Genomic DNA, 72,089 nt, shown 5'->3' with positions numbered 1-72,089 from the left:
GTATAAGACTCATATTTTTAAATGATTGTAAAATAATCAGTTCTTAAGTTAATGTATTGAAGCCTTGACCATTAGATGGAGAAAATGATTCTAAATTACCATTATAAACTATTATTTATACATTTATACCTTATACATTATAAACACTATAAAATACTCAATAAGATGATTATTTTGATAAATGTATACAATTTATATTTTTAAATGATTATAAAATAATCAATGCTTAAAAAAATGTAGTGTAACCTTGACTCTTTAGATAGAGAAGATCATTCTAATTTCCATAGTTTAAATTTTATAAATAATAATAATTTAACCTGAAATCTATATAACTCTTAAAAACGTGTTTTCATATTATAATTTGTTGTAGGTATAAAATTCATAGTTTTAAATGATTGTAAAATACTCAATTCTTATGTAAATATATTGAAACATTGACCATTAGATAGAAAACATCATTCTAATTTACCATTACTAACTATTATTTATACAATTTTACATGATATCTATATAACTCTTTAAAACATGTTCTCATATTATAATTTATCGTATGTATTGAATTCATATTTTTAAATGATTGTAAAATACTCAATTCTTAAGTTAGTGTATTGAAACCTTGACCATTAGATATGAAAAATGATTTTAAATTACCATTATAAACTATTATATATACATTTTTAACTGATACTTCATAAACACTATATAACATACAATTAAATTACTATTTTGGTAAATGTATACAATTTATATTTTTAAATGATATAAAATAACATTGACCATAAGATAGAGAAAATGATTCTAAATGAAAAATGGTCTTAAATTACCATTTTAAACTATTATTTATACATTTTTACCTCATACTAATATACATTTAATACATAACTACTTACAATACACTCAATTCTCAAGTTGGTATCATGAAACCCGGAAAAATAGTTTAAATAAATGGTTCTTATTTACCATAACTAACTTCCATTTAATTCATTTAAGCTCATATTCATAAACACTATAACACATGCTTTCTTATGTTAATTTTAACTCATATTAAAAGTTCAAATTTCTAACCACTTAAAAAACTCTGTATTCTTAAGTTATTCTTCAACCATTAAACATATTTAACAGACTACATATTTTTAGATGGCAGTAGAGCAGATCACTCGAGGAATGCTGAGACATGAATCTACATTTCTACCACATGTGAAAGTAGTTTCAACATCCTATGTTTAAAATAGATGCGAAGATAACGATAATATTCATGGTTTTATGCATTGTACATAGAATGGTTATTGAATATAATTAATATAAAATTAATAGTAGTGTAACCAAAAGTGAGTGTCATGATACCCTTACAATTAGATCAAGTTATTGAATTTTAATTACCTTAACTAACTTCCATATAATTCATTTTACCTCATACTTTATAAACACTTTAGAACATGCTTTCCTATGTTATTTCTAAAAACACATTTTTAAGTTAGTGTCATGGTAACCCTAACAATTAGATTAAGTAACTGATTTTTAATTACCTTAACTAACGTCTGTATAATTCATTTAAGCTCATACTTCATAAACTCTTTAAAACATGCTTTCATATGTTAATTTTAACTCATATTAAAAATTTCAAATTTCTAACTGTTTATAAAACACTTATTTTTAAGTTAGTATCATAAAACCCTAACAATTTGATTAAGTTACTGAATTTTAATAATCTTTTCTAATTTTTGTATAATTCATTTACGTTCATACTTCATAATCAATATAATACATGCTTTTAAATGTTAATTTTAACTCATATTTAAAATTTTTCTTATTAATTACTTATAAAAAACAGTATTCTTAAGTTATTCTCCAACCATTTTATATTACCATAACTAACATCCATAAATTCATTTAAGCTCATGCTTTATAAACATTTTTAAACATGCTTTGATATGTTAAATTTAACTGATATTAAAAATTTCCAATTTCTAACTGTTTATAAAACACTTATTTTTAAGTTAGTTTCATGAAACCCTAACAATTAGATCAAGTTATTGAATTTTAATTACCTTAACTAACGTCTGTATAATTCATTTAAGCTCATACTTCATAAACAATATAAAACATGCTTTCAAATGTTAATTTTAACTTATATTTAAAATTTTTATTATTAATTACTTATAAAAAACTCATTTCTCAAGATAGTGTCATGAAACCCTAACAATTAGATCAAGTTATTGAATTTTAATTACCTTAACTAACGTCCATATAATTTATTTAAGCTCATACTTCATAAACAATATAAAACATGCTTTCCTATATTAATTTTACCTTATATTTAAAATTTTACTATTAATTACTTTTAAAAAACTCATTTCTCAGGTTAGTTTCATGAAACCCTAATAATTAGATCAAGTTATTGAATTTTAATTACCTTAACTAACGTCTGTATAATTCATATAAGCTCATACTTCATAAACTCTTTAAAACATGCTTTCGTATGTTATTTTAACTCATATTTAAAAATTTTCTTATTAATTACTTATAAAAAACAGTATTCTTAAGTTATTCTCCAACCATTTTATATTACCATAACTAACATCCATAAATTCATTTAAACTCATGCTTTATAAACATTTTTAAACATGCTTTCATATGTTAATTTTAACTCATATTAAAAATTTCAAATTTCTAACTGTTTATAAAACACTTATTTATTAGGTTTGTTTCATGAAACCCTAACAATTAGATCAAATTATTGAATTTTAATTACCTTAACTAACGTCCATATAATTTATTTAAGCTCATACTGCATAAACAATATAAAACATGCTTTCCTATGTTATTTCTAAACACACATTTTTAAGTTAGTGTCATGGTAACCCTAACAATTAGATTAAGTAACTGATTTTTAATTACCTCAACTAACGTCTGTATACTTCATTTAAGCTCATACTTCATAAACAATATAAAACATGCTTTCAAATGTTAATTTTAACTTATATTTAAAATTTTACTATTAATTACTTTTAAAACACTCATTTCTCAGGTTAGTTTCATGAAACCCTAACAATTAGATCAAGTTATTGAATTTTAATTACCTTAACTAACGTCCATATAATTTATTTAAGCTCATACTTCATAAACAATATAAAACATACTTTCCTATGTTAATTTTAACTTATATTTAAAATTTTACTATTAATTACTTTTAAAAAACTCATTTCTCAGGTTAGTGTCATGGTAACCCTAACAATTAGATAAAGTAACTGATTTTTAATTACCTCAACTAACGTCTGTATAATTCATTTAAGCTCATACTTCATAAACTCTTTAAAACATGCTTTCATATGTTAATTTTAACTCATATTAAAAATTTCAAATTTCTAACTGTTTATAAAACACTTATTTATCAGGTTTGTTTCATGAAACCCTAACAATTATATCAAATTATTGAATTTTAATTACCTTAACTAACGTCCATATAATTCATTTAAGTTCATACTTCATAAACAATATAAAACATGCTTTCCTATGTTATTTCTAAACACACATTTTTAAGTTAGTGTCATGGTAACCCTAACAATTAGAATAAGTAACTGATTTTTAATTACTTTAACTAACGTCTGTATAATTCATTTAAGCTCATACTTCATAAACAATATAAAACATGCTTTCAAATGTTAATTTTAACTTATATTTAAAATTTTTATTATAAATTACTTATAAAAAACTCATTTCTCAAGATAGTGTCATGAAACCCTAACAATTAGATCAAGTTATTGAATTTTAATTACCTTAACTAACGTCCATATAATTCATTTAAGCTCATACTTCATAAACAATATAAAACATGCTTTCAAATGTTAATTTTAACTTATATTTAAAATTTTTATTATTAATTACTTATAAAAAACTCATTTCTCAAGATAGTGTCATGAAACCCTAACAATTAGATCAAGTTATTGAATTTTAATTACCTTAACTAACGTCCATATAATTTATTTAAGCTCATACTTCATAAACAATATAAAACATGCTTTCCTATATTAATTTTAACTTATATTTAAAATTTTACTATTAATTACTTTTAAAAAACTCAATTCTCAGGTTAGTTTCATGAAACCCTAACAATTAGATCAAGTTATTGAATTTTAATTACCTTAACTAACGTCCATATAATTCATTTAAGCTCATACTTTATAATCAATATAAAACATGCTTTCCTATGTTATTTCTAAACACACATTTTTAAGTTAGTGTCATGGTAACCCTAACAATTAGATTAAGTAACTGATTTTTAATTACCTTAACTAACGTCTGTATAATTCATTTAAGCTCATACTTCATAAACAATATAAAACATGCTTTCAAATGTTAATTTTAACTTATATTTAAAATTTTACTATTAATTACTTTTAAAAAACTCATTTCTCAGGTTAGTGTCATGGTAACCCTAACAATTAGATTAAGTAACTGATTTTTAATTACCTCAACTAACGTCTGTATAATTCATTTAAGCTCATACTTCATAAACTCTTTAAAACATGCTTTCATATGTTAATTTTAACTCATATTAAAAATTTCAAATTTCTAACTGTTTATAAAACACTTATTTATCAGGTTTGTTTCATGAAACCCTAACAATTATATCAAATTATTGAATTTTAATTACCTTAACTAACGTCCATATAATTCATTTAAGCTCATACTTCATAATCAATATAAAACATGCTTTCCTATGTTATTTCTAAACACACATTTTTAAGTTAGTGTCATGGTAACCCTAACAATTAGAATAAGTAACTGATTTTTAATTACTTTAACTAACGTCTGTATAATTCATTTAAGCTCATACTTCATAAACAATATAAAACATACTTTCCTATGTTAATTTTAACTTATATTTAAAATTTTTATTATTAATTACTTATAAAAAACTCATTTCTCAAGATAGTGTCATGAAACCCTAACAATTAGATCAAGTTATTGAATTTTAATTACCTTAACTAACGTCCATATAATTTATTTAAGCTCATACTTCATAAACAATATAAAACATACTTTCCTATGTTAATTTTAACTTATATTTAAAATTTTACTATTAATTACTTTTAAAACACTCATTTCTCAGGTTAGTTTCATGAAACCCTAACAATTAGATCAAGTTATTGAATTTAAATTACCTTAACTAACGTCCATATAATTTATTTAAGCTCATACTTCATAAACAATATAAAACATGCTTTCCTATATTAATTTTAACTTATATTTAAAATTTTACTATTAATTACTTTTAAAAAATTCATTTCTCAGGTTAGTTTCATGAAACCCTAACAATTAGATCAAGTTATTGAATTTTAATTACCTTAACTAACGTCTGTATAATTCATATAAGCTCATACTTCATAAACTCTTTAAAACATGCTTTCGTATGTTATTTTAACTCATATTTAAAAATTTTCTTATTAATTACTTATAAAAAACAGTATTCTTAAGTTATTCTCCAACCATTTTATATTACCATAACTAACATCCATAAATTCATTTAAGCTCATGCTTTATAAACATTTTTAAACATGCTTTCATATGTTAATTTTAACTCATATTAAAAATTTCAAATTTCTAACTGTTTATAAAACACTTATTTATTAGGTTTGTTTCATGAAACCCTAACAATTAGATCAAATTATTGAATTTTAATTACCTTAACTAACTTCCATATAATTCATTTTACCTCATACTTTATAAACACTTTAAAACATGCTTTCCTATGTTATTTCTAAACACACATTTTTAAGTTAGTGTCATGGTAACCCTAACAATTAGATTAAGTAACTGATTTTTAATTACCTCAACTAACGTCTGTATAATTCATTTAAGCTCATACTTCATAAACAATATAAAACATGCTGTCAAATGTTAATTATTACTTATATTTAAAATTTTTATTATTAATTACTTATAAAAAACTCATTTCTCAAGATAGTGTCATGAAACCCTAACAATTAGATCAAGTTATTGAATTTTAATTACCTTAACTAACGTCCATATAATTTATTTAAGCTCATACTTCATAAACAATATAAAACATGCTTTAATATGGTAATTTTAACTCATATTAAAAATTTCAAATTTCTAACTGTTTATAGAACACTTATTTTTAAGTTAGTGTTATGAAACCCTAACAATTAGATTAAGTAACTGATTTTTAATTACCTTAACTAACGTATGTATAATTCATTTAAGCTCATACTTCATAAACAATATAAAACATGCTTTCAAATGTTAATTTTAACTTATATTTAAAATTTTTATTATTAATTACTTGTAAAACACTCATTTCTCAAGATAGTGTCATGAAACCCTAACAATTAGATCAAGTTATTGAATTTTAATTACCTTAACTAACGTCTGTATAATTCATATAAGCTCATACTTCATAAACTCTTTAAAACATGCTTTTGTATGTTATTTCTAAACACACATTTTTAAGTTAGTGTCATGGTAACCCTAACAATTAGATTAGGTAACTGATTTTTAATTACCTCAACTAACGTCTGTATAATTCATTTAAGCTCATACTTCATAAACAATATAAAACATACTTTCCCATGTTAATTTTAACTTATATTTAAAATTTTACTATTAATTACTTTTAAAACACTCATTTTTCAGGTTAGTTTCATGAAACCCTAACAATTAGATCAAGTTATTGAATTTTAATTACCTTAACTAACGTCTGTATAATTCATATAAGCTCATACTTCATAAACTCTTTAAAACATGCTTTCGTATGTTATTTCTAAACACACATTTTTAAGTTAGTGTCATGGTAACCCTAACAATTAGATTAAGTAACTGATTTTTAATTACCTCAACTAACGTCTGTATAATTCATTTAAGCTCATACTTCATAAATTCTTAAAACATGCTTTTATATGTAAATTTTAACTCATATTAAAAATTTCAAATTTCTAACTGTTTATAAAACACTTATTTTTAAGTTAGTATTATGAAACCCTAACAATTTGATAAAGTTATTGAATTTTAATTACCTTAACTAACGTCCATATAATTTATTTAACCTCATACTTCATAAACAATATAAAACATACTTTCCTATGTTAATTTTAACTTATATTTAAAATTTTACTATTAATTACTTTTAAAACACTCATTTCTCAGGTTAGTTTCATGAAAACCTAACAATTAGATCAAGTTATTGAATTTTAATTACCTTAACTAACGTCCATATAATTCATTTAAGCTCATACTTCATAAACACTTTAAAACATGCTTTCCTATGTTATTTCTAAACACACATTTTTAAGTTAGTGTCATGGTAACCCTAACAATTAGATTAAGTAACTGATTTTTAATTACCTCAACTAACGTCTGTATAATTCATTTAAGCTCATACTTCATAAACAATATAAAACATGCTGTCAAATGTTAATTATTACTTATATTTAAAATTTTTATTATTAATTACTTATAAAAAACTCATTTCTCAAGATAGTGTCATGAAACCCTAACAATTAGATCAAGTTATTGAATTTTAATTACCTTAACTAACGTCCATATAATTTATTTAAGCTCATACTTCATAAACAATATAAAACATGCTTTAATATGGTAATTTTAACTCATATTAAAAATTTCAAATTTCTAACTGTTTATAGAACACTTATTTTTAAGTTAGTGTTATGAAACCCTAACAATTAGATTAAGTAACTGATTTTTAATTACCTTAACTAACGTATGTATAATTCATTTAAGCTCATACTTCATAAACAATATAAAACATGCTTTCAAATGTTAATTTTAACTTATATTTAAAATTTTTATTATTAATTACTTGTAAAACACTCATTTCTCAAGATAGTGTCATGAAACCCTAACAATTAGATCAAGTTATTGAATTTTAATTACCTTAACTAACGTCTGTATAATTCATATAAGCTCATACTTCATAAACTCTTTAAAACATGCTTTTGTATGTTATTTCTAAACACACATTTTTAAGTTAGTGTCATGGTAACCCTAACAATTAGAGTAGGTAACTGATTTTTAATTACCTCAACTAACGTCTGTATAATTCATTTAAGCTCATACTTCATAAACAATATAAAACATACTTTCCCATGTTAATTTTAACTTATATTTAAAATTTTACTATTAATTACTTTTAAAACACTCATTTTTCAGGTTAGTTTCATGAAACCCTAACAATTAGATCAAGTTATTGAATTTTAATTACCTTAACTAACTTCCATATAATTTATTTTACCTCATACTTTATAAACACTTTAAAACATGCTTTCCTATGTTATTTCTAAACACACATTTTTAAGTTAGTGTCATGGTAACCCTAACAATTAGATTAAGTAACTGATTTTTAATTACCTCAACTAACGTCTGTATAATTCATTTAAGCTCATACTTCATAAACTCTTTAAAACATGCTTTCATATGTTAATTTTAACTCATATTAAAAATTTCAGATTTCTAACTGTTTATAAAACACTTATTTTTAAGTTAGTATTATGAAACCCTAACAATTTGATAAAGTTATTGAATTTTAATTACCTTAACTAACGTCCATATAATTCATTTAACCTTATACTTCATAAACAATATAAAACATACTTTCCTATGTTAATTTTAACTTATATTTAAAATTTTACTATTAATTACTTTTAAAACACTCATTTCTCAGGTTAGTTTCATGAAACCCTAACAATTAGATCAAGTTATTGAATTTTAATTACCTTAACTAACGTCCATATAATTCATTTAAGCTCATACTTCATAAACAATATAAAACATGCTTTCCTATGTTATTTCTAAACACACATTTTTAAGTTAGTGTCATGGTAACCCTAACAATTAGATTAAGTAACTGATTTTTAATTACCTCAACTAACGTCTGTATAATTCATTTAAGCTCATACTTCATAAACAATATAAAACATGCTTTCAAATGTTAATTTTAACTTATATTTAAAATTTTTATTATTAATTACTTATAAAAAACTCATTTCTCAAGATAGTGTCATGAAACCCTAACAATTAGATCAAGTTATTGAATTTTAATTACCTTAACTAACGTCCATATAATTTATTTAAGCTCATACTTCATAAACAATATAAAACATACTTTCTTATGTTAATTTTAACTTATATTTAAAATTTTACTATTAATTACTTTTAAAAAACTCATTTCTCAGGTTAGTTTCATGAAACCCTAATAATTAGATCAAGTTATTGAATTTTAATTACCTTAACTAACGTCTGTATAATTCATATAAGCTCATACTTCATAAACTCTTTAAAACATGCTTTCGTATGTTATTTCTAAACACACATTTTTAAGTTAGTGTCATGGTAACCCTAACAATTAGATTAAGTAACTGATTTTTAATTACCTCAACTAACGTCTGTATAATTCATTTAAGCTCATACTTCATAAATTCTTTAAAACATGCTTTTATATGTAAATTTTAACTCATATTAAAAATTTCAAATTTCTAACTGTTTATAAAACACTTATTTTTAAGTTAGTATTATGAAACCCTAACAATTTGATAAAGTTATTGAATTTTAATTACCTTAACTAACGTCCATATAATTTATTTAACCTCATACTTCATAAACAATATAAAACATACTTTCCTATGTTAATTTTAACTTATATTTAAAATTTTACTATTAATTACTTTTAAAACACTCATTTCTCAGGTTAGTTTCATGAAAACCTAACAATTAGATCAAGTTATTGAATTTTAATTACCTTAACTAACGTCCATATAATTCATTTAAGCTCATACTTCATAAACACTTTAAAACATGCTTTCCTATGTTATTTCTAAACACACATTTTTAAGTTAGTGTCATGGTAACCCTAACAATTAGATTAAGTAACTGATTTTTAATTACCTCAACTAACGTCTGTATAATTCATTTAAGCTCATACTTCATAAACAATATAAAACATGCTGTCAAATGTTAATTATTACTTATATTTAAAATTTTTATTATTAATTACTTATAAAAAACTCATTTCTCAAGATAGTGTCATGAAACCCTAACAATTAGATCAAGTTATTGAATTTTAATTACCTTAACTAACGTCCATATAATTTATTTAAGCTCATACTTCATAAACAATATAAAACATGCTTTAATATGGTAATTTTAACTCATATTAAAAATTTCAAATTTCTAACTGTTTATAGAACACTTATTTTTAAGTTAGTGTTATGAAACCCTAACAATTAGATTAAGTAACTGATTTTTAATTACCTTAACTAACGTATGTATAATTCATTTAAGCTCATACTTCATAAACAATATAAAACATGCTTTCAAATGTTAATTTTAACTTATATTTAAAATTTTTATTATTAATTACTTGTAAAACACTCATTTCTCAAGATAGTGTCATGAAACCCTAACAATTAGATCAAGTTATTGAATTTTAATTACCTTAACTAACGTCTGTATAATTCATATAAGCTCATACTTCATAAACTCTTTAAAACATGCTTTCATATGTAAATTTTAACTCATATTAAAAATTTCAAATTTCTAACTGTTTATAAAACAATTATTTTTAAGTTAGTATTATGAAACCCTAACAATTTGATAAAGTTATTGAATTTTAATTACCTTAACTAACGTCCATATAATTTATTTAACCTCATACTTCATAAACAATATAAAACATACTTTCCTATGTTAATTTTAACTTATATTTAAAATTTTACTATTAATTACTTTTAAAAAACTCATTTCTCAGGTTAGTTTCATGAAACCCTAACAATTAGATCAAGTTATTGAATTTTAATTATCTTAACTAACGTCTGTATAATTCATATAAGCTCATACTTCATAAACTCTTTAAAACATGCTTTCGTATGTTATTTCTAAACACACATTTTTAAGTTAGTGTCATGGTAACCCTAACAATTAGATTAAGTAACTGATTTTTAATTACCTCAACTAACGTCTGTATAATTCATATAAGCTCATACTTCATAAACTCTTTAAAACATGCTTCGTATGTTATTTCTAAACACACATTTTTAAGTTAGTGTCATGGTAACCCTAACAATTAGATTAAGTAACTGATTTTTAATTACCTTAATTAACGTCTGTATAATTCATTTTAGCTCATACTTCATAAACAATATATAACATGCTTTCCTATATTAATTTTAACTTATATTTAAAATTTTACTATTAATTACTTTTAAAACATTCATTTCTCAGGTTAGTTTCTTGAAACCCTAACAATTAGATCAAGTTATTGAATTTTAATTACCTTAACTAACGTCTGTATAATTCATATAAGCTCATACTTCATAAACTCTTTAAAACATGCTTTCATATGTTATTTTAACTCATATTTAAAAATTTTCTTATTAATTACTTATAAAAAACAGTATTCTTAAGTTATTCTCCAACCATTTTATATTACCATAACTAACATCCATAAATTCATTTAAGCTCATGCTTTATAAACATTTTTAAACATGCTTTCATATGTTAATTTTAACCCATATTAAAAATTTCAAATTTCTAACGGTTTATAAAACACTTATTTATCAGGTTTGTTTCATGAAACCCTAACAATTAGATCAAATTATTGAATTTTAATTACCTTAACTAACTTCCATATAATTCATTTTACCTCATACTTTATAAACACTTTAAAACATGCTTTCCTATGTTATTTCTAAACACACATTTTTAAGTTAGTGTCATGGTAACCCTAACAATTAGATTAAGTAACTGATTTTTAATTACCTCAACTAACGTCTGTATAATTCATTTAAGCTCATACTTCATAAATTCTTTAAAACATGCTTTTATATGTAAATTTTAACTCATATTAAAAATTTCAAATTTCTAACTGTTTATAAAACACTTATTTTTAAGTTAGTATTATGAAACCCTAACAATTTGATAAAGTTATTGAATTTTAATTACCTTAACTAACGTCCATATAATTTATTTAACCTCATACTTCATAAACAATATAAAACATACTTTCCTATGTTAATTTTAACTTATATTTAAAATTTTACTATTAATTACTTTTAAAACACTCATTTCTCAGGTTAGTTTCATGAAAACCTAACAATTAGATCAAGTTATTGAATTTTAATTACCTTAACTAACGTCCATATAATTCATTTAAGCTCATACTTCATAAACACTTTAAAACATGCTTTCCTATGTTATTTCTAAACACACATTTTTAAGTTAGTGTCATGGTAACCCTAACAATTAGATTAAGTAACTGATTTTTAATTACCTCAACTAACGTCTGTATAATTCATTTAAGCTCATACTTCATAAACAATATAAAACATGCTTTCAAATGTTAATTATTACTTATATTTAAAATTTTTATTATTAATTACTTATAAAAAACTCATTTCTCAAGATAGTGTCATGAAACCCTAACAATTAGATCAAGTTATTGAATTTTAATTACCTTAACTAACGTCCATATAATTTATTTAAGCTCATACTTCATAAACAATATAAAACATGCTTTAATATGGTAATTTTAACTCATATTAAAAATTTCAAATTTCTAACTGTTTATAGAACACTTATTTTTAAGTTAGTGTTATGAAACCCTAACAATTAGATTAAGTAACTGATTTTTAATTACCTTAACTAACGTATGTATAATTCATTTAAGCTCATACTTCATAAACAATATAAAACATGCTTTCAAATGTTAATTTTAACTTATATTTAAAATTTTTATTATTAATTACTTGTAAAACACTCATTTCTCAAGATAGTGTCATGAAACCCTAACAATTAGATCAAGTTATTGAATTTTAATTACCTTAACTAACGTCTGTATAATTCATATAAGCTCATACTTCATAAACTCTTTAAAACATGCTTTCATATGTAAATTTTAACTCATATTAAAAATTTCAAATTTCTAACTGTTTATAAAACAATTATTTTTAAGTTAGTATTATGAAACCCTAACAATTTGATAAAGTTATTGAATTTTAATTACCTTAACTAACGTCCATATAATTTATTTAACCTCATACTTCATAAACAATATAAAACATACTTTCCTATGTTAATTTTAACTTATATTTAAAATTTTACTATTAATTACTTTTAAAAAACTCATTTCTCAGGTTAGTTTCATGAAACCCTAACAATTAGATCAAGTTATTGAATTTTAATTATCTTAACTAACGTCTGTATAATTCATATAAGCTCATACTTCATAAACTCTTTAAAACATGCTTTCGTATGTTATTTCTAAACACACATTTTTAAGTTAGTGTCATGGTAACCCTAACAATTAGATTAAGTAACTGATTTTTAATTACCTCAACTAACGTCTGTATAATTCATATAAGCTCATACTTCATAAACTCTTTAAAACATGCTTCGTATGTTATTTCTAAACACACATTTTTAAGTTAGTGTCATGGTAACCCTAACAATTAGATTAAGTAACTGATTTTTAATTACCTTAATTAACGTCTGTATAATTCATTTTAGCTCATACTTCATAAACAATATATAACATGCTTTCCTATATTAATTTTAACTTATATTTAAAATTTTACTATTAATTACTTTTAAAACATTCATTTCTCAGGTTAGTTTCTTGAAACCCTAACAATTAGATCAAGTTATTGAATTTTAATTACCTTAACTAACGTCTGTATAATTCATATAAGCTCATACTTCATAAACTCTTTAAAACATGCTTTCATATGTTATTTTAACTCATATTTAAAAATTTTCTTATTAATTACTTATAAAAAACAGTATTCTTAAGTTATTCTCCAACCATTTTATATTACCATAACTAACATCCATAAATTCATTTAAGCTCATGCTTTATAAACATTTTTAAACATGCTTTCATATGTTAATTTTAACCCATATTAAAAATTTCAAATTTCTAACGGTTTATAAAACACTTATTTATCAGGTTTGTTTCATGAAACCCTAACAATTAGATCAAATTATTGAATTTTAATTACCTTAACTAACTTCCATATAATTCATTTTACCTCATACTTTATAAACACTTTAAAACATGCTTTCCTATGTTATTTCTAAACACACATTTTTAAGTTAGTTTCATGGTAACCCTAACAATTAGATTAAGTAACTGATTTTTAATTACCTTAACTAACGTCTGTATAATTCATTTAAGCTCATACTTCATAAACAATATAAAACATGCTTTCAAATGTTAATTTTAACTTATATTTAAAATTTTTATTATTAATTACTTATAAAACACTCATTTCTCAAGATAGTATCATGAAACCCTAACAATTAGATCAAGTTATTGAATTTTAATTACCTTAACTAACGTCCATATAATTTATTTAAGCTCATACTTCATAAACAATATAAAACATGCTTTCCTATATTAATTTTAACTAATATTTAAAATTTTACTATTAATTACTTTTAAAACACTCATTTCTCAGGTTAGTTTCATGAAACCCTAACAATTAGATCAAGTTATTGAATTTTAATTACCTTAACTAACGTCTGTATAATTCATATAAGCTCATACTTCATAAACAATATAAAACATGCTTTCAAATGTTAATTTTAACTTATATTTAAAATTTTTATTATTAATTACTTATAAAACACTCATTTCTCAAGATAGTGTCATGAAACCCTAACAATTAGATCAAGTTATTAAATTTTAACTACCTTAACTAACCTCCATATAATTTATTTAAGCTCATACTTCATAAACAATTTAAAACATGCTTTCCTATATTAATTTTAACTTATATTTAAAAATTTACTATTAATTACTTTTAAAACACTCATTTCTCAGGTTAGTTTCATGAAACCCTAACAATTAGATCAAGTTATTGAATTTTAATTACCTTAACTAACGTCTGTATAATTCATATAAGCTCATACTTCATAAACTCTTTAAAACATGCTTTCATATGTTATTTTAACTCATATTTAAAAATTTTCTTATTAATTACTTATAAAAAACAGTATTCTTAAGTTATTCTCCAACCATTTTATATTACCATAACTAACATCCATAAATTCATTTAAGCTCATGCTTTATAAACATTTTTAAACATGCTTTCATATGTTAATTTTAACCCATATTAAAAATTTCAAATTTCTAACTGTTTATAAAACACTTATTTATCAGGTTTGTTTCATGAAACCCTAACAATTAGATCAAATTATTGAATTTTAATTACCTTAACTAACTTCCATATAATTCATTTTACCTCATACTTTATAAACACTTTAAAACATGCTTTCCTATGTTATTTCTAAACACACATTTTTAAGTTAGTGTCATGGTAACCCTAACAATTAGATTAAGTAACTGATTTTTAATTACCTTAACTAACGTCTGTATAATTCATTTAAGCTCATACTTCATAAACAATATAAAACATGCTTTCAAATGTTAATTTTAACTTATATTTAATATTTTTATTATTAATTACTTATAAAACACTCATTTCTCAAGATAGTGTCATGAAACCCTAACAATTAGATCAAGTTATTGAATTTTAATTACCTTAACTAACGTCCATATAATTTATTTAAGCTCATACTTCATAAACAATATAATACATGCTTTCATATATTAATTTTAACACATTGTAAAAACTCATACTTTTAACCGCTTATAAAACACTGTACTCTTAAGTAATTCTCCAACCATTATACATATTTAACTAACTACATTTTTTTAGAAGGCAGTACAGCAGATCACTCAAGGAATACTGAGACATGTATTTACATTTCTACCACATGTGAAAGTTTCAATTGCCTACGTTTAAAATGGATGCGTAGATAACGATAATATTCATGGTTTTATGCATTGTGCTTAGAATGGTTATTGAATATAATTAATATAAAATTTATAGTAGTGTAACCAAAAGTGAGTGTCATGATACACAATTAGATTAAGTAACTGAATTTTAATTACCTTAACTAACGTCCATATAATTCATTAAAGCTCATACTTCATAAACAATTCAAAACATGCTATCATATGTTAATTTTAACTCATATTTAAAATTTATAGTTTTAATTACTTATAAAACACTTATTTCTCAGGTTTGTTTCATGAAACCCTAACAATATAATGTATCTCATATTATACGCAGATGTTCTACAGGAAACGCGTTTAATGATTGATAAATCACTATAATGTAAATATAATTAAGAACATTATAATGAACTAGTAATACAATTTTATAGAGAAAAAATGTAATTCATTATTGGAGTACTGCAAAAGACCTTGGATTGTATTTATTTAAAAACAGTTTTATTCTTTGATAACTATAATAAATAATAATTGTATTAATAATACGTTTTAGGACGTTTGTATGTTTTTATGTTATCTATACAAAACAACAAAACCACAGTCAACACATACAAAACATATAGGTATGATGATGATAATGGTTGTAATAAAGAAAAGAGACTGATCCGAATGATTTATATTTAAGTAATAATAATAAAGATTACAGTTATTTATTAAAGCAAGACTTATTGAAATAACATTTTGAAAACAATATAACCAAGCTACGTTATCTTCAATGTTAAAAATTTGGAATAAATTTACAAATGTTGATATACGCAACGATGCTAGAACATTATTAGGTACACAAAGAACAATTAATGACAAACCAATCGAAGGTGGAAATTATTGTCACTGGACTGATTAACGCTTTAGACCATAATGTATTGAAATACCTATTATGCAAAAAATTGACCTAATTATTAACATACCTAGATGGTTTACCCTTATCAAAATCTAATAAAAGTAGTTTTTGACCAATTATGTGCTCTGATCGTTTAACTAATAAAGTTTTTAAAGTTGATATTTTCTATGGATATGAAAAACCAAAGTCATCAAATTATTTTTTGGATGGGTTTATTTATGAATTAATCCCAGTAGTTAATGAAGGTTTAACTACATCAGAAGGAGAAGTAATTTGTGTTTAATTAGTTGCCTTAATATGCGATGCACCTGCAAAATCATCTGTACTTCATATTAAGTCTCACAATAAATATAATAGCTGCTCAATATGTATAATTACTGGTACATACATAAGAAATAATGGTATGCATGGTAGAGTTTGTTTTCAATAACCAAACAAAGAAGATGAGTTTATTCTTAGATGTGATACATTGTTTGGTGAAAATTATTACATATACTTTCAGAATAGTGTATCAATTTTAAGCAATGTGCCAAATTTTGGTTTATTTTCAGGTATTGTTCTTGATTACATGCACCTCGTTTGTATTGGAGTTGTAAAAAAATTACTAACTTTATAGCTTGAACATTATAGCTTTATAACTTACAGTGCGAATACCATTATCTGCAGTTAAACATTTATCTGTACATTTAATAGAAATTTAAAAATGTACTTCAAGTGACTTTGCAAGAATACCAGGAGGATTAACAGAATATAGACATTGGAAAGCAACAGAATACTGACAATTCCTTTTGTATACTGGTCCAGTGATTTTGAAATAAATTTTAAAACCAGATATTTATAATAACTTTATTGTATTACATGTAGCTATATCAATTGGCAAAATCTGAACAATTTATCAAATATTCTCATTATATTTATACTTCAATATATTAACTTTAGAATTGTTTATTTTATAATAATTTATAAATATTCATATATTTGACATTTATCAACATAATCATTAAATTGCATGATTATAGTGTTTGTGAAGTATCAGGTAAAAATGTATAAATAATAGTTGATAATGGTAAATTCGAATGATTTTCTCTATCTAATGGTCAAGGCCTTAATACATTAACTAAATAATTGATTGTATAATATTGTTTTAAAAAATTTTTAACATTCGACTTCATTAATATATAAAAAAATGATTTAAGAAATATCAATAAAATTGTATAAATAATAGTTCATAATGGTAAATAAGAATGATTTTCTCTATCAAATGGTCAAGGCCTTAATACATTAACTTAAGAATTGATTATTTAACAATCATTTAAAAATATTAATGTTATTCACACGACAAATTATAATATGAAAGCATGATTTAGAGTGTTTATGAAATATCAGGTAAAATCGTATAATTAAAAGTTTATAATGGTAATTTAGAATAATTTTATACATCAAATGGTCAAAGCCTCAATACATTAACTTAATAATTGATACTATTAAACTATTATAAACAATTTTAATTTTATAAATTTGACTACATTAAAATATAAAATAAAGGTTTCTGAAATATCAGGAAAATTGTATAAATAATAGTTTATAGTGGTAAATTAGAATGATTTTCTCTATCAAATGGTCAAGGCCTCAATATATTAACTTTAGAATTGTTAATTTTATAATAAATATAAATATATTTATTTGAAATTTATCAAAATAATCATTAAATTGCATGATTATAATGTTTATGAAGTATCAGGTAAAAATGTATAAATAATAGTTTGTAACGGTAAATTTGAATGATTTTCTCTATATAATGGTCTAGGTTTCAATCCATTAACTAAATAAATGATTGTATTATATTGTTTTAAAAAATTTTAATTTTTAACATTTGATTTCATAAATATATAAAAAAATGATTTAAGAAATATCAATAAAATTGTATAAATAATAGTTCATAATGGTAAATTGGAATGATTTTCTCTATCAAAAGGTCAAGGCTTCGTTATCATGACACTCACTTTTTGTTACACTACTATTAATTTTCTATTAATTATATTCAATAACCATTCTATGTACAATGCATAAAACCATGAATATTATCGTTATATATGCATCCATTTTAAGCATAGGCAGTTGAAACTTTCACATATGGTAGAAATGTAAATACATGTCTCAGCATTCCTTGAGTGATCTGCTGTACTGCCATCTAAAAAAATGTATTCAGTTAAATATGTATAATGATTGGAGAATAACTTAAGAATACTGTTTTTTATAAGTAATAAATACTATAAATTTTTAATATGAGTTAAAATTAACATATGATAGCATGTTTTATATTGTTTATGAAGTATGAGATTAATCAAATTATTTGGTCGTTAGTTAAGGTAATTAAAATTCAATAACTTGATCTAATTGTTAGGATTTCATGACACTAACTTGAGAAATGAGTGTTTTATAAATATTTAAAAATATGAATTTTTAATATTCGTCAATATTATCATACAAAAACATATTTTATAGTAGATGTATGAGCTTTAATGAATTTTATAGACGTTAGTTATGGTAAATAAGATCCATTTATTAAATCTATTTTAAGGGTTTCATGACACTAACTTTTTGTTACACTACTATTGATTTACTATTAATTATATTTAATAACCATTCTATGTACATTGAATTAAAACATGAATATTTTTAGTATCTTTTCGTCCATTTTAAACATAGGATGTTGAAACTGTACCACGTGGTAGAAATGTGAATTCATGTCTCAGCATTCCTTGAGTGATCTGCTGTACTGCCATCTAAAAAAATGTATTCAGTTAAATATGTATAATGATTTGAGAATAACTTAAGAGTACAGTGTTTTATAAGCGGTTAAAAGTATGAATTTTTAAAATGTGTTAAAATTAACATAAGATAGCATGTGTTATAGTGTTTATGAATATGAGCTTAAATGAATTAAATGGAAGCTAGTTATGGTAAATAAGAACCATTTATTTAATCTATATTTCCGGGTTTCATGATACCAACTAGACAATTGAGTGTATTGTAAGTAGTTTGAAATGTATATTAGTTACGGGGCGATGCAAAGTTTGTTGATCCTGCCATATTGAAACCATGGTTAAAACCAGCATGGTATCCATACGGAAAAGTTATTACAACTTCTATTTTCTCTTGTGTTATCTAAAACAATTATATAGAAACAATTAGAATAATTTAACAACATTTCGTATTCAAAATCTTCTACCTTGTCAAATGATGATGATGAGTAGGCAACATTTGTGGATATTTAATAGACATTAATTTATGTGTAAGATATGCGGACATATTGAAAAATCTTAAGAAAAAAGACCATTAACTACTCCTTTAAAGCGCCGTCCATATTCCGGTGGTTTTGCACACCTTAAAAAATAAAATCACATGGGATGAAGTATATAGAAGTTACCATGACATTGGGCTACCTTCGTGAATGCTAAGAAAATTATGTTTTCCACATTCCGAAATAAAAATAAGCTGTATTAACCCCATCCATTTTTATCCCATAATCCTCATTCCCATAGTCCAAAACTGTACCAAGTTTATTAATATATTTTTAGAAAAAAAAAAGTAATACAGTGTAGGGTTTTAATAAATAGTATTAATTTTAAATGTCATGTTTGTAGTCTATAATTTTTTAGCATGATTTAAATAACATTATTTCTATGATGTTTAATTCTAAGACTACAATATCATACTGTATAATAATGCCAGTTTATTCCTAATTAGTATTTAAATAGATACCTATGTGTTAACTGTTAGGTAAGTAAATGCTACATCACTGATGCATTTTTTAAAATTGTCCAGTATTACTACAGCTACTAATTATGTATAAATAATTTTCAGAACTCATATGTCTTATGTAAACTTTATTTGACATGATTAGAAAACTAGCTCTCCAAAATAATGTTGGCACTAGTTTTCACCTAGTTTTGATACAATTTTAGAATATTATTGTTTATGGTTTAAATGTTCCCATCTAAACTTTACAAACCTTAGCTAGGTATATATTATTTTTCGCATTTAAGATTGCTGTAGTAAAACACTTGATAACTTACGTGAAAAATTTTTCAAAAGTTATTAGAAGTCCACTAATTAAGTTATAACAAATATGTTATTCTACACTGTACATAGAAACAGACATTCCTCTCTTAATTGTATGAAGAGCAAGTGAAAAATATTTTAGAAGTATAAAAGTGTTAGGAAAAGATTGAACTAGACAAATAGAAGAATAACATAACTGATAAAAGAAGTTAATTATCCAAGTAATATAAATGTTTTTATTTTTATAATTTCTTCTTTATTAGGTTTATTAATTTCAATTTTTTTTTTTTTATTTACCCTTATATTGGTATAAATTATATTATAGGTTTTGGTTTAATTTATATATTTTGTTGTTCAAGTTTAATAGTTAATATTTTTTTAATAATAAGATGATCATAAAAAATGTATTTTAAAAAACAAATTTTAACACTCATGATGAATGAATTTATATCCTTTCTATCAACATGTAACCATCCACTAACCTTTTCACTGTTAGCTCGTATGAAATCAATTGTCTAAACGATATCATGTTTTTTTGAGAAAAGTTGAACACGACACCCCGTGCAAAAAATTTAGCAATATTCAATTATAATCAAACCTTACAGACTTAAATTAAACAAATGCACATTAACATACTTGAGTTCAGCCGAATTTATCGATTGTGATTCATATAGTTCTTTTTTTGATAATTCATTTTTGCATTTTTCTTTATTATATTTGTCATCAATTGTACTATTATGTATTATAAAAAAACAATTAAAATTACATAATGATAAGTATGAAAGTTTAATAAATGCATTATTTTAAGCACTAGCTGAATCACTTACACTATTTTAGGTGTGTTTATTTCATTGCTAATAAAACTGTTTAAATTCTCTTAAGTATTTTTTATAAACATTTTACAATTGACGACAAGCATTCTGGCTTTCTTTTAAGTCTATCTGCGAGGTCTTTAATTTTCTTTTCGTATATCTAAGAGAAGAAATGCTACTCAAATTTGTCTTAACTCATTTTCTCTATAGAAACTTAAGCTACTGGACAAATAGAAGAATTACATAACTGATATCTGATTAAGCTTTGTTATTACATATCCAATAAATTTAAATTTAATGCATTAGATTATAAAAATAATACCAACTTATAAATTGAAATCCATTAAATAACACAGAATAGTTATAAAATGAAGTAATAAATATTATTTATTTTGTTTTATACAAAAAAAAAAATAAATGTATAGTTATTTAATTGAAAAAAATAAAATACATAATTACGATTGAATATTATTATCTTATATTAGATCTTACTAATTAATAAAACCAATAAGATGTAAGCCTATTATAAATTTGATTATATATATATAAAAAAAAAAATGGATTAAAACTTCATTATAAATAGCTGACTTGGTAAATTTGTTGATGACCTCATATAAAAAAAGTTTTCATAATTGATAACATGTAAAATTTGTTTGATTGAATATTAAGATATGTTTGTCTGTACTATAGACATTTTATACTTATCGGAAGTTACTAAATATTGTAATCATGAAAAAAGTTTGAAAATGAAAAAAAAATAATAATTGTTAACTTTAATAACCACAAATCAAAAAAATGTTTGTTATAGTTGAATATTCATATAACACCGTCATCACTTCCATTTATTTAAAATGTTTCAGCTGCTGAATAAACTAATATAATTACAAAAATTAAAACAAATCGATATACCTAAATATAAAAAAGTAGAAACAATTATTGTGAAAAAAAATCTTTTAATGTATACTAAGCTTACTTCATTTTTTTAAAACTTACTAAGGGCGTTATTATTAGAGTTAACGATCATAAACCATAAATTAGTAACTATAAATAAGATAATTTACTAAATTACATTATACCGCCCTAATAATTATAGGAGTTTATGTACACAAATGAATGACAGTAAATCATTGTTTTACTTTTTTCTTTTAATTATTTACAATTTTATTATATATTTTAGTCATAAATTCAAGACTTGACAGCATCCTTTTTATTAGAATCATCAGAACTATCAGATTTGTCTTCTTTATCATCTAAAAAAAATATTAAAACATTTATTAAGACAATATTTAAGCATTATGTGATATTAAAAACTTAAAATACAATTGTATCGTTAATTTTATGAATAAAATATATGACCTTTGGAAAATTTGTCTTAAATATGAATAAAACACTGTCTATACATCATGTTATATCTTTAAGAGACTTTAAGAGAACATAACTTTATTAGAAACTCACAGAATCTACTTAAAATATATATAAAAAAAAAAAAGAATTAGAAAAATATAATTTGTCATACCGCTGTAAGTGAAATTATACTATTAATTAATCATTATCTGCATGAATAATAAAATAAGATGTCAATACATTGGTAATATAAAAAACATTTTGTAAATTCAATACATCATGAATATTATACTGAACTGTAAATGATTAATTAACATATTATATAAAATCATTATTTAAAGGAAAAAATGTAGCAATCGCTTATAAAGTGCCTACACTTTCAACCTCCAAACAAGATTTTGAATTGAAACGCCAGATAGTAAATAACACTTTTGAAAATGTATTTTTGGCTAAAAACTAGAGTATGAATTTTTTTAGTTGACAAAAACTGATGTATATAATGAGAATTTAAAAATTGGCAATTAACTACTGCAGTATGATTGCACATTTTTGTTTATGTTGAGAGATTCATATTAAAAATAATTACCTTTTAGAATCTTAAATTCTGGTTCATTGACTTCCGTCCTATTCGAGTCCAAACATGCTCGTTTTCTAGCAAATTTGACATTTTTATAAGATCTAAAACAAAATTAATAATATGATATATATATATATTAAATTTATATAATTATATTATATAAAACAGTTGCAATACCTATTATCTTTTCGGCCACCACCCCCTACACCAGGAGCCATTCCTTCATCTTCACTATCGCTAAATTCATTATCAGGTGAAATTTTTTTATCTGTAATAGATTGAGGATTCCTTTCATCTGGGTTAACATTATCTTCATCTTCTGACTTGTTGCGTACTCCGTCTTCGGGTATATCTAATAACAAAAATAAATATAAAATAGTAAGTAGTTCATTTAAAAGTTTATATCAAAAAATTAACAATATAATTACAATTATAAGTATAATAAAATTTACCTTGGACTTGAACTCCTGGGGCGTGAGGTAGCATTCTTAAGTTTTCAAAGAGTCGGTTTTTAATCTTTTCTAAAGACTTTGTAGTATTTCTATTTTTCATTTTCGAAGGGCTGATATGAAGTTTAAAATCGGGACCAAAATATTCAAAATAGTCGTTATTTGGCAATTCATTAGCAATTTCAGCTCCTAAGGCCACAGCTGTTTCAAATGTCCAACATCGAGATACATTTCGAATAGTATAACCACCTCCGCCAACCATAAGAAGGGGTAAGCCATAACGTTTTACAAATTCAACACATTTGCCATGACCTAAAAATGTTCGTTTACAGTTTTTAAGTTTGAAGTTTATAAATTAATAATGTACAAAATTGTCATACCTTTAATAGTTAGATTAAAGCATCCAAGCTTATCTCCTGTAAGTGAATCCGCTCCACATTGTAATACAACTGCACTAGGTTGGAACGTCTCCATTACTTTAGTAATTATTGGTACGAATATTGATTCATAACTATCATCATCCATTCCATCTCTTAAGGGAATGTTAACTGCATAGTGTTTTCCTTCTCCTTTACCAATACTCTAAAATAATAATTCATTTTAATATTGTTATTAAATAATTTATTTAGCAGACACTATAAGAAAATTTAAAATCAAGTATATTATACTCTGTAAAGTAATAAGTGATAACTGTTAAGAGACTTTAAAAGAAAAATAAACTTAACATTTTAAAATGAATGATAGAAAAAAAAATTAATCAATATATTAGTTTGATACATGATCTATAAAATTATAAAACTACATGCATAAATTTATAAAACTATGATAATTACAATTAGAAAAGTATTTATGGGACCTTATAAAAACAAATTTATTTGAATGCTAATATTGCAACCATTAACAGATTAAACAGATTAAGATATTAAAAATTAAATTTCACTATTCATTGACTTACTTCGAGAGCTCCACTACCAGGAAAATAATTGCCACCATATTTGTGGAATGAAACTGTCATAACTCTATCAGTTGTATAAAATGCTTCTTCAACACCATCACCGTGATGGACATCAATATCAATGTACAACACTCGTTGATGGTATTTAAGCAATTCTAATATACCAAGTACGATATCATTAACATAACAAAAGCCACTGGCTTTAGATTTTTTTGCGTGATGTAAACCACCTCCCCAATTGATACAAATATCTGCAGATTGTTTATTTAATTTTACAGCTGCTGCTACTGAACCGCCCACAGATAGCTGACAAAATTTGTATAAACCATCAAAAACTGGAGAATCTTTATCAACATTGACTGTAAAAAAATAATAATAATAACCATTTTAACAATTACATTTGATTTTAGTAAAAGTGACAATATACTTACATCTTTGCATTTGTATTTTATAATTGTTCATATTATCAGGACAAATCCTTTTTAAAAACTGTATGTACTCTTTACTATGAAATTTGGTCATGTCTTTTGCAGTAACTTCATAAGGTCTCTAAATCATTATAAACATTGATTTTATAAGTAATTGAAAAATATCATCAAGACTAAATATTATTTTGACTTACAGCTATTTCCATTTTTTGGTATAAACCATAATTTAAAAGCAAATTATGAGTCATTGAAATCCTATGTGGTTTCATAGGATGACCTTGTCCATAATAATAGTTTCCAATGTTACCTGTAAAAAATATACAATGGTAAATTAATTACATTAAATAGCTGTTTGAAATTATAGAAAAAGTTTTCTATCTATTAAAATACAACACATAAACTTCTATAATAATTTAATTACTCAACTACCTTTAAACAGTAAGTAATTAAAAATGTGATATTTAGGGGAGATACACATTCATACCCAGACAGCAATAATATTATAACATCAATATTATTATAACTTTTGAAGTGAATTGCATTTTTAATATTATACTTATAATGTTAATTAAACATTTTACGAAGTTTAAAAATTTAATATTACAATCAAAATATTTTATTAATGATAAAATTGTATTAGTTTTATAATATTTAAGTTCTAACTAAATTAAAATGTTATTATCATATTTAGGTTTTAATTTTTAATAACATTATTCTAACCATATTATTATCATATTTCATTTAATTTTAATTTATAATATTTTAATTTTAATTTCTTTAAAATATTATAATAATCAAAATTAATAATTTAAAATAATATTTTATGTTTATCTTAGAAGAATATTAAAAGTTGATAAATTTATAATGTTTCAATGTAGAGTAAAAAGTCCTAAGAAAAAACAAAAAATGAATACCACACACTACCAGTTGCAGGCTGTTCAAAAAAACAGTTCATTAATCACTAGTGATTTTCCTCCACGTTTTAATAGTACATTGACTAAAGGTAATATGACTACTATTAGTATTGATTTATTTATATTGGATACTTAGCTTTTCACTATATATAAGATCAATAATATTATTATTTATAACAATTATCAATGTAATTTAAAATGAGTACTAATGGTTACTAAAATGTACCTACATAATTAATATTTAGAAAATTGGAAAAAAAATTAAAAATAAATTGTATAAATAGGTTCATTTTAGGTTTTATTGTAGTTAGTATATTTTAGTCATATGTGCAAGTGAAAATAAAAGTTTATGGCTTAATTTTATAATGAAAAATGTTAAATTTATATACTTATATAGAACAGAGTATAGGACTTAAAAATAATCTATTAGAAGAGAGAACTTGTATAAAGGTTTAGAGTTGCTTATAAAATATGTTTTGAATTTGGTGGAGAATTTGAAATTAATGCTGTTTTAATTGCTGACTAAATAGTAATTTGAATTAATCTATTAATATTAAGCTACCAATAAACTTTTTTCAGAATCATTTACTTTATAAATTCAGTTATATTCTGCCAACTTTATATATAATTCTTAAATAATTGGTATTGTTTGCGATAATTTTTTTTTAGGAAATCATAAATTAAATCAGCACAATTAATTAATATAGATAAAAAAAAATAATATAAAATTTTCAAAATTTAACTCAAACTCTGGTGATTCTGAAAATGATGCTGTATGGGTCATTGAAGATTGCTCAAACCAGCAAAAAAGTAATAAAATAAATTATTATTTATAGCTTAAGTAACAATTGGATTACCCACATAATATAATATAATAACATAATAATAATTTGTTTTATAGTCATTTAAAATGAAGAAAAACCATTGAATGATGTTATTATTATGAGCCCAAATTATAATTGGTCATTTGAAGAATATAATATGGTATTTGAAAAAGAAATTAACTTTTCTGGTAGTAAATGGTTGTAGAAAAACAAAATGATGTTCTACCTATAATATCTAGTGCAGTACACAATGATAAATGCAACGAGGATCTATCACAATCACACATAAAAACATTGGATTTTAATGATAGAAATACCGAAGACAATGGAACTTTAATTTAAAAAAATATACAAGGTATTTATTAAGTATATACAACTATATATATTTATCCTATACATTTTAATTTTAATAATTAACAAATTCTTTATTCTTATGTTTATGTACAATGTACATAAAATTATTTTGGAACTAATATCATATTCTTCCATTTGAAATAGTTCATAAATACTTTTTTGGAGGTTTTAAAGGTTTAAATCTATTATTTTAAAACATGGACCATTTAGTATTTTTATTTATTTCAATGAATTATAACAAAATTAATTTTAATGCAAGTTCAATTTGTTTGTATACTTTTTAATTTAAATTTTATTTTATTGAGTGTCTAATACTTAATATAATATATTATTTCAAATAATTAAATCTCTCTAATTGAAAATCAATGTCCACTATTTTTATTTTTGTAGAACTAAAAAGTTATGTAGTTAAAACATTAACAAGTTTTCAGTATAGAATCGATGGTTTGGAAACATTAACCCAAACAATTCATTTAAATGTCGAGAAGATTATTAATAATTATATGTCTGTACCTGAACATTGCTCAACTGTATCTTATGAAGACAATATGTCAGTAATAGATATTGATTCTTATTTTCCTATTAAATATTACGAAGAGCTAAGAAACTTTGAAACAATTATTTCTAATTTAGATATTTGTCGTGTTTTGGTAACTATGTGTAATATATTGTATATTCAATTTTTAAATCTCACTACGATATTAGAAAATATAGCATATGAGTTTATCCTATTTAAGGGCAACCTCAGGCAGCAACTAATTTTTGTTAGGTGTTAGTCTGGTAATACCAAGTCAATCATCTGCTACAGTGTTTTAAAGCCTTATCCGTGTGCAAAATCCTATCTGTCTGAGTTTTCTCTTAAATGAAATAATAATACAGACAATAGTACAGACATCAATAAAAAATGCTGAATGGAACACAATACATTTGTTGTGCCAACTTATATTTCTAATATTTTTTTTAAATTATCTAAGTTCATTATCTTATTATATGTATAGGTGTGGGAATTTGGCCTATAAAACGCTAGATGAGACGCTAGATGTATATGTGTGGTGTGTGACTTATGTGTGCTTGGGTATAGATAACTAATGTGAGTCAGATAAAAAAGTGTCGCTAGAAAGAACTCTAGTTTTAAGTTTGTAAATCATAATAATTGTTATTCTGTGTTTTATACATAGTGCAATAAAGTAAAGTAAAATTACAATTTTCAGTAAAAATTATCTACTATATATCACTCCTAAATCCCAGATATTTACATATAATGATTTGATTTGATTCTCAATTGTAATTGCTATTTAATTCTGATCAAAATGAAATATTACAAAATAATTTCAGGTATCTAAATTGTCTTTGTCGATAAGTGGATCACTAGGAAACAGCATAAGACAAATTTTAGAAGAATGTTTAAAGATGATTTATTACAAACATATTCTTTACAAGGATTTAAAAAAAAGAATCTTTTTCAGAACTAAATTGCTATCGTTTGATATTTGGTAATAATTAATTATATAATATATACTAAAATATCAATTAAACATTTACAATGAATGATTATGAGAAATATTGTTTAACATTTCAGATATTATAAGAAGCAATGCAAAGTTCAAACAAACACCTGAAAAAGAAGTAGACAAATGCATTGCTACTTGGTTGTCACATGCCAAATTCAGACTGCTCAAAAAATCAAAAAAAGTATCACTTGAAGATGCAGCTCTTGAATAATTGATAATTTTACTTTTTTTTTTAATATTATTTAAATAACTATTCTTATTCATATTATTATATTATTATTAGGTATTATATAGTATACTATAATACAATAAAATTGATTTTGTTTTTGTTATAAAATAAGGTAACGCGCTATAAATTATACAAGTTATCATTATATTGAAATACCTAAAATAATTATTTTATTTTTCTTGTTTTAACTATTTTGTTTTATTTTAATGTAAAAAAGTATAGTAATTAAATTCAAATTTATACAAAATAATATCATATTAAAAAGTGTATTTTTTTTTATTGTTTGATGGCTTGACCTAATTTTATAATTTGCTTAAATATTTGTATTCATAACAATACAGGTGATTTGTTATATTCATAGAAAATAACTTTTTTCTTTTTTAAATATTTATTGTAATTTGTAATTCGTTATAAATTATAACTAAATAAAATTATTATAATTATAAATTATAAACATTTATACAAAATACAATAATAATGTATGAATGTTTATAGATACCTATTATAATAATACAATAACTTGATAATGATGTTTTAATATCATTAATATAATTTTAATTTAACGTTATGGGAATATTAATTAGTTGTTGTAAAATATTAATTTAACGTTGTGATAACATCTATAAAATATTAAGGAATAATAATTTAGTAACACGAATATTGTGGCCAAAAAGTTTGTCCATAATATTAAAAAAGATTTATGAAACCAAAAATTAACTTTATCGTAAAATTGATATTTTTTTTCAAATATTATTGTAAGAGTATTATAATCTCAATTTGCTGTCTGGGTATTAGGTTGAATTTTTATACTTTAACAACTCATAGTAAAAATTCACATATTTTTTTTAAATTGAAAATATAGGTACATTTATAAAAAAAATTATATCTTTTATCGAACATGGTACCTCATAGAGGTGTATTGTGTATTATATTTAAGCATCAAGTTAATAAGGTTATATGAGAAATAAATTACACAATTATGTACCTAGTTAATAATACTACAATGATCGTTATATTTTAATTCTGCATATTATGAATCAAAACTGTTGACAATATTGTATTGTTTGTAATCACTTATTGTACTTCTATCAAAATTACCTATACAAAATATTGACACCATTTTTTAATTGTATTAAAACACTTTATATGATTCAGTAGTATAAATTAACTTTTCTAAAATTTAGTCTATGTTCAATAAATGTCTCAACCTCTGGGATAAATATGTAATTATTGGAATTCACAGATGTAATGATCAAGGTTAACACATCAAAAACAGGAGATAATTAAAATTTGTTTAGTGACAACTGATATCAATAACTATATGTCTGACATAATATGAAACCATCAAATTTCTAAGAATATACTTTATGTAATTAATAATATTATTATTGAATTTAATTTTGTCTAAACTATCTAGAAGTACAGACAGTACAAGGGCGAATAGAAAAAAATAAAAACCCAAACAGACAGCAGGCATATCTAAGTTTTTTTTTCGTTATATACCATTTTTGAGGGATAATAGACAAACATAGATTATATTTAACTATAGCTGACCTTTCATCGAAACAAGAGTTGCCATACCCACAGCTGAAATGTCGAAAGCATTGAACAAGGACAATCAGAGCACACACACAACACATTTAACATCTATAAAAACGATACTCACCGTCATAATAGTAACAGACGCGTTTCTTGAATGATGTGATGGACATTGCGGCGTCCTAAGTCTGACTGGTACTTCTTAGAGTAATCGGTATGTGTGCTTGTGTCGTACGACTAGCTAGGCCTCTCAAAAAAGCGCGGGCCGACCAACTTGTGTTGAGATTACGGCGACGTTTTCTTCGTTAACAACCACCAACGGAGAACTGGTATCGACGGTGTTACTAACTGCGCGCGACTAACCGTTGAAGAAAATACCGTGGGAAACGAACGAAAATAAAAACCACGGTATAAAAAATAAAAAAAAACCAAAAACATCGGCGCTGTTAACGATAAACGAGCAAGAACTGCAGACCAGTGAATAGAGAAATATTATTTACTATTTACTATTTAGAACATCACCGTATACGCGAGTCGAAAACGTAAAAACGCACCGTACATTTTGAGCTAACCTAACATAGGCATGTCAGCAATATTCCGGTTTTTGAAGCGTATCGCGCATCCACCCTCCGCCCATCTACGTACTGTGACGTGGCATTCCTCCGTTTCTCATTGGTCCACCGCCCCCGCCGCCGCCACCACCGATGACACCACCACCACACCACCGCTAATCTAGTCTGAGAGGTGCTTACGTCACAGACCTCCGTATCGCGAGTTGCTGACATGCCTATATATTTTGTCATAAAATATTGTCATGTAATATTGTGTTTAGAGCAAATCTCGAATGGCCAGTAAACAAACAGACGCCATTGAGATAAGCAGTGCAGCCATGCACCATAGACCTTATACTAATAGACGGGACATCTGGGGTGGATGCGGGTGGGTGGTGCGGTCTTTCCTAACTGTGATAGTACGCGGTGTGAGTATTGATAAGACGCACCGTTACAATGATTGTACAATCCCATGATTCTTGTGCGCATGTGCAGTGTACATGTACTACCTTGATCAGCGCCCTCACGCGTAGACGCGTTCTGCAATGTACCTTTTTACCAGACCGTACAAAGTAACCGCGTTCTGCATTTTAAACAATGTACAGTACAAAGTGAGCGTTTACCAGCATTCATGCATTATCAATACTTGGTCGCCATCTTGTTGGTTGGCAAAATATTATAAATTTCGTATTACGCAGTTATGCACGAAAAAGCATATGTAAAGTGAAATGTGAATTATTTTGTAAAGTGAAACATTTTAGTTGGTTTTTATATATTGGTATATTATAGAAAATAGTTATTTAATATTTATTCATGTGTCTATTAATTATGCCAGTGACTTGTGCGGCATATGGATGTGCCAATAGGGGATCTAGGACAATTGGTCCCCGCGAAAAAATGTCGTATGCGGACAATTGGTCCCCGTCATAATTTTATACTCGGACAATAAATCCATATACACCATTTACCATTTTACTTTTACACCGGAGACTAATTGTCCGAGTATAAAATTATGACGGGGACCAATTGTCCGCGTACGACATTTTTTCACGGGGACCAATTGTCCGGTTACCAAATGTCCGCATACCGCCAATAGGTATAAATCTGGTCAAAATATTCATCTTTTTCGGTAAGTTCAATTCTACGTATTTAAAATTAAATAAACAGTTTTAAACTCATAATTTTTAACACATAAATGCAATTGTTTCTATGAATCATTGATACCTGTTATATTCAGTGGCGGTTTTGGGGGGGGGGGAGGCAAAGGAGACTTTGCCTCCCTTGAAAATTGAGGGAAAAAATGTAGACTTATTGTTCCTAATTAATTTTTAATTCAATCTAGATTAAGATTAATTTTAAAAAAAATTTGAATTCTGAAAATTTTATAAAAAAAAAAAAATGATTATCTACATAAATAACAACCCTGCATAGTGCATCGGCAAAATAGTGGTTTGTTTTACTGGTTTTCGTTGTCGCCCGCCGCACGGCGCTCGCGAACGGGCAAATGCTCAGCAAACCGATTACACATACCCGTACAAGATTCATAATAATTAATAAAGCACAGAATAGATTAAATAGTAACTATTACCGCTGTAGCGGAGACAACTGAATATCGCTGCCTCCTGGAATACATAGACAATACAGTCGTGTATATTTATACACAAACACATAAATATATATAACACAATCATAAAATAATTGAAGCTGCGCATGCGCAACACTCGAACGGAGGCAATGATTCTATTAATCTCCGCTACAGCGCTCGTCACTCGACATCCATCGCCGTTGAAGTTAATATTAGAAAAATATTAAATTTTAGTCCGAGATCATTCCTAATTGTTATTATCAGATAATTAATATTTATCAAATGATAATATCCTTTTTTTATCACTAAATATTTTGTATCTATTATCTATATTCAATACTCTATAGCTGTGTACCCATTTAGTATTGTACTATTGTAGTTATATCTTATTAAGTTATATGTGAATGAGTTTAGGATTTTAAATAAAAACATTTTTATTTTTGGTAAAATGAATCCCTTGTACGATCCGGTTGTTTTATTACAGGAAACTCCATATAGGCGTTGGAATGCGGTAGATAAAAATGATTTACTTAGGCAAGGTAAATTAACTCCTAATCTTACATGTTTGTCCACTAACCAAATAGGTTCTAAAGTATTAAGTAGATCATTTAATTCTAATGTATATAATGTTTTTTTTACCCATTAATATCATTATTATTAACATATTTTGAAATTAAGAAAAGTCAATTCTTTTACATATTTGTTGTAAGGGGAGTGTGGGGGCGGAGCCCCCCACAGGTTAGCCTGTATTACAACATGATGCCTCCTACAAAATTTAATACCAAAACCACCACTGGTTATATTATATAAATTTCATAAAATTCCTCTGTATGTCATAATTTTACACGTCCCCTTTGAATAATGAAAAGGTTAACCGAAAGTGGATTATTGCATTGAGGCGAAAAAATTTTGTACCCACTCAATGGAGTCGTATATGTAGTATTCATTTTATTGACAGTTATTATGTAATAGACCAGGTACTACCATTGATTATAAATAGTATAGATAACTGCAATACAAAATACGGAGCGCAGAAACTATTTCCGATAGAGGGCGATAAGGAATTTAATTTATAATAATTTATATTATTTCCAATTGTCGCCGACCGCCGTGTTCCGTCGAGAGCGACTGCGTGTCGTCCCGGCGATCTGTAGCACAACCCTACACCGGTTTTCTAAATTAGTATTTAATCATAATATTATTATTTTATTTATTTGATTCTAATCGTGTTCATAGTTATAGGATGTCAGCGCACTATTTGTTTTCTCTCTGGCCCACACTCAACGTAGACAAAACACATTTACGCAGTATAATTTTTTCTTATTTTATTTCTTTTTTAAATTTTCATTGCCTAGTTTCAAAATCTATTAAAAATAAATATCATATACCTAGAAAATATTTTTAATTTCGTTTTCATTTACTTACATTATGCTTGATTTTTTTTTTAATAATTATGATTACTATAAAACAATTAATGTTTTTTTTAAGACCACGTTTATTGTTAATATTTAGTTAGTAATTATCTCTTACATGCCGATAACAGCAATTTTACCTTACCAATTTCTATATAATAATATTGCGCGATAGTATTTTATTATTTATTTACATTCGTTTAAATCACAAAATATATTACATTTAATCTACAAAAATTAGTAAAATATCTTCATAAATGTTCTAAAATTCTTAATTTTGATAATTTTTTATTACAGTATGAATAATCAGTAATGTTTTCTTCCGTTCTCATCCATTTACATGCTTTATAAATGCGAGTTTTAAGCAATAATTTAATAATATATAAATAATGATCTTTACATGATGATTCATAAACGTTTATATTTTCCCTCTTCAATTTTATTATGATTAAATTTAACAATTTATTCATTAATTTTTGCTCGCTTGTTATAGTTTGAAATGTGTTCGTACAAATGTCTAAACTTATTTTACAGACATTTATTAGCCAAATTGAAGGTTTTTTTAAACCTTTATCGTAACTCAAATAATCAAATTGTTCGAATGTCTTGTGCTTCAACAGAATTTCATTTGAGTTATTATATATGTCATTGTTGTCTATTAAAATGTTTTTGCAATTTTCACATTGGAAATTGTCTACACAGCGTTTTGCTAGATAGCCGGCGAAGTACACAACTGAATTGTTTTCCAAAGTGCAATCCAATACGGCGGTACTTGCAGCTTCTAAATGGGACTCATTATCGTCGCTATTTTGAAAAAAATTATTTAGGATTTTCATTGGTCAAATTTGTGTCCATTTCGAAGTCACATGTCGACTTCATAACTTCAGTTCTTTTTAATTCGTCAATGGTTAAAAAATTGTCTTTATCTACTTCACAATTACATTTATCAGATGCTTTCATTAATGAAAATGAGCATATACTTGCAAAGCAGCTACGAACCATTCTTGAGGTGAGGATTTCTAGTATAACCGTATTTCTGACTCATTATTGAAAATAAATTCTCCAATGGATCCTGATCAAGTCTATTAGTTAATTTAAAAAATGTATTTGAATCTTGATCAATATTTAAAGTTATGTCTTTGAATTCAGATTGATATAATTTTATTAATGCCGTTAATGAACAAATCATACCTGTGAAACGTGGTGGTATTGATTTTTTTTTTATTTGTATGTGCAATTTTTTTGGCATTTTGAAATGTAGTTATTGTTTTATTTAATTGTTCAAATATGTATTTATTATTTTCAGTCATTGGTCGCTTATTGCAATTTAAATCATATAGATTTTTGCTATTACACGCATCAAAGGTATTATTAATTTCTAACACAAAATCTGCTGTGTCATAGCAGTTGAGGATTTTAATTCACCTGTATCGATACATGTTCTTATAGCTGCTGCTGTACTATTACTAAAAATTTGTAATGCCAATTTACACGACATTTTTTGGAAGGGGTTAGGATGTAAATGAATCGGTGTTATTTTTCACATCGCTCTGGCAATTTCACTACGGACATCTATTTTATACGTTTTTATAATATCTCCAAATGATATAATTTTATTATTTATTTCTATATCCCCAGTTAGTAAATTATTCCTTAAACTTTTTACTAAATGAGGAATATCATAAATTAATATTAATTTTTGATCGTGTATTTCAGTACATGGATTAGACTCAGTTTCCTTCAATAAAGAATACAATCTTCAGATCTTAAAATCTAATTCTGATCTTAAGATCAGTCTGGGAGTGATGCGCGTCTCCTGACAACGCGTGTTCACCGTCAGCCAGACGTGACTACTAGCGATTCCAACGTTACCGTGAACAACTAACCAAGCGCGCGTAGCGCTGCGTAACGACACTGTTCACAAAGCACGATACCCGAAAACACGGCCAGTGAGCTATCTATACTATTTATAATCAATGGTACTACTAAACCATGTTTAAAAACTGATGCTGTACCATCAAATTTAAAAATACGCAGCTGCCCCGGTCACATTCGGTTGGCCAACATGGTAAAGCATATGATCCTTATCTCAGCCCGAGGTCGTAGCCGTTTCGGAATATTTTTCACGATAAAAACATTAAAAACATAAAAACGGGCTGAAAAAAGAAATTCCGCAGTACGAGTACGACGTATGTATAAGATGTGCGGACATATTGAAAAATCTGAAGGAAAAAGGCCATTAACTACTCCTATTCCGTCCATATTCCGGTGGTATTGCACACCTTAAAAAATAAAATGCATATAATAAAATCACTTAGGATGAAATATATAGAAGTTACCATGACTTTGGGCTTCCTTCGTGAATGCCAAGAAAATGATGTTTTCCACATTCCAAAACATTCCAATTTTTATTCCATAATCCTCAATCACATAGTCCAAAACTGTGCCAAGTTTATTTATATATTTTTAAAAAAAAAGTCATAAAGTGTAGGGTTTTAATAAATAGGGGTAAAATGTCATCCTAGAATAATCCTAAATTAATCCTAGAATAAATATGTTTAATATTATAGTCAAAAAACTAAAAATCGTGCATTTTATAGCTTTTTTTTTTGTTAAATAACTGTAATTTGGAAATTTTAGTCTTAGAAAGTCGGTTAACCTACAACATTCAATTAAAATATAGACAAAAATGATAAGTGTTTAAAATAGGTGGTTGCGGTGCACCTCTCTGATTAAATTAGAAAAAAATCTTATACCATAAAACGTATATTTCAATGTCATAATTGAAATCTTGTTCTACAATATTTCAACTTACAAAGGTATTAAATTTATAATTTCAATTGTAAAAAAAATGTAAAAAACAATATCTTCTACCATAAACTATTTTTAATCTACTCAAACATACATTGTTATATTCACTCCCAGTGACAAAGGAAACAAAGTTTTTTTTCTTATCATGAGTTTATAACACTCATGATGAACGAATTTATATCCATTCCATCAACATGTAACCATCCACTAACCTTTTCACTGTTAGCTCGTATGAAATCAATTGTCTAAACCAGTGGTCGGCAACCTTTTTAGACTCCCGGGCCACATTCATAAATTAAAAAGAGTTCGCGGGCCAGACAAAAATTAAAATTTTATATTCCAAATTATTTACTAAGAAAAAAAATAACTGTTTAAAACTTTAAAATATTAGATTAATAGAACATAAAAATTACAGTTTTTAATAATATTATTATAATATAAAAGTATGGAAATTACAACTGCTTAATAGGCTTAATGTGATTTTTGTTGTTGGATATTGTTTATTATGTTTTCAATTTCCACATTAAAATTACTTGTGCTGGCTCTAAGTACATGGTGGAGATGATCATCAGTTAAGCGTGAACGGTATGGGTTTTTAATTTTTCTCATATGAGAAAATGCCTGTTCACATACGTAATTGGATCCAAACATACTGAAGTATTTCGCAGCTATATTTTTAATTTTTGAAAATGATGCAGGAAGTTCAGCGAAAAAAAGTAAAGGCGATGCTTTGAATGAGTCTTTTAAGATATCTTGTGGCTGCAAATCTATTATTTCCATTTGAAGCTCAACAGGTATATCTTCAACATCAATATTAAACGGATTGGCGAGTAGTTGAAAATATTGAGAATGTCGTTTGAAATCTTGAAATCGATTATTAAATTCTTGTTGAAGTATCGAAATAGCTTCAACAAATTTAACTCTTGATAATGAAAATTCTGACGATTCAAAAAGTTTTTTACAATTCGGAAAATGAAAAACGCAATGTTACTGAGCACAATCGAAAATTAAGATTATAACCCAAATACACTCGTCGTATCTACTCTATCTTATCGGTAACTGTCAAAGTGTCAAGGTATATCCACTATTATAAAATATGACTGATAGAAACGTTCAACTATATTTATACAACATGATTTTTTTTTATATGATATTCAATTAAATTTCGTTGTTATAGAATTTAAAGCGGGCCGTATTTAATAGACTCGCGGGCCGCATCCGGCCCGCGGGCCGCCGGTTGCCGACCACTGGTCTAAACGATATCATGTTATTTTGAGAAAAGTTGAACACGACACCCCGTGCAAAATATTTAGCAATATTCAATTATAATCAAACCTTACAGACTTAAATTAAACAAATGCACATTTACATACTTGAGTTCAGCCGAATTTATCGATTGTGATTCATATAGTTCTTTTTTTGATAATTCATTTTTGCATTTTTCTTTATTATATTTGTCATCAAATGTACTATTATGTATAATAAAAAAAACAATTAAAATTACATAATAATAAGTATGAAAGTTTAATAAATGCATTATTTTAAGCACTAGCAGAATCACTTCCACTATTTTAGGTGTGTTTATTTCATAGCTAATAAAAATGTCTAAATTCTCTTAAGTATTTTTTATAAACATTTTGCAATTGACGACAAGCATTCTGGCTTTCTTTTAAGTCTATCTGCCAGGTCTTTAATTTTCTTTTCGTATATCTAAGAGAGAAGAAACGCTACTCAAATTTGTCTTAACTCATTTTCTCTATAGAAACTTAAGCTACCGTATAAAATAAATAACTTATTTAGTAATGCACACGGGCGGCAAACCTTCGAGAAGTGTCGTCTTCTTGATGGCAACCAAAATATCTTCCATTAAGCCGGTCTTCATAGTTTTCAGGTTGTAAACGTCTCACAAAGGTTGCCATGTCAATTTTTACATTGTGCTTGCGGCAACTTCCTAGTGTCGCTCTTTTTCGGTATTCTACCCAACGGGGCGATGCAAAGTTTGTTGATCCAGCCATATTGAAACCATGATTAAAACCAGCATGGTATCCATACGGAAAAGTTATTACAACTTCTATTTTCTCTTGTGTTATCTAAAACAATTATATAGAAACAATTAGAATAATTTAACAACATTTCGTATTCAAAATCTTCTACCTTGTCAAATGATGATGATGAGTAGGCAACATTTGTGGATATTTAATAGACATTAATTTATGTGTAAGATATGCGGACATATTGAAAAATCTTAAGAAAAAAGACCATTAACTACTCCTTTAAAGCGCCGTCCATATTCCGGTGGTTTTGCACACCTTAAAAAATAAAATCACATGGGATGAAGTATATAGAAGTTACCATGACATTGGGCTACCTTCGTGAATGCTAAGAAAATTATGTTTTCCACATTCCGAAATAAAAATAAGCTGTATTAACCCCATCCATTTTTATCCCATAATCCTCATTCCCATAGTCCAAAACTGTACCAAGTTTATTAATATATTTTTAGAAAAAAAAAAGTAATACAGTGTAGGGTTTTAATAAATAGTATTAATTTTAAATGTCATGTTTGTAGTCTATAATTTTTTAGCATGATTTAAATAACATTATTTCTATGATGTTTAATTCTAAGACTACAATATCATACTGTATAATAATGCCAGTTTATTCCTAATTAGTATTTAAATAGATACCTATGTGTTAACTGTTAGGTAAGTAAATGCTACATCACTGATGCATTTTTTAAAATTGTCCAGTATTACTACAGCTACTAATTATGTATAAATAATTTTCAGAACTCATATGTCTTATGTAAACTTTATTTGACATGATTAGAAAACTAGCTCTCCAAAATAATGTTGGCACTAGTTTTCACCTAGTTTTGATACAATTTTAGAATATTATTGTTTATGGTTTAAATGTTCCCATCTAAACTTTACAAACCTTAGCTAGGTATATATTATTTTTCGCATTTAAGATTGCTGTAGTAAAACACTTGATAACTTACGTGAAAAATTTTTCAAAAGTTATTAGAAGTCCACTAATTAAGTTATAACAAATATGTTATTCTACACTGTACATAGAAACAGACATTCCTCTCTTAATTGTATGAAGAGCAAGTGAAAAATATTTTAGAAGTATAAAAGTGTTAGGAAAAGATTGAACTAGACAAATAGAAGAATAACATAACTGATAAAAGAAGTTAATTATCCAAGTAATATAAATGTTTTTATTTTTATAATTTCTTCTTTATTAGGTTTATTAATTTCAATTTTTTTTTTTTTTATTTACCCTTATATTGGTATAAATTATATTATAGGTTTTGGTTTAATTTATATATTTTGTTGTTCAAGTTTAATAGTTAATATTTTTTTAATAATAAGATGATCATAAAAAATGTATTTTAAAAAACAAATTTTAACACTCATGATGAATGAATTTATATCCTTTCTATCAACATGTAACCATCCACTAACCTTTTCACTGTTAGCTCGTATGAAATCAATTGTCTAAACGATATCATGTTTTTTTGAGAAAAGTTGAACACGACACCCCGTGCAAAAAATTTAGCAATATTCAATTATAATCAAACCTTACAGACTTAAATTAAACAAATGCACATTAACATACTTGAGTTCAGCCGAATTTATCGATTGTGATTCATATAGTTCTTTTTTTGATAATTCATTTTTGCATTTTTCTTTATTATATTTGTCATCAATTGTACTATTATGTATTATAAAAAAACAATTAAAATTACATAATGATAAGTATGAAAGTTTAATAAATGCATTATTTTAAGCACTAGCTGAATCACTTACACTATTTTAGGTGTGTTTATTTCATTGCTAATAAAACTGTTTAAATTCTCTTAAGTATTTTTTATAAACATTTTACAATTGACGACAAGCATTCTGGCTTTCTTTTAAGTCTATCTGCGAGGTCTTTAATTTTCTTTTCGTATATCTAAGAGAAGAAATGCTACTCAAATTTGTCTTAACTCATTTTCTCTATAGAAACTTAAGCTACTGGACAAATAGAAGAATTACATAACTGATATCTGATTAAGCTTTGTTATTACATATCCAATAAATTTAAATTTAATGCATTAGATTATAAAAATAATACCAACTTATAAATTGAAATCCATTAAATAACACAGAATAGTTATAAAATGAAGTAATAAATATTATTTATTTTGTTTTATACAAAAAAAAAAATAAATGTATAGTTATTTAATTGAAAAAAATAAAATACATAATTACGATTGAAAATTATTATCTTATATTAGATCTTACTAATTAATAAAACCAATAAGATGTAAGCCTATTATAAATTTGATTATATATATAAAAAAAAAAAATGGATTAAAACTTCATTATAAATAGCTGACTTGGTAAATTTGTTGATGACCTCATATAAAAAAAGTTTTCATAATTGCTATCTATACTATTTATAATCAATGGTACTACTAAACCATGTTTAAAACTGATGCTGTACCATCAAATTTAAAAATACGCAGCTGCCCCGGTCACATTCGGTTGGCCAACATGGTAAAGCATATGATCCTTATCTCAGCCCGAGGTCGTCGCCATTTCGGATTATTTTTCACGATAAAAACATTAAAAACATAAAAACGGGTTGAAAAAAGAAATTCCGCAGTACGAGTACGACGTATGTATAAGATATGCGGACATATTGAAAAATCTGAAGGAAAAAGGCCATTAACTACTCCTATTCCGTCCATATTTCGGTGGTATTGCACACCTTAAAAAATAAAATGCATATAATAAAATCACTTAAGATGAAATATATAGAAGTTACCATGACTTTGGGCTTCCTTCGTGAATGCCAAGAAAATGATGTTTTCCACATTCCAAAACATTCCAATTTTTATTCCATAATTCTCAATCACATAGTCCAAAACTGTGCCAAGTTTATTTATATATTTTTAAAAAAAAAGTCATAAAGTGTAGGGTTTTAATAAATAGGGGTAAAATGTCATCCTAGAATAATCCTAAATTAATCCTAGAATAAATATGTTTAATATATAGTCTTAGAAAGTCGGTTAACCTACAACATTCAATTAAAATATAGACAAAAATGATAAGTGTTTAAAATAGGTGGTTGCGGTGCACCTCTCTGATTAAATTAGAAAAAAATCTTATACCATAAAACGTATATTTTAATGTCATCATTGAAATCTTGTTCTACAATATTTCAACTTACAAAGGTAATAAAATTTATAATTTCAATTGTAAAAAAAATGTAAAAAACAATATCTTCTACCATAAACTATTTTTAATCTACTCAAACATACATTGTTATATTCACTCCCAGTGACAAAAGAAACAAAGTTTTTTTTCTTATCATGAGTTTATAACACTCATGATGAACGAATTTATATCCATTCCATCAACATGTAACCATCCACTAACCTTTTCACTGTTAGCTCGTATGAAATCAATTGTCTAAACGATATCATGTCATTTTGAGAAAAGTTGAACACGACACCCCGTGCAAAATATTTAGCAATATTCAATTATAATCAAACCTTACAGACTTAAATTAAACAAATGCACATTTACATACTTGAGTTCAGCCGAATTTATCGATTGTGATTCATATAGTTCTTTTTTTGATAATTCATTTTTGCATTTTTCTTTATTATATTTGTCATCAATTGTACTATTATGTATAATAAAAAAAACAATTAAAATTACATAATAATAAGTATGAAAGTTTAATAAATGCATTATTTTAAGCACTAGCAGAATCACTTCCACTATTTTAGGTGTGTTTATTTCATAGCTAATAAAACTGTCTAAATTCTTTTAAGTATTTTTTATAAACATTTTGCAATTGACGACAAGCATTCTGGCTTTCTTTTAAGTCTATCTGCGAGGTCTTTAATTTTCTTTTCGTATATCTAAGAGAGAAGAAACGCTACTCAAATTTGTCTTAACTCATTTTCTCTATAGAAACTTACGCTACCGTATAAAATAAATAACTTATTTAGTAATGCACACGGGCGGCAAACCTTCGAGAAGTGTCGTCTTCTTGATGGCAACCAAAATATCTTCCATTAAGCCGGTCTTCATAGTTTTCAGGTTGTAAACGTCTCACAAAGGTTGCCATGTCAATTTTTACATTGTGCTTGCGGCAACTTCCTAGTGTCACTCTTTTTCGGTATTCTACCCAACGGGGCGATGCAAAGTTTGTTGATCCAGCCATATTGAAACCATGATTAAAACCAGCATGGTATCCATACGGAAAAGTTATTACAACTTCTATTTTCTCTTGTGTTATCTAAAACAATTATATAGAAACAATTAGAATAATTTAACAACATTTCGTATTCAAAATCTTCTATCTTGTCAAATGGAACAATATGAGTAGGCAACATTTGTGGATATTTAATAGGCATTAATTTATGTATAAGATATGCGGACATATTGAAAAATCTTAAGGAAAAAAACCATTAACTACTCCTTTAACGCGCCGTCCATATTCCAGTGGTATTTTTGGATTTTGAATGAAAATTTTATTAAAAAAAAAATTATTGCTTTTTCAACTTTAAGACAAATAAAATTTATATTTAAAATTGATATGTTTTTTATTTATTTATACATGCTTTGTTTAAAACTATACTATTTTTAAGAGCTGGGACTTTAATTTTAAACATAAATAATAATCAAGATATTCGTAAAATAGGTGGATTAATTGGTTTAATTTTAATAATTACTTTGATATCTTCATGTGTGTTTCCTTTTTTTTGTTGTTTTCTTTTGAATATTTTTTAATAATAAATTAGGATTTTTTTTTTAATTTTTTATTCTATTCGTGTCATTCATAATTTAATAAAATTATATAATAATTGTTAAATTTGAAAGAAAGATTTTAATTATTTATTAGAATAATATTGAATAGATTTGCTATAATTTTTTTTGCTTCTTTTTTTATAAGGTTAATATTTTATATATTTGATTAAGTATTTTCATTTTATTTTGTTTTGAACTTAATAATTTTTTATTTACTATATGTTATTTTATTTCTTTGTTTTTTTTTTTTGTATGATAATAATTTTCTTTATTGTTTTTTTTTCTTTAAAGGTTTTTGAAATTGGTTGAATTTAATATAATTGTAATAGAGGTTTAATTTTTTTTTTTTTTTAATTAATACTATATAGACAACATATTTTTTTAAATAGTTGTAGGGTTATTTTTATTATTTTTTTTTTATTACTTTTTATAATTTTATTTTTTATTTTAAATTAAAGATTAAATCTTAGTTACGCTATTTTTTTGTTTTTTACTAAAAGGCAAAATTTTGATTTAATTTTAAATTTTTTTTATGCCAAGCTAACTTTTTAAATTTTTGTTTTTTATATGATTAATTTATTTATAATAATATATTATTTTTATATTGAGAATATGTTTTATTTTTAACTAATAAATATTTAAAGTTTAAACATTTATAATGCTTTAAAAGATTAAGTTAGCAGCTTCTTTTTTAAAAATCTTTTTAATTGGGATTTTTTTTAATAATATTATTATTAACAGTAACAAACCTCTATTTTGGTTTCAATTAAAAATAAAAAAAAATCTATTATTAAGTCGAAATTAATATGTAATTTATTACTTCTTATTTAAAATAAATTATAAAATAATTTTTAAAAGCTAATTAAATGTTATAAATTTTAACTATTATCCTTTAAATTTTTCAATGTAGTATATCAAACTAAAATGAATAGAATAGCTTAAGACGATGGTGTCAATATTTAAAATATAATATATCTTATTGTTGCATTCATATTATAAATTATAATTTAGTAAAATTATTGAGTTTGCGACTCTAGTTGCATTACCGCGCAAACCAAATTTTACGAAATTGACTAATAGTTTTATTTACTATAAAAAATTAGAAAGTATATTAAAATACTATAATCACACCAGTGTCATAAACACAAAAAACACTTAAGGTTAACATACGCCACTGTTTCGACTTCGGCACTATAACGTCACATGCATATTTTCAAATGCTTGTATCTCATTGAATAATTAGTGTTTAAGTACGAGACAAATACCATCTTTCTTAAATAATTACATACTTTATAAATCTAAGCAAACTTGATTTATGTGTAGTGATGTTCTTTAAGAATATTTAAACATTTGTTTTATTATAATTAGTCACCATACATTTCAATAAGCTTATAACTTAAACTGATTAAAAATAAAAATGGATCATATCCAATAACAGTTTTAATTATATCAATGGGATAAAAAAATTAAATAAATTAAGAATACACATTAAATCATGATGAAAATGATAATTTCAAATTTGAAGTCTTAGACAGGTACGAATAATTTATTAAGAAACTTATATTTAATTTTCAAGCATCTTGAACCAAATGAATATTATCAAATTTAAAAAAAAAATCGAAAATTCTAAAGTTTATCAAAGTTCAAAACGAAAATATTAAAAAAAATATTTCATGTTGGAAATTTTAACATAAATATTTTGTAAACATTTTAAGTATTTATTCGTTATTCGTTTTGAGTTATATTTAAAAAAGAGAATCGATTTTGTCAAATACTAGTTTTAGATTTTTACATTGAAAAGTAATGAAAATAACTATCATGTCCCCAAGAGGGTAGACGATTTGAGTACCTAAATAGGTAGACGAACCTTTTTGATTCGTGTTACTTTTTCATCTACAGTTAATTATTGTAAGTAGCTCATAAAGTGATATTGCCATAATAATTAATAAAGTTATGCCAGGTTAAATAAAAAATTGAAATTTAATTTTAAAAATATAATAATAAAACTATAAGTCATAATCAATCACATTAGTAGTTAGTTGTTCTTTGTGAGTTAGAACTTTATTCAGCCCATAATCCCGGAGGGAATATTGAATTTTCATTTACGTATGTATCTACTAATTACTAAATAGTTATCAATCTCTGGCTCTAGGAAATATAATTCAAATGTCATTTCTAAGTACTTGCCTATTTCATTATTTAGGAATTCAGGATATAGTCTGAAGCCAAACCTAGTTCTTGTATTTATCTCCACCAATATTTTTATCGAAAATATTTATAAGGCCGTAACTATACGTGTACACGGCGTATTCCGCCGCGTTATCCGTCAAACTAAAAATGCATTTGTTTATTTTCAACTCGATGGAAAACACACAGCGTAGGTTACACAGCGTTCGAAACGCGGCGAATAAGTCGTGTATACCTTCAGTCTAAAAGTACAAATTACTAAAAACAAGTATTCATATAATAATATTACGTTAATGATAAATATTTAATTATTATTATTTTTTATAAAATATCAAAATTAAAAATTATTTTGAAAACCACTGTAAATCTAAATAAAATGTTTAGTGAAAGGTAACACAAATGCGTCCAGGACGCAATCCACCTGTTTTGGTATGCAATTCATGTGCACCGCCCTAAGAAATCGTCGGCTATTGAGAAATGTCCGTTAGGGGAGATTTATTACATTTTTTTTTCACGCAATACTACGATATCCTATAATAAGTCGCTTACATCTAAAAACAATGATTGAACGTAAATGTAACAAATCGTATACATGAAGTTAACAATTACTCGTCTACATCAATTCTTAAATTATGTACTAGTGATTTAAATATTTTTTTTATTATACATAAATTTATCGGGCAAACTCGTATCGACGGAACAGGATCAATATCTTCAGATCAATTTAAGTTCCAGTGTACCGCAATCGCCACTACTGACAACCAACAGACATTCATTTCACGCGTAGTTACAGTACCTAACGTATCTCCGACAATAGAACCTCGTGCATCTCATCCGACTCTGCACTCTGTCATCGCCCACTTAACGGTAATAATTATTACATTAATATTTTTTTATTTTGTTTTTAATAAGAACTACAATATTATTAACATTAATCGTCGTTAACAGTTTAGTCAAACATAAACTATGGCTTTTTGGAAATGTTATCCAGATAAATCTAAAATTCCGCAAAAAGACCGCGAAAACGTTCCCGATTGCGTGCTATTCCACTAAATTGTCGATGGGTAATACAATTTAATAATAATGCGATTAATAATAATAATAATAATAAGTTATTATAGCTAGTTTATCTTAATTTTTGGCCATGTTTGTTTTTAAATAAATAGGGTTCTATTATAAACTAGTTTTGTTTTTTTTTTTTTTTTGTTATTTATTATGCTTTAAAATCCGAGCTCTTATTAATATTAACTATTAAGTTATAACACTAATAAGTTAGTAATAACTAATAACAATCTGTATTTTGCGTATGACAATACATTTTTGGTTTCCGTTCTCACGTTTGACGTGGCAATGCCAGACCGGACCAGTGTTGCGTCAAAATGTCAAATAGCAATTTTTCGTTTTCCTATAGCTTAAGTCCCTAATTAAAACTTTAATTAATAACAGTATATAGATAATTATAATAATATTTATTATATTACTATATTATTAAATCTATATTTTTATTTTAACTAAAATAACTTATTTGACATTATTTATTTTAATTTTAATTTATTTATTAACAAATGATATCTTAATTTTAAATAAATAATAACTATATTTTTTTGGATTATTTTTTAATTACATATTTATTTATTAAGGTTTTAAGTTAAATTAAACTATTAATCTTCAAAATTAAAAATATTTGTTTTCAACCTTAATTAAATAATTAATACCATTAAATTTTCAATTTAATATGATATAATTTGAATATAGAGTTAATGGTACAAAATATTTTTAAATATATATAAAGACAGATTTACAATTTATAACCAATTAACAGCCATTTTATCTTTTAACTAATCATAAAGATATTGGTACTTTATATTTCTTATTTGGTATTTGATCAAGTAAAATTGAATCTACTCTTGGTAACTTACGTCAATTAAAATTAGGTCAAATTAATTCAATCATTAATAATAATCTACTATATAATGTAATTGTTACAATTGTTGCTTTTATTAAAAAAAATTTCATAACCATACCTATGTTGTAGGTGGTTTTGGAAACTAATTTCTATGATAATAGAATGTCCTGATAAATTATCTTTTGTATGATTAAAAACATTAAATTTTGATTATTATCTCCATCATTAATAATAATGACATGTAGATTTATAATAATTATAATAATGAAACAGAAACATTCAAAAATAGAATAATTTAATAATTTTTTTATTTATTTGATTGGATTATTAGAATGTATTGTTTGAGCGCATCATAAATTAACAATTAGGATAGACGTTGATATAAGAGCATACACCAACAATAATATTTGGACTTTCAATATAAATTACAATTTTTAAATGATTAGCTACTATGTATGGATTTAAAATTAATTTTTTACCATCAACAGTTTGATCTTTAGGTTAATTTTTTTTTGTTTACAATTGAATGTTTACCAGGTGTGATTCTCGCTGATTTATCTATTGATATTATTCTTCATGATACTTACTATCTAGTAGGTAGTTCATTTTCACTATGTTTTATCTATAGGAATTGTATTTGCTATTATTACTAGTTAAATTCAATGAAACTATTTTTACTAGATTTTAAATAAATATTTTTATTATTCTAATATATTTTAGAGTAAATATAACTTTTTTCCCTTAGTTTTAACTTTTTACTATGTACAAAAATGTCATAAGATTAATAATTTATATTATAATTTTAATTTACAATACATTTTTTTTTTTTTTAATAACTATTTTTAAATTAAATTTAAGTAACTTTATTGAATCAATTCATAATAAACCACCTTTAAAACATTCATACTCAGAATTACCATTAATTATTGATTTCTAATAAGCCAGAATTAATATGCAATAAACTTAATATTCATTTCTAAGGAATAATTTTTTTTTTAGAAATTATAAATTGAATAAAACTAAGATTCCAAAATAGAAATTCACCACTAATAGAACAATTTTTTTTTTCATGATCATACAATTTTTATTATAATTATAAAAATTTCTTATATAATACAAATTTATGAAAATCAAATAATTGAATTTATTTGAACTACCTCCCGTTATTCTTATTATTATTCCTATACCTTCACTTTATTTTCTTTGTTTAATAGATGAAATTAAATGTCCAATTTTTACAATTACAATTTTTAGTTAATATTGAAATACATAAATTATAGCTAGGCTAGGATTTCTTTGCATTTCCATGATATTTCCTTTATAATTTTTTCATAATAATTGCACATCTGTGAATTTCAAATATATTTAAGAGGACATTATACCCGCATGTGTTGCCTCTGTCTCACTAATGTAGATCAGGGGTCTCCAAACTACGGCCCGCGGGCCGGATACGGCCCGCGAACAAGTTTTAAACGGCCCGCAGCACCCATAAGACGGTAAATAAAATATAGATATCTAAATATATATTGTGTAATTTAAAAAGTCGTTATCGCGGGCACGTATCATAATTTATGACGACAGACATTGCAATTTCCTTATATTTTTAGTTTTAACGTCGATAACGGAGAGATTAGCCACATAGACGAGCGGTACGACGAAATCATTTCATAACGTTTGTACAGTTACATGTCTAAGTTTGCAGTGCCTTTATTATAAATATTATTCTTTACCTATTAATTCACCAATTCAACATGTCAGGAAGAGGATTGAAAAGGAAAATAGATTCAGAATGTCGTGTTTTCAATGAAAAGTGGTCGTTGGATTATTTCGTAATTTATTCAGGTGACAAAATAATTTGTTTAATATGCAAAGAAAGTATTTCTGTACTTAAGGAGTACAATATTCGAAGGCATTATGAAACGAAACATAAGACAACTTTTTCAAAATTTACTGAGAAATTACGGTTAGATAAATTGCAGTCACTTCAAAATAATTTTTCATCACAACAATTATTATTTAAAAAACAAAAAAATATTAATGAAGCTGCTACAAAGGCTAGTTTTCGTATTTCACATCTATTGGCAAAAAGAGGAAAAGCGTTTTCTGATGGTAGTTTAATAAAAGAATGTATAATTCAAGCAGTTGAAGAAATTTGTCCAGAAAGAATTGATACTTTTAAAAATATTAGCCTTTCTGCTAACACAGTTGCCCGTAGAATTGACGATATTAGTAATAATTTAAATTCCCAGGTTAGTAATAAGACTCAAGAATTCATTTCGTTTAGTATAGCACTTGACGAATCAACAGATGTATGTGATACGTCACAGTTACTTTTATTTATTCGAGGTGTTAATAAAGATTTAGAAATTTCAAATGAACTACTTTCTGTACATAGCATGCATGGAACTACGACAGGTATCGACATATTTAAAGTTATTGAAAAATCATTTTTAGAATATAATTTGAAGTGGGAAAATTTGAAATGTATCACTACTGATGGCGGAAGAAATATGTGTGGCACAAAAAAAGGTTTAATTGGACAGATATTTACGAATTGTGAAAAAGAAGGTTTTCAACCAATGACTTTGCATTGTATTATACATCAGCAGGCATTATGCGGAAAAACTTTAGACTTGTCTTGTGTTATGGATCCAATAATATCAACAGTAAATTTTATTCGCTCGAGCGCACTTAGGCATCGTCAGTTTCAAGATTTTTTGAAAGAAATAGAAACGGAGTACCCAGATATACCGTATTTTACCGCAGTTCGATGGCTTAGTCGCGGAAAAGTCCTATCGCGATTTTTTGAACTAAGAAATGAAATTGAAATATTTCTAATTGATAAGAATCGACCATTGCCTTTACTTACAGATAGTGAATGGGTTTGGAAATTAGCTTTTTTAGTGGATATCACAAAATATATGAACGACTTCAACCTAAAATTACAAGGTAAAGATGTTCTAATTTGCGATGTTTACACATTAGTAAAAGCATTTAGGCAAAAACTTATTTTATTTGAAACGCAAATTTCAAAAAATTGTTTTATTCATTTTTCTACTTGTGATAAATATAACAAAGAATCAAGAACACAATTTCCAGTCGACTTCGCTCAAAAAATAATTTCTGAACTTAAAATCCAATTTAAACAACGTTTTTCTGACCTTGACGTAAAATCGGAAGAAATAAATATTTTTCAAAATCCGTTTAGTTGTGATATTGAGAAGTTACCTCCTACCCTTCAAATGGAAATGATTGATTTACAGAGTAATGATGCACTGAAAATCAAACATCGTGAAGAGACTTTAGTTGATTTTTATAAATTTCTCCCAGATATACAGTATCCAAATTTAAAAAAAATTTGCAATTGAATATATATCTGTATTTGCTACGACTTATTTGTGCGAGCAAACTTTTTCTAAAATGAAATACATCAAATCGAAATATAGATCGGCCATGACTGACAAACACTTGGAGTCAATTTTGAAAATTGGAACTAGCAACATACAACCTCAATTCGATCGAATATTAGCAGAAAAACATCAATTTCATACTTCTCATTAAAAAAAAAAAATTATTAAAATTACAATGTAATCATTTAAATTTATACCAATTATATTTAAGTATATTGTAGACAATATTTTATAAAAAGATTTAAAGTTAACTTATATTTGTATACCTATATTTTGATAAAATTAAAAATTATATGTGTTAATAAACTTTTGGCCCGCTAAGAGCATTTGATATTTTTTGTGGCACTTCAATAAAAAAGTTTGGAGACCCCTGATGTAGATCATAGTAACTTTTCGTTCAGCAGAACACTTTTTGTGATGTTAGCTTTAATATTAATGGTAATAATGTTATCTGGGGCATCTCATAGGCTTTTATTGGTATATTAGTTTTTAAGCGAGTTACGAGCATTTTAAAGTTTTAATATTTTACATAACCATAATTCACATAAAAATTAAATGTTAATGAAAATTTGCTATGATCTACATTAGTAAAACAGAGACAACACATGCGGGTATAACATCCTCTTAAACTATAATAATATAGTTTATAGATGTTACCTTGGTCATCAATATAAATTTATTTTTTTTTAAATAATTAAGAATTGAATTAAGAATATAAAATAATATATTAAACTTTTTTTACAGTAAAGGAGTTCCAAAGAGTTTAATAAAAAATACCTCAGCTTAATGGGCTATATTAGGTTTATCCATGGGATAAACCTAAGGTAAATCTGGAGCCATATAATCACTTAAGTATTTAAATTTGTATATATAATTGTTTTGTATGAACTTATTTATTAATGTATATATAATTTAATCTTATTGTCTTGGTCAATCACTATGACCTTTTCCTAATAAACACATTTAATAGGTATATATTAATATATTATACGGCTCTTTAATACAGTCAAGTACCTATCAAAGTAATACTTCCATTTTTATGCATGATTATTAACTTTACTTTTAACATAGTTATGTAATCGTGATTATAGTGTATACAATAGATAGTGTACTACAAATACTACAAGCATTCAACATATTAAAACTAATAATTAAGTTAAGTTTTTATAACTAGGTATATAATATCAATTTTTACTCTTCAAGCAAAGATTTAAAACAGTGAATGCTAGAAATTGTTAAAAAAAAAAGTTGTTGCATTTCAGAAGATTTCAAAAAATACAAATAATACTACACATTTATGCATTGAAAACCTTAAAATATACATCTCATGTTCTCTTAGAATATTAAAAAATATGTTCAAATTCAAAATACTGTACACTGATTCTTTAATAAATTTAAAACCATTTTATTATGGTTAAAATTTAAAATTTGGTCATAGACATCAACTTTAGACAACCTAAGTATAATGTAAAGAAATTGGTTAATGATATTTTTTATTATAAAACATCATTAAGTTAAACAAAATTACCTTTTCCAGTTATGAACCATTTACATGGGAAAAACTGCATGACCAAGTAAACAAATAAACCGTTAAAAGCAATCTTTATTTTAGAATTATATTAAAAAAGTTAGTTACTCGCCAATAATCAAAAAAATTTAAATATCAAGATTTAAACAATAATAAATTACTTTTGTATTATATTTTTGATAAATCTTTCCTAGATATGTGAATCATATCTTCTAATATGATGTAACTATAAAATGCACCATAAACTTTTTTCCGTGCATTCTTTGCTAAATAAATCTTTACTTACCCTTGTCACTGCATATGCTTATAAAAAATAAAAATGTATGCAGGTCGGACAAATATTGAATCAAAATACTTAACATGTTTGCTTATTTTACTTAATAAGGTAATAATCTCCGTGTCACACTAAGTTATAGTTGTAAGTATTAGGTACATAATATTATTGTGATACATATACACATTGTCATAAATCTACAGGTGGTTAATGAATTAAACTGATAACCACAGTCACTATCAATAGCATATTCTGAATACACTGTCTATCAACTATATACATATATATCGAATAATTTTGATTATAAGAGGTGACAAGTCCAAATAAAAATTATACTATATTTAATGTCATAACTACTAAATGCAATTATTCAAATTATTTTTTAAAGATAATCATTGAATTCATTGTCTATTAAAAATTAAATAATATGTTCTCTTAGTAAAAAATAACTATCTTTATATTGAGGTCAGCATTCATTCAGCAACATTAATCCACTCATGGTCCCTCACTACTAGATATTAGATATAGCAATCTCTACTCAAATCTCAATTACCTATTACTTATTTTTTAGATTATTACCTTAAATATATGATACTCAATTAACTATAGGTTACCTACCTATTAATAAATTAATTTTCACTAATACCATAAATTATTTTACACTAGTTGTAACGCCCCTAGCTCATCATGATATCACAATCACATACTATAATTTTTTCATGTGGTCAAAAACCATCTAATTAAGTACACCCAACACTAAATAGAGATTTTATATTTAGAATTGTTAATTTAAATAAATAAAATAAGTATTTATTAGAAATACAGGGGCGGACTGGGACCCAATCGGCCAACTGTTCTGCAAAAAACATTGTCCCTAACGTAAAGCATTATCACACCTAGTGAACAAAAAAATTTTTACCTCATGTTTTTTTTTAGTTCTCAAATTATTAACTAAATAAAATATATTTATATTTATGGATAAACTGTTATTTAATTTTGATTCTCCTTAAAATGTAGTTTATCATATATATATATATACTGTAAAATTAAATTTTTTTTTTTACTGATGTATCCAAAAATAATTTATAATAAGTTTTTTTCTTAATTATTAAATATAATGAAATTGGTATATATAGTTTTTATTTTAAATCACTGTTTAATAATATGAATATAAACATTGTTTATATAAATTGAAAAAAATACTGGCAAACAAACTAACAAATGCTATTATAGCTCATACATAAAATATATCTGTAGTATAATAATTACATACTTAGTAAACATTTTTAAAATAAACGAAATAATGTTAACATATAATAATTATAAAATTATGTTCCTCAACCTTATGTATCTAAAGAGTTGTTGACAATTAATTATTTTTTAAATCATAAATTAAGTATGACAAATTATTTTACATGTAGGTACATACTAATAAAATAATAATTAAGTTAAATAATGTATACACAATATAATAAGGAAACATATAATAAGTAATATATAAATTAAAAAAGTTAACTCACCAAAGAATTTTCTCTTACAGCTACAATTAGGCAACTTTAGTGTTTTGGTTGCGTTACACAATCATCTAAATATTGGGAATACAATAATAAAAAGTAATTAGATATATACTAATAATATTAAAAGAAAAATGAATTCAGTAAACATTTTAAACATATTATTTTATAGATTATTAGATTTTATTTTAATCTGCAATTTATTATTAAAATATATGATGTAATATAGGTATATAGGTATAGTATACTCAATTATTTATACTTGCCAACAAATATTTTGTTAGATGTGCATGTAGTGACCGAACCAATGATATACTTTTTTGTTTTAGCTCATTGGCAATAGCCTGCAAATTTATCAGTTTTTTTAAACGAACTTTTCAGCTCGGCCTTTTGGTTTTCTTTCCATAATGTATTATTGTATTATGTGTTTATTTAAGAGGACGTCTCACCAGTCACCCGCATGTATTGATTCCGTCTTACACACGTACGACATGGTGAATTTTCGTTCACCAGTTTCAATAGTGTGCTTTTAATTTTAATATTAGACCTTTTATCAAACTTTTAGGCAACAATATTATCTGTGTTTTCTCATTGGTTTTTTACGATATTTTAATTATTTAGTGAATTATGAGCGTTTTAAAATACTTAATAATTTGATACTCATAACTCACCTAAAAATTAAAATATCGTAAAAACCAACGAGAGAACACAGATAATGGTCTTGCCTAAGTTTGATAATAGGTCAATTCACTCTAATATTAAAACTAAAAGCACACTATTGAAACTGGTGAACGAAAATTGACCATGTCGTACGTGTGTAAGACGGACTAGACGGAGACAACACATGTGGGTGAGACGTCCTTTCGAGTATTAAATCACAGCTGTATTTAATTCTACACTAAGTAAACAAATTATTTCATACGCGAGGTTGGGTACACGACACTACGACAAACACAGAAATAAGAATCAGTAATATAATAGATACAACCATAACCATACTGTCATAGTATCATAGCTCAATATTAAAATTGTAATAACTATTTTAGGAATATGTTTCCCGGTATTCGCCGGCGGTGGTCGACTGCTGATAGCACAGCGATGTATATATATATATATTATACAGACTATAATATTAATACTCCGTTTCGCGAGTGGAGGTAAACGAGTCGCACATTATCCATCGTATCTGCCGCCGTCAATAATACGGAGGCCAAATTTCTTCCACTCATTACAGTCCGACGATTACGTATGCGAGCAGATCTTTGCCGACCAAAAGCTTTACGATCGTGACCGAACAGGCGAAAGTGGTGTGAGACTGTGAGAAGCACATCGACCAACGATGAAAAACGTGTAGACAGTTAGTATAGGTCTCATTAAAAACGGACTATAGCATATTGCGTGATATCATTAAATTAATTATAGATTGCTCGGTGACAATGCTCACTGTTATAGAAGTCTCGTACAAGTCGCACACGAGGTTCACATACACACGCACCGTTATACGATATTGCGACCAACACCGCTAAATACGACGGACACGTAAAAGTTCGTGACGAACAGAGAAGCTAGACTGACGGGCAGCACTAATCACGGCCAGTGGCAAGCTATCCATGTTGGCCGGGGGGAATGAGGGGGGTCGCGCACCGATAAGGTACGGACGGCACCCGCATTGACATGCTGAAAAACCGGCGCTCAAACACTATAATACATTTATTATATTATTTTATTTTTGGTTGCTACCTAACGACCACGACGATCAATCATAAATCATAATACAAATTACAATGTTGTAACTTTTTTATTTATCTCATCACGCACCAAGCGCAATTGTCAATTGTGTAATGGCTAATGGCTAACTCGGATACTATAATAATATTTATTGTTTATTAATAATTGATTTTATTGATACATAAAGTATCTATACAAGTATATTATAGTATGATGGTCAGAAATTGAAAACAAATAACAGTTATTTAGTTTTGTAAATTGTAATTTATTTAAAACAACCTATAACATGTAATTTTGAAATACCAGATGATATTTTAAAAAATTCAAAATAAATAAATAAAAACTGATGGTTTTCAAAATTTTTCAACTCAAAATAAATTTTCCTGTTTTTAAACATTATAAAATACGTATTTAAATAAAGTAAGATCAAACAAACAAATTTTTGCAATTTGCAAAATCAAACATATTGACATTTTCAATAAAATTTGCTGTTTCTAGTGCGATATTAGTTTTTAATTTACCAGTAGCAACAGGTATTAACTTACGAAGCTGCAACAGATCTTCATCTACTAAGAATTTGTATTGCCAACTATCACGACATTTTTTGAAAAACGTTTGGGGCAATGTGAGCGAACAGGTGCAATTTTGCACATTGCCCATGCAGTATTACTTTTTATGTGAATTTCATAAGCTTTTTTAATATCTCGAAATTAAATTTATTTATTTTAAATTTGTATTTTATCACCTAATAAATTATTCCGTAAGCTTTTTATCAAATTAAGTATATGATAAATTAAAAATAATTTTTAACTATTTATGTATATTGTCTACTGATGGGTTATGATATTATGTTGTACCGAGTAATGAAAACATTCTTATATTTTGTGATCCCTCATAACTATTCGAGTTTAGCCAACGACGTAACGTACATTCACCAGGTAAAATAATTTTATTTTTAACATATATATTTTATACATCGATGACGATTTGTAATAAAAAGATAAAGATAATTATTTTTCTTCACTTGCTTACTGTCGTTGCTTACGCGATTTATGGTTAATATGGTTTAAATTTATGTTTCAAAAACTCATTGTTGCCCTTTTATGTTTAGTAGCTTTCACAATCGTAGGCATCAGTTTTTTAATTGTTCATTTTTTAACTGTAGATTTGGGGGAATTATTGATTCCGCCGGCTACTGTTTATAATATTTGCATATCGATTCCACCGGACACTGTTTATGCTCCCATTGTATATTTATTTTAAAATATATAGACCTACATAATATACAATATATATTAATAAAATGTATAAAATGATAATAATAATTGTATATTTCAAAAATAGAATGTATAATCTAATTAATATAAATGTAATTACTTTTGGTAATATTTGGACACATGTTTTAAATACGAGTGGAAAGAAGAAAAGTGAATATATATAATATTTACTTAGAAATTGTATTATCGTTCAAATCATTAAATCAATTTTTAATATGTACTTACATTGTTTTTTTGTTGTTGTTGTTAAAAGCACTATTTTAGCTAATTAAATTATACAACACAGACACGATTATGTTTCAATGTGTTCTGCTGTAAGCATGGAAACATATTGTATACAAATTAAAATCGAAAATAATACGATAATAAGAACGAAAATAGAAATGCGTTTATTATTCAAGCTCTCTAATAACACAATTTACTAATAGTATGGTCTTGACGTGATAACTCAGTGATTGGCAATGTAATAATATATTACTATTATTTTATTGCCACATTTTTTAATGATTATTCATAATTCATCTTAAAAATTAGAATACATTAGGAGAGTTTAAAACATTCATTTTAGTCATTGAAAGATGTCCGCCCCTAAAAAATTGCACGCTTCCCCCCATTAACCCGACACTGCGTATAACTCATAAACTACTCGCCCTAAATTCAATTTTTATGTATCAAAATACTCAGAAAAATATTCTACTTTGGAATATGAAATTAAGAATCTAAGTTGTCATTCAAAAAAGTAAAAACTTAAAAAAATATTTAAAAATTTATATTTTTAATAAAAACGTTTTTTTTTAACAAATTGAACCTATATACAGCCCCCCCTGAGAGAATGACCTTATCGTTTTTATATTCTATTGTTATTTAATTTTATATTCGACTTTCAAAAAAAAAAAAAATTAATTTAAATTATGTTTAAATTGTTTTGAGAGAATATTTAGACAAATCGTTGTATCAAATCTAGACTTGTTTCATATTTATGTTGAACAACATAGCTTTAGATTATTTAAATTAAATGTAAGTAAAATTCAATTGGATAGTTAGTATCAACAATTACACATGCCTTTCCCTGCTGTGACTATTCATAGCAAAATAGTGTCATACAGAATTTCATATTTATCATTATTAAAAAAACATATTATAGTTAGTTATAAACATTACAAGTAATTGAGTAAGAATGCAATATTATACCTGTAGTTAAAAATAATTCCACAGTTGTGTTGTACTATTTTATTGGTAATTAAATTACTACTAATTTTAGCTTTCTAAAATATCTCACATCTCTATGGTCATTAGTTTCTTCATACATTTTAACTTTGATTAAATAAATAATATTCTTCTTGAGGTCTTCCAAAAATTAAAAAGCACATATAAAATTCCATAACTTTTGATATAATATGATCTTTTGGTTATTGGTAATCTAGGAAGAATAAGTAGGTATTTGGAAGGGGGAATCTATGTATTAAATATATGAGATAAAAAACAATACAAATGTAAATATCTAAAACTATTAAATTTAATAATAAAGAAGAATTAATATGTTTTTTTTTAATTAAAATAAATATGGTTTTCAATTTTAATTGATACAGCATTGATATTTTATCTCTTTCTACTTTTTTTGAATTGAAACTTAATTTTGAATAACATAGAAAGTAATGAACTCCTTCATAGAAATTACTTTTAAAAAAGATGGGCAAGTAGGTACAATAAATGTTGAATGAGTCACTGTGTTGTCATGGTGGTTGTGTTATACTTGTATACAATAATATAATAATGAATACAACAATCGATTCTGAATGAAGATGGTCCGTCAGCCTATAACTAAATATATTTCATGTTATGTTTTTTGATATTGCTATTAGATAAAGTAATTTATATTATCTACCTACCATTAGTAGGTAATATAATAGGTTGAATTAATTTTTGTCGAAAACATTACATTTTAAAAAGTCATTATGTGTATAAAATATATAAATGCAAATGAAAGTTCATGTCCCTTCAAATAATATTTTTGATTTATAACAAAATAATGAAAAACGTTATTCATACTGAATATATGTAATTTAGTCCAAGTTTTAAATTCAAATGTTTATAAAAAAAATTGTGCATTGGTATTTTTAGATTTTGTTTCCATTATGAATTTATAAAGAAGTTTGAATTATAAATTTAAGCATTTAAAGCCTTAAAACCTATAAAAATTGAAAATTTTGTTATTATTTTACTGCAAAATATATTTTGTAATTTATATATCGTTATGACTTTGACAAATTTAAACCTCAATTACATAAAAAAAAAAAAAAAATGTGACAATGTAATTTTAGTTATGTGGGATTTTGTATTAATTTTTTAAAGATTTTGAGCAAATAATATTTTATTGACATTGATTGGAAAATCTATAAACAATTAATAAATGAAAATATCTATAAAAAAACTCAAAAACATTTAGTTTATTATATATTTTTTTTTTTTTTTTTTTTTTTTTATTGAACTTAAAAAACATCAACAGCAAAGGTTATTAGTTTTGTGTAAAATTACATAGTCGTTATTAAAAATTACAGTATATATATAGTGTTCTTTTTATATGATTACAATTTACATTTATATTACAATTTTCTTTAACGGTAGGTTCAAATTTTGTCGTATAAATCCGATTTTTTGAGGAAGGTTAACATGTTCGATGTGTTTTCACTATCTGGTCCTAGAGCTTCATACAGGTTGGGTGGGATGTTGTATTTTTTAAGATGTTCGGCGTATTGGTAACACTCTGTTATTATATGCTTCACTGTTAGTGTAACCCCACAGACTATACATTGGGTGGGTTCTTTTTTGGCCATGAGGTGTTGATGGGTCAGCCTTGTGTGACCTATTCGGAGACGATTTATAAGAATTTTTTCTTTTCTGCTAAGATTTGGGTTTTGCCAGTTAAAAATTGTGTTTTTAATTTCGTTGAGTTTGGTCTGTTGTTTTGACCAGTGCGTTTGCCATTTTGTTAGTGATTTGTTTTTGATGTGGGTTTTGATGTCATCATATGTTACTGTGTCCAGGAATTGTATATTGAGGTTGTTTGGTTGTGCCGCTTCCTTTGCTGCTTGATCCGCCGTCTCGTTCCCCCTTATATTTGTGTGGCCTGGTACCCAAATGAAAATGATATTTATTCCCTTAAGCTTTAGGTCGTAGGTTTTTTCTTGTATGTTCTTTGCAATGTCTGTTGGGTTTGTATTGTTTTCTAAGCTTCGTAGTGTGCTCAGTGAATCAGTGAGTATCAGATTATTTGTTGACATTTTATCTTGTATTTGTATGAATTCTATAGTTTTGAAGACGGCTATTGTCTCAGCAGAAAAAATAGAACATTCTTTTGGTAGTCTATATTTGATTGTTGTTTCGTGGTGTACAATTGCAATGCCTACTCCTTTTTCAGTTTTTGAAGCATCTGTAAAGAACATGTTGCAATTTTGGTAAATCTCTAGAACTTTTCTCAGATGTTCTTGGTATATTATTGGGTTCGTATTTTCTTTTTTATTTTGAGCTAGCTCCATATTTATCTCCAATTTGAAAGTCCATGGTGGGAAGCTGTATGGATTTACTTTGAGAATAGAGCCCAGCTGGATTTTATCTTCATTGGCAGTTTGAATGGTTTCAACTATGTGTTTGTTGGCTGGATTGTCTGTATTTCTAGTGATGCTAGCTGCGTAGAGAAGTGTCTTCTCTGCTCTTCTTAGCTCTGGGGGTGCTTCTTGTGCTATGTTTCTTATGCTTTCTATAGGGCTTGATTTGAAAGCTCCTATGCATAGTCTTATGCTGGAGTTTAATGTACTGTCTATTATTTTAAGATGTGAGTGACTGGTTGATTGGTATAAAATTGCTCCGTAGTCTAACTTTGCTCTGATAAGTTGTCTATGTATGCGGATTAGTGAATGTTCATCTCCCCCCCATTGGGTGTGACTTAATACTTTTATTAAATTCAATCTTTGGTTAATATCCGTTTTTAGGTATTTTAGATGTTGGATCCAGTTCATTTTTGTATCGAATTTCAAGCCGAGAATTTTGACTTTGTTATTGTTTGGTATGTTTTTTCCATCTATTTGAACGTTTATATGTTTTGGCCCTCTTTTTTTAGAGAATATAATGCATTGGGATTTTGAATTGGAAAATTTGAAACCTGACGTATTGGCCCATTGAGTTAGTTTGTTGGCTGTTTCTTCGAGGAACCTTTGTACAGTTGATAGGTTGTTACTCCTGCACCAGAAGTTAAAGTCATCTGCGAATAACATCGCGTTTACTGGATATTTGATATTTTCCATTATATTGTTGATTGCTAACAGAAACAAAGTTACTGATAGTGACGAACCTTGGGGTACACCGTTTTCTTGTACGAGATTTGCAGAGAGTGTGTTTGATACTTTGACTGCGAATTGTCGATTGTCTAGGAAACTTTTAATATATTGCAGCATATTACCATTAGATATAATTTTACTGAGTATATGAATTACTCGATGTCTCCATATAGTGTCGTAGGCTTTTGTAATGTCTAGACATATCATTCCAAGATACTGATTTGTGGCAAATGTTTTGTTTATTTCGGAGTGTATGGTAACTAAATTGTCAAGTGTGGAACGAGATCTGCGGAACCCGCTTTGTTTGTTTGATATATGTTTATTCTTTTCGAGGAACCATATGAGCCGGTTGTTTATTATCTTTTCCAATATTTTTGCCATTGTATTTAAAAGTGTTATGGGTCTATATCCTTCCGTCGTGTATTTGTTTTTACCTGGTTTGGGTAGCGGTATAACTGTTCCTCTCTTCCATTCTCTGGGGATGATGCCTGTGCTCCATATGTTGTTGTAGATCCTTAGTAGTGATTCTTTAGATTTTGTCCCTAAGTTTTGTAGAAAGCTGTAAGGAATTCCATCAGGACCTGGACTCTTACTATTGCATTTGTTTAACGTCTGCTCTATTTCATTCATTGTTATTGGGAGATTTATGTTGTACTGGTCCGGGTTTGATGAGTTTATTACAGATACTATTTGTTGTTTTTCATTTGGTGTTTTTATTTCGGAGATGAATTTTTTATCATATGAGTTATTGCTTGAGTTATTTTGGAAAAAACTGGCGAGTTTGTTGGCCACTTCCTCTGGGTCTACGATTGTATCGTGATCATTTTTTAGAATGATTTCATTGCCTCTGCTGAGGCCTTTAAGTGATTTTATTTTATTCCATATCTCTGAGGCCTTGGCTTGTGAATTTATCGAGTTTGTGAATTGATTCCAAGACGTTTTTTTTGCTATGATTTATGATGTACTTAGCTTTGGCTCTTAACTGTTTTAACTTTATGTAGTTTTCTTGTGAATTGTTTTTTTTAAATGTGTTGAGTGCGTTGTTTTTATCTTTAATGGCCATTAATTTGATTTTCTCGTTCCACCATGGGACTCTTGGTTTTTTAAAATTTGCGTTGCTGCCTATTGTTTTTTGCGCTATCGATGTAATGTGTGTCGTAAATTTCTTCGTTGCTTCATCTATATTTGACAAATCCATGTCCCCTATTATCTTGGATTCTTCTTCTAGTAGATCTGTAAATAGTTTCCAATTTGGGTTTTTTAAATTCCATCTATGTACTTGGTTATTTTTAACATCTGTTTGTCTAGTTGATAATTTAATGTTTATTGGTAGATGATCACTGCTATACACTTCATTTAATACTTTCCACTCAAGTCTTTGAGAGATGGAGGGTGTACTCAGCGAGAGATCTATGTTCGAAAATTTTCCATTGGCAAAATTTATGTGGGTAGGGGATGTGTCATTTAACAAAATAAGGTTTTGGGACGAGATTAATTTTTCTATTAATTATAAATGTTTATTATATTATTTGTAGGAAATGCTTACATAAATATTTAATGAAACTTTCAAGTAACTACAGATATTTATTTTTGAATCCCGGATCCCCCCTCTCAAATAGTTTTACCTGATTTTTTTGAAAAATCCTAGGAATTTGACCTCCAAAGTATAAACTAGATTCAATTTTATATGAGAATTGAACAATGGTTCCATATGAAACCATTCTCAAAATCAAAAATTGTGGTATTTTTTCGACTACTTATATTGTGTATGAAGTGTATTTACAATACATACACAAACACACATCATTGTAAAATTAATACATTTATCACACTTAGCTCAAAATCAAAATAATTTCATTACAAATGTATTGGTTTAAATAAAACGTAGGCAATAGAATTATTACATGCTGCTTACCTAACTAAATAATTGATTTTGTTATAGTATTTTGTAACTTGTATTTTGAGTTAGTTACTATTCAAAATTCTACATAAAGATGAAAAGATAGCATAGCTATAATGTAACTTTTATCACCTATAAGTTATATAACGGCATAATATTATTATGATATATCAATGATTCTAATTTAACTATGGTTTCAGATATTGTGGAACAATTTGAAAGACAAGAAAGAAAGAAATTTATTATAAATGCATGCTGTACAAAAGAATGCAATTTAAAATTTATTAAAGCACATTGTCCTGAACAACACACTAAGTAACTATACAATCTAATTTGTATTAATTATATTATAAAATGTGAATGTTTAACCGTTAGGATTTAATTGTTGGTTATTGTAGCAACCACTTCAAAAATATTTGTTCGAAATAAATTTATGTATAGGAAGTTGTATTAATCTTTTGAAGATCTACAATTATTATTTTAATTTTGAATTCTATTTCTATTTATAATTATTTATTATTGTTACCTGTAAAAATATATTGGTACAGTACCTAAAACTTCTTGAGCACTAAGTTCAATAGGTTTTTTTTGTTGTTTTTTAAATTTGCACTGCTTTCCTTGCTTCAATTTCTGAATTATCAGGTGTATGGTTTTAATATAGTCTTTTTCAGTGTCATTAACAATTTAGCTATCTATTAAATACGATCACATTATTACGCTTTACACTCGATACATCGCCAACTAAAATTTTTATTGAACCAATATAAATATAATTTGTAACACAAAAGTCTAAACATTTTTACTTTTAATAAATTCGATATTAATGACTGGTAGAAAACATATATATATATATATATATATATTATATATTTATTTAAACTGTATAGCATTCACGAAAATAAAACAGTATTTACTCTACACATTTGTAAAATTGTAAAAATGTAACATGAATAAATTACACAAGCTACACAGTCGCGTACCGACACGGCGTACCTATCTATTAATGAGAAAAAACAATGATAATTATAGCGATGGTGTTTCGAAAATTAATCCAGGAAAAGTATAGATATTATGAATATTATATTTATATAAATGATACATATAATTTTGTGTGGTTCTTTTATCGTATTTAACTTATCGTTATATCGACATATTAATTTTTTTCGCTTAGTTCTCGTCATTCTCAATTTTCTCAGTGTTCAATTTACTATCTAGACACTGCATAATTTTAAAATTAACCAAACAGTTTATTCTGTGTTACTACCTACTCTTTATCTACACTATAACGAACTTAGTATTGTTTTCAAATGAAAGTGTTTTAATATGTCTTGCAATTCAAAAATCGGAATGTTGTTAAAAATCCAAAAACTAATATTATAATGTTTACAGATTAAATAAGGACACTAAAATGAACATTCCTGCTGGTACTATTGATCCAGTATTGGAATCAATAATTAAATCAACTACTACTACTTCTACTACTACAACTACAACAACAACTACTCCTCTGCCGCCAACGAAGCCACCGTCAAAACAGGAAATTCACGGATTATGGTACTATATGTTACTACCATTACACGATCCATTTTATTCTAATTTTTACCTACCATAATTAATTTGTATTATAATAATGCAAATATAATAAATTATACTTTTTTTTCGTACAAATAATATAATTGTTAATAACTTATTTCTTATGTTTTATTTTTCGTAACATATTCATACAGATGATAATTTATTTGGAAATCTACTTATTGATAACAAATTATCATTATGCTACGACATTAAAAAGTGAATCTGATAAATTAACTCTATATAAATATAAAATCGTCACGTTAACGCTAGTAGAAGATTAGGTAGGACAACTTACAAGTTTACAACCTTCTAAAAATTTACAATATTTTCGTTTAATAAGGCATAAATATTTTCAACGTGGCAGTTCTGTCGCTTGTTGGTTAGCAGTGTTGGAAAATATCTAGATAGGTAACTCATTTAGATAAAAATTATTTATGTTTTATCTCATCTAGATAATTTTTAACTCATTTATATTTGTTTTGATCTAAATAAAATTCTAGTTATATATGAGTACCTAGGTAGTTTATTTTAACCTAATTATTATATTAAATTGAAAATGTAATCTTTTATGCAGTATTAGCAGAGATCAACATTTTCAGCATTAATGTTTTTAAATGCAAAACAGTATAAAACAATATTGGTGAACAAAATAATTTTACGAGATAAAATTGATAATAAAAACTAATAAATATATTGCTCATCTTAATTGTACATTGTACCACAGTGTGATTGTACTAGGAAAAGAAATCAGAAACAATTACATATAATAATATAAACTTATAGTCTATTTTATTTCATTTTTTAATAATTAACTATTTTAAAACATGTAATATTTTCATTGAAGTTTTTGTCCTTTTTTCTCGACTTTTTTTACCAAGACTACTGACTATGTAATATGTATAGTGGTCTATGGTATATTATTATCTTTACAATAGTCTTTTTATTATATATCTTAATTTTTTTGTATTTCTTAGAGATGTTGGAAGGTGCTGTTGTTAATGTACCAGAAAAATTACATGACAGTTTGGAAATGAAACAGTACAAGTTGATATACTACTAATATACTGTTTGTTGCTTCGCTAGTCTTGATAGACGTATAAGTTGCAGGACAAACCAAAATATAAAGACTAAATAGTTTATTCATATACTATCTTAAATTGGATTTAATTAATTAATTGTTTTTGTTGGCGCCGTGTCAATGATGCACTATCGCTGTCGTCTAATCGTCACCTTTCCTAATCTCCTCTCCCGTCTCCCACGCACAAAACTCGGCAATCAGTCCCTTTTGTTTAATTTCTTAATATAAATATTATTATTATAATATAACTGTGTATATTTATTCTCTTTGTTCTTATTCTGTATAATCAATTATTGGTCGGCCTTTTGCCTCATTTTTATATTATCGTTATGATTTTACTATCTTTGTTTTTGTTGTTGTTCTGTGGCCAACACCCTATATTTTATTATTATTATTATTATTGTCGTAGGTTTGAAAATCGTTGTTTCACTATTGAAGTGGTTAATTTTTATACTATTTATTGAAGTCGCATTGAGTACATATCTTTGTGAAATTATTATTATAAATCAGTGAGTCTTACCACTCACACACTATACACACATATTATATTATATTTAATACCTCTAGTCATTGGCCAAGTAAAGGTAATTTGTTGTTCGGGTAACACACAACAACACTCCACGTAGTCCCTATTATTGGACGCGTACACTTCTTATATTCAGAGTCTAGGATTTGGTGCAGAGATTGATAGTGAAATGGGAAGTAGAAGAGCTGCTGCTGAAGCTGATCGTGTTGTTTTAACAGCTTCATATACTGATATTGAAGAATAAAATACTGAACGAGATGGATTGTTAAAAATGTCAAACTAAGAGATTTAATTCAATTGAATGATAATTAATAAATTTGGCATATAAATAGACTTATTGGTATGAGTAAATCATTTAACTATTTTAACTTATTTTAAAAGTAATTCCATTTATAATTTGAATTTCAATATATCGTTAAAATACTAATTTTTATAGCAATTTTATTTTGACCAGAAATAATGCGTATACTAGAAATAAAAAAAGACATTGAAAATTACTTGATTACATATTTTTCAATTAAATTATAGTTGTAATTTCAAGTAATTTGTTCACTAATTATTTCTTATTAATCTCACATATATTATATTTATATAGAAAATAATAGGTAGATAAAATAAAGAATTTATATTTGTATTCAATATTAATAATTCTAAAATGCTATCCTTAGTATACCAAATTCTAAGCTATGCTATTGCCCTCTAATGATGATTTTTAATATGTAATTTAAATTTAAATTTATAAAAAAATTGCTTTACGACTGATAGTTTATAAAAAACGGTACATAATAATTAAATATTTAATTTCTATTTATGATTTTCAGTTTCTTAAATTATTTTTATACTCTTTAAACAATAAAAACTGAAAAATAATTGGTAATCGGAAGAATTTTTTTTTATCAGGTGGAAAGATTAAACCCTAATTATTAACACTTAACTATAATTCATAATAACTAGGAAACGGATTTAAATGTTCTAAAAAAACAAGGAAAATTATTTAAAAAATACGATTTAATGCACTCATAACAGAATTTTTTTTTTTAAAAATGCACTAAAAAAATTATCTTAAAATTATTTTTAACATTGAAAAAATCGTTTAATTATATACATTTTTATTCTTAGGTATTTATTATTCGTATATTTTTCGTCTTCTTCAAGTTCTCCTATCTTCTTTGTACTTTGAAATGTATTTCCAAAAAATTAATCTACAATTATTATAAGATAGATACATACATTATACTTTTACCTTGTCTTTCATAATAGTACTGTAAAATCAAGTGCTGCTTAATTTTTATTGAATTTTATCAATTCCTATACAAAAATGACTTAAAACATAAAAATATGCACTACAAATGTCAGAGAATGCAAAACAAAAGTTACATTTTTTAATTCCTTGATGTATGAAATGAACTGTATGTTTAGAATGCAATGTTTTCGGACATTCAGAAAAAAATGCAATTTGCATTTAAATCCGTTGCCTAGTTATAACAATATTGTGATCCAGTGATTTATAGATAGGTACAGAAATTATTTTTAATGATCTGTGTGCATTTAAAAATAATTATTTAATTTAAATATATTGTTTTATTCCAAGTATTTATATTTTATATTTATAATTATAATATTGCATACGAATATAAAATAAATATATTTCATTTTTTTATGAAATATAATAGCTTAGTAGAATATTATTATTTATTATGTCATTGCTCATCGACTTTAAAAATGTGCTTACATAGTTATAAACTACAATTTTACTAATCGACTGTAATAAAGCGTTTTTCTAAAAATATATGAAGATAATTGTTAATGCTCGGTTTTTTAACAGTTATAAGTATAAAATATGAAGAGTTTATGCATAAAAAGTCATGTGGTTATGTGCATGGTGAATGATCCATTGTAAAAAAAAATCACATTTGCTTCCATACTTGAACATTCCAAATTTGAACTATATAACTGACCAAATATTAATTTTTACCAAACTTATAACTGTTTGAAATTCTCAGTTTGAGATTTTCAGGATTGAATAAAATATCAAGGAATAAGAATTAAAAAATTGTTTTTCGTTGTATACTATAATTGTGTCCCTATACCTGAACGGGAAAAAAAATAATATACTAATTGAGTCCCGGGTACAAACGGGACATATACTAATTGAGTCCGGGGTTAGGAAACTAATAGTACTTATACGAATTGAGTCCTAGGATTATTTTGAGTAAAATATAATTTTATATACGTAGTTATATTCAGCCCATCCAACATTTACCAACTTATAAACATTTTGTTGAATATACAATGCGAAATATATATATACAAATTAGAAGTGTTCCTATAATAATTACAAGAAATTATTTAATAGAAAATGAAATTGGACATCAAATGCAGCTGTTGCAATCAAACACAATAACTAGATTTGAATATATACAATGCTTATCCCATGAATTTTTACCAATATAAACAATGTTATTTTATCATTATCTATATTTATTTAATTATACACAAATTATTCATATAATATTATACCCCTACATTATTATATATTAATATTATAAGATATTTAAAAAAAAATCATTTTGAACCATACCTGTAGATTATTTTTTATAGACCGTCTGTAAATATAGGAAGGAAAATGTTTTCTTTTTTTAATTTTACGGGACTCAATTAGTATTATACCTACAATTTCACTGAACTTATAAGTATATACCCTAAAACAAGCTGTGATTCAATTCGTCGTAAAAGTTTATACTGAGACTCAGTTCATATGCAGCTTTATTTTTATTACCTTAAATAATTTGAAATGTGCATTTCTAATCAGTTCTTTTGATCTATTTGAAGTTTTATTAGATAAGATATTCAATTGTTCTTGAATTTCTCGTAATGATCGTAGTTTTTGGTTATTTAGAGAATGATAATATACATCAGCTCTTCTATTGGCTCGATTAACAACAGCAGATTTTCCTGATGTTCTGTATACTAATTCTCGTTTCCATCCTGAAAAATATTTATCACAGATAATCTACCAAAATAAATCATTAATAATTAATTTACTTACCATGCTCAAATGGAAGTTTAAAAATATCGTCTTTTATATTTTTTTTCATCTTCATTCTTCCAGCATTAGGTAGGAGTCTATTATTAGAGGAAGTAAGATTGAATTTAGGAGTAGTCAGTTCTAAAACATTAAATATCAATTAACATAATATAGGTATCAAAACTGTTTTGTAATAATATTTATGATTAAATTAAATTAAATTTTATCTTTATTCATATTTAGAAAACCTTGAACACAGTATGAAACATATACCAAACATGAAATATAATAGGTACTATTTATTAGTATATCATAAGATACATTAATGATTTATTGTTGCCCTTTAAATCTGAATTGTCATAGGAATATTATTATAAAAATAGAGTAGTACACTAAACATATTTATCTTATTATTTAATGTTGCTTACATTGATTGATAATTATGCACTAAAATATTGTGGTTCTGGGTGCCATGTTGTAATACCAACACATTTTTTAATTTAACTTGTGTATTGTTCGTTTATCTATGTATTCTTTAAAACTTTATCATGTTAATCAATATTATTATTATTTTAAATACTAGGTTAGTAAGTTTAGCAATCATAATTTAAATTAAAAGAAGGATAATTATGATTGTTCACTGTGTCTAAATTATTAAAAATTTAATACAGGGCCTAAAATATGTTATTCTTATAAAAATTATAAAATTATATATGCACAAAGTTTCTTATATGCATTTATAATCTTTTTGTTTTTTTTTAATTTTTTTTACCTAGTTTATATTTTAATTGTTATGTATTATATACTAATTACCACTTGTAAGACTTGTTCTGTTTCTATGGCGATCGACTAAGTACCTAAATGTCATGGCAGGCGAGTAGGTAACTTACGATTTTTTATAAATATTTCTACGATGTTAGAGATATTTGTGTTTAAAGTCCATTAAAACCACGCCATGTGTAAGATGCACATGAAATGCGTACCCATGACAGATAAACGTGTTACATTGCAGTTTGTACCCAAAGGCCAAAGTTTGACACGGTACGCAACGGTCGCCGGTACAAAGTACTGCCTAACCAACCGCCACCATGGGCAAGAACAACGCCACACCGTCGATTATCCCACCACGCCGCAAAGGCATATACTGCCCTGCTACTGCGAAAAGCAGCAACTACAAAAATATCAAAAATTAGATTTTGATGTCATATTGTTAATGAGATTATTCTGCGTATAATTTTATTAAGGTTAAACACACGAAAATTGACATGTAATGACTTAAAATTAAACTAAAAAAAGTCGAAACTACAATACATTTACAAAAATCGTACTTTTCCTAGCGTAAAACGCAGTAATTAACAATTCCTACAAAAAGAAGTATGTGCATTGTAGTTACTCCGTTTACAGTTAGGATTAAAATATTAAATGTTATTACTGCGTTTTCTTCTAGTAATACTACAACTTTATTATCATAATTTGCCGTGCAACTATCGTAACTTGTTTTGTTTATCTAATGATGACTTTGCATAATATTACGAAAGTAAAAGTATTAAAATTAATATGATTCAGAAGTATCTTTTTTATTTTTGTAAATTGATTATTGTTGTAGTTACTGGCTTACTGCATTTTCTATTAGCAGTGTCTTATGATATTGATAATACTGCGTTTTATACATTGCATTCATATATGATATAATGTGAGTAATGCTAAATAGAAATGCAGCAACTGTAATATTATGTGAAAATTGTTAAAAATAATTTATTAATCACAAAAAGTATACTTAAAGTTTTCAATTAATTAAAAAAATTACAAAAACACAAAAATTCAATTTTTGGAGTTACTGCTTTTCGCAGTAGCAGGGCAGTATAGGGTGGTACTGGAAGACAAGTCAATCCAGACGAGTACCGGCCGTCTCGCTCTCT

The 72,089-nt window shown here is 25.7% G+C and overlaps 4 protein-coding genes, 1 long non-coding RNA gene and 1 pseudogene across 7 annotated transcripts; 2 read left to right on the top strand and 4 right to left on the bottom strand.

The window, feature by feature from the left end:
- Nucleotides 1–18,736: 18,736 nt before the first annotated feature.
- LOC132927730 (uncharacterized) lies at nt 18,737–21,902 on the bottom strand. Its single transcript, XR_009661822.1, has 5 exons — nt 21,432–21,902; nt 19,963–20,117; nt 19,706–19,898; nt 19,329–19,516; nt 18,737–18,921 (listed from the first exon to the last, which is right to left on the bottom strand). It is a non-coding gene; the product is annotated as an uncharacterized LOC132927730 (long non-coding RNA).
- Nucleotides 21,903–22,731: 829 nt separating this feature from the next.
- On the bottom strand, nt 22,732–40,824 carry LOC132927393 (histone deacetylase HDAC1-like). Of its 3 annotated transcripts, XM_060991915.1 has the most exons (12): nt 40,715–40,821; nt 39,245–39,399; nt 38,912–39,180; nt 38,464–38,559; nt 25,555–25,667; nt 25,364–25,481; nt 24,933–25,291; nt 24,358–24,559; nt 23,981–24,289; nt 23,706–23,880; nt 23,538–23,629; nt 22,732–22,857 (listed from the first exon to the last, which is right to left on the bottom strand). In XM_060991915.1, the coding sequence occupies exons 5-12, from the start codon at nt 25,627–25,629 to the stop codon at nt 22,793–22,795; spliced, it is 1,395 nt and encodes a 464-aa protein (XP_060847898.1). In that variant the 5' UTR covers nt 25,630–25,667; nt 38,464–38,559; nt 38,912–39,180; nt 39,245–39,399; nt 40,715–40,821; the 3' UTR covers nt 22,732–22,792. The 3 variants fall into 3 exon arrangements, with proteins under 3 accessions (XP_060847898.1, XP_060847896.1, XP_060847897.1); XM_060991913.1 differs by lacking the exon at nt 38,464–38,559 and having other exon boundaries at nt 40,715–40,824; XM_060991914.1 differs by lacking the exons at nt 38,464–38,559; nt 38,912–39,180; nt 39,245–39,399; nt 40,715–40,821 and adding an exon at nt 30,859–34,422.
- Nucleotides 26,225–29,174, top strand: LOC132923784 (uncharacterized; annotated as a pseudogene).
- A 1,551-nt stretch (nt 40,825–42,375) lies between the features above and the next one.
- Nucleotides 42,376–54,871, bottom strand: LOC132927394 (probable lysine-specific demethylase 4A). The gene is made up of 3 exons (XM_060991916.1): nt 54,731–54,871; nt 43,125–43,393; nt 42,376–42,772 (listed from the first exon to the last, which is right to left on the bottom strand). Exons 2-3 carry the CDS (start codon nt 43,316–43,318, stop codon nt 42,640–42,642), a joined length of 327 nt encoding a protein of 108 aa, XP_060847899.1. The 5' UTR covers nt 43,319–43,393; nt 54,731–54,871; the 3' UTR covers nt 42,376–42,639.
- Nucleotides 49,750–51,366, top strand: LOC132923936 (general transcription factor II-I repeat domain-containing protein 2-like). Its single transcript, XM_060987949.1, has 3 exons — nt 49,750–49,840; nt 50,042–50,996; nt 51,207–51,366. The coding sequence occupies exons 1-3, from the start codon at nt 49,750–49,752 to the stop codon at nt 51,364–51,366; spliced, it is 1,206 nt and encodes a 401-aa protein (XP_060843932.1).
- A 5,485-nt stretch (nt 54,872–60,356) lies between the features above and the next one.
- LOC132923934 (uncharacterized) lies at nt 60,357–62,693 on the bottom strand. Its single transcript, XM_060987947.1, has one exon. The coding sequence runs from the start codon at nt 62,691–62,693 to the stop codon at nt 60,357–60,359; it is 2,337 nt and encodes a 778-aa protein (XP_060843930.1).
- Nucleotides 62,694–72,089: the final 9,396 nt, after the last annotated feature.

The sequence above is a fragment of the Rhopalosiphum padi genome, chromosome 3 (genome assembly GCF_020882245.1).
Source record: "Rhopalosiphum padi isolate XX-2018 chromosome 3, ASM2088224v1, whole genome shotgun sequence".
NCBI lineage: Eukaryota > Metazoa > Arthropoda > Insecta > Hemiptera > Aphididae > Rhopalosiphum > Rhopalosiphum padi.
The sequence above is the reverse complement of the archived record's forward strand: the minus strand, read 5'-3'. Positions and strand labels throughout refer to the sequence as shown.

Bases quoted from the DNA above. Each gene is read 5' to 3' on its own strand.
- LOC132923934 (XM_060987947.1), bottom strand. From the start codon at position 62,693: ATGAATGAAATAGAGCAGACGTTAAACAAATGCAATAGTAAGAGTCCA.
- LOC132927393 (XM_060991913.1), bottom strand. From the start codon at position 38,972: ATGAAGACCGGCTTAATGGAAGATATTTTGGTTGCCATCAAGAAGACG. The intron at 23,630-23,705 runs GTATTGCAACTG...ATTTTGTTTTAG, and splicing joins GGTGGCCGAAAAGATAATAG to ATCTTATAAAAATGTCAAAT. The intron at 22,858-23,537 runs GTAATTATTTTT...TATTTTTTTTAG, and splicing joins AGAATTTAAGATTCTAAAAG to ATGATAAAGAAGACAAATCT.
- LOC132923936 (XM_060987949.1), top strand. From the start codon at position 49,750: ATGTCAGGAAGAGGATTGAAAAGGAAAATAGATTCAGAATGTCGTGTT. The intron at 49,841-50,041 runs GTGACAAAATAA...ATATTAATGAAG, and splicing joins TTATTTCGTAATTTATTCAG to CTGCTACAAAGGCTAGTTTT. The intron at 50,997-51,206 runs GCAAAAACTTAT...AAATCCGTTTAG, and splicing joins ACATTAGTAAAAGCATTTAG to TTGTGATATTGAGAAGTTAC.
- LOC132927394 (XM_060991916.1), bottom strand. From the start codon at position 43,318: ATGGCTGGATCAACAAACTTTGCATCGCCCCGTTGGGTAGAATACCGA. The intron at 42,773-43,124 runs GTTTGCCGCCCG...TATACATAATAG, and splicing joins GAAGACGACACTTCTCGAAG to TACAATTGATGACAAATATA.